At 48.6% G+C, this 70492-nt stretch overlaps 2 protein-coding genes and 1 long non-coding RNA gene across 7 annotated transcripts; 1 reads left to right on the forward strand and 2 right to left on the reverse strand.

The window, feature by feature from the left end:
* Positions 1 to 7040: 7040 nt before the first annotated feature.
* On the reverse strand, positions 7041 to 11634 carry LOC131487920 (uncharacterized). Its single transcript, XR_009250007.1, has 2 exons — positions 10505 to 11634; positions 7041 to 10183 (listed from the first exon to the last, which is right to left on the reverse strand). It is a non-coding gene; the product is annotated as an uncharacterized LOC131487920 (long non-coding RNA).
* A 724-nt stretch (positions 11635 to 12358) lies between these two features.
* On the forward strand, positions 12359 to 29565 carry MTIF3 (mitochondrial translational initiation factor 3). Of its 5 annotated transcripts, none has more exons than XM_058689079.1 (6): positions 12374 to 12466; positions 19969 to 20044; positions 21128 to 21240; positions 24250 to 24710; positions 27589 to 27746; positions 28696 to 29565. In XM_058689079.1, exons 3-6 carry the CDS (start codon positions 21179 to 21181, stop codon positions 28912 to 28914), a joined length of 900 nt encoding a protein of 299 aa, XP_058545062.1. In that variant the 5' UTR covers positions 12374 to 12466; positions 19969 to 20044; positions 21128 to 21178; the 3' UTR covers positions 28915 to 29565. The 5 variants fall into 5 exon arrangements, with proteins under 5 accessions (XP_058545079.1, XP_058545062.1, XP_058545071.1 ...); XM_058689088.1 differs by having other exon boundaries at positions 21140 to 21240; XM_058689101.1 differs by lacking the exon at positions 21128 to 21240.
* GTF3A (general transcription factor IIIA) lies at positions 28899 to 42032 on the reverse strand. Its single transcript, XM_058699271.1, has 10 exons — positions 41984 to 42032; positions 40800 to 40999; positions 38490 to 38590; positions 34547 to 34643; positions 34072 to 34160; positions 32564 to 32637; positions 31272 to 31352; positions 30534 to 30763; positions 29393 to 29452; positions 28899 to 29161 (listed from the first exon to the last, which is right to left on the reverse strand). The coding sequence occupies exons 1-10, from the start codon at positions 42030 to 42032 to the stop codon at positions 28997 to 28999; spliced, it is 1146 nt and encodes a 381-aa protein (XP_058555254.1). The 3' UTR covers positions 28899 to 28996.
* Between the last annotated feature and the right edge of the window lie 28460 nt (positions 42033 to 70492).

Here is a 70492-nt window from a genome sequence, read left to right on the forward strand (position 1 = left end):
TCAGTTTTCTGACCCAGAATTGTCCTTCTCAAAACCAAGATAGAATCCCTCCGTCCGTAAGACCAGAGAGGAGTCATTCTTGAAAAGGATGATTAAGGGAGAATTTGCAAAGCATCTCTGACCCAGCCCTTGTCGTGGAGGCAGGTCAAGAGCCCAAGGGTCCCTGGGGAGAGCGCGGCTGGGACAGCCAGAGGAGCAGGACGGGAGATGACGGCCACTTCTTGCTGGCTGAGCACCTCACTGTCTCTCCCCACCCCCCACCCCCGGCCCCCTGCCGTGATACCAGCCCTTGGCCTGTCAGCCAGGTTACTGACTGTCACAGCATCACTCCCAAGAAGGCACTGAGGCTGAAAATTAGGCAGCCTGAGAACTCCACACAGCGCGAGGCTGCCTCCGAGGGCGTGCCACTGGTCTCAGCCATCTGTACACCAGCTCCAGGTACCCGGCTCTGGGAAGCCACTTCCCGGGCTCGATTCCAGCCCGTCCTGTCCTCACTTGGCCCCGGGACCTTTTTCTCACTGCTAGTGCTTGACTGGCAAATCCTTTCCGTGCCTTCGGTGCCGCAAACTCTGCACAGATTTCTGCTCTGCAGCTTTCCTAATGGTTGTGTGTGCTGCCCCCCTCAGGAAACCCAGGGGTCCCCTGTCACAGAATGAAGGACAGAATGCACCACCCCGTTGGGGTCCTTTCCGCAGGAGCCGGACTCCTGTTCAGTATCGAATCTTCAGGGCGTATAAAAATAATTCGATAGTAACACTATTTTGTGACTGAAACCCTTAAACCGGCAAGACAAGACTTTCCTTAAAGAGTTGAACGACAGAATTGAAATCCTGGACTCTAGAAGCCTATTCTCCACCTCCAGCTTCTACAGGACATCTCAGACACTCAAGCACTTTGGACATGAAGGGTCAGCTCTGACCCGGCTTCCTCTCATGAGAATATTTCAGACCATTGGTAAAAATAAGAAACCTCTGTTCTTATTAGAATAATGGAATAATAAGCTTTCCTGTTTGGAGTAATGGACTGGTAAGCTTTATACCGGTTATATATATACTGGTAAGTTCATACCGGTTAATTTGTAAAAGAAATTCCATTTACACACGGGCTGGAATTACAACATATCAGTCACCGAAATCAATTCATAGACAGCCTAACGCGAAATTTAGCTGTGTTTCGGTCTTCATTTTACATAATAGTCTATCAGCGGTGGCCAAAACGATACTTTACCGTTATGATTGTATTTTATTTAATTACTAAGGCCAAGTATAAAATCTGAGCGCCCTCAATCCCCCGAGATACTGACACACTGGGGAAAATACATCTCTACCTACCTACCTACACAGAAATTGAAACAAATATAAGCAGTGCTTCTGCACAAGAGTGATTTTAGAAAATAGAAATGCCGTTCATATTGAATTCCGCAGGAAGTATTTCACAGTTGATCGAGACAAAGTAAATGTCATACTGAGAATAGAGATTTGGTAAAATGACAATCTTATTACATAAGATTTTCCTAGAAGTCTTTGTGTTAGGGGCGCCTGGGTGGCGCAGTCGGTTAAGCGTCCGACTTCAGCCAGGTCACGATCTCGCAGTCTGTGAGTTCGAGCCCCGCGTCAGGCTCTGGGCTGATGGCTCGGAGCCTGGAGCCTGTTTCCGATTCTGTGTCTCCCTCTCTCTCTGCCCCTCCCCCGTTCATGCTCTGTCTCTCTCTGTCCCAAAAATAAAAATAAAAAAACGTTGAAAAAAAAATTTAAAAAAAAGAAGTCTTTGTGTTACTTTATTATTAAATCAGTATTTTCTTTTGTTTTTTTAAAAAATACCTTTATTGATATATAGTACTGATACATACCATAATACTTACATACCATCCAACTGACCTATTTTAAGTGTACAATTCAATGAGCTTTAGCAAATGTACAGAGTTAGGCAACTGGCACCACAATCTAAGTTTAGACCATTTCCATCACCCTAAAAAAAATCAAAACCCTTTTCTAGCGATAATTATTCCCTATCCTCACTCCCTGCCCCAGGCAACCATTACTCGACTTTTGGTCTCTGAATATTTGCTGTTTGAGGGTAATTCATATAAATAGGAAAATGCTAAGTGTTTTTCTTTGTCTGGCTTCTTTCACTGACCATAACGTGTCTGAGGTTCATCCATGTTGTAGCACAGGCCAGTCCTTTGTTCCTTTTAACGGCTCAATACTATTCCATTGTATGGATATGCCACATTCTGTTTAACCATTCTTTAGTTGATGGGTATTTGGGTTATTTCCACATTTGGACTATTGTGGATAATGATGCTACGAACACTCACGTACAAGTCTTTGTGCGGACGTGTGTTTTAATTTTTCCTGGTTAGACACCTAACCAATGGAATTTTTGGATCCTGTTGTAAGTCTATGTTTAACTTCTAAAGGAACTTTTAAACTGTTTTCCAAAGTAGTCACACCATTTTGCATTCCCAGCGGCAACTTAGAAGGGTACCAGTTTCTCCAGATCCTCGCCAACACTTGATATCGTTTTCTTTTTGATTCTAGCCATTCCAGGGGGTAAGAAAAGGGAGCTCATTGTGGTTTTGATTTGTATTTCTCCCTGAATTTTTGAATCCTTAAATTCATCCAAGGTCAACATTTAAGACTTTATGAATGCTTTTTTTTGGGGGGGGGGGATCACACTTCCATTTTGAAGTCATCAACTCTGTTTCCTTGAAATGGTATGAAATACAAAAGGTATACAAATCCATAGACTACTTGTAATCAAGATTCACTCAATCAGGGAAAGCCTAAAAAAATTACGCAATGCTACAGGTATTAAGAAGAATGGATTAAAATGAAGGAAAATAAGGAAGATTGCTTTTATCATCCAGTGTTATATCACATTATGAGTAAAAAAATAAGAGGGTAAAAAATTTTTTTTTCATTTTAAAAAACTAAAAAAATTAAAAGGTGATAGAAAAAAATTGGTTTGGGATCGGGGAAAATTCAGCCAACACAATCTCACCGACTGCTGTTCCTAAAAGGCTTGTCTGTGTCTTTTCTGCGAATAACACACTTTTCATAGGTATGTTTTCTGTGTATGACTTTACTAGCTAACATTTGCCAAGCACTCCTAAGTGCCAGGAACCGAGCGTGTTTGCACGCGTGTCGTGGGTATTTTTTGAATGTTAGCAAGCCCACATGGAAAATACTTTTGCTATCCCTATGTGGCCGACGACGAAACACAACTTTACAGGGTACGTAACTTGAGCAAAGGCACACGGTGGCCAAACTAGCAGAACGTTAAGTCACTGGTCCAGGTTTGCACTCGTGCTGCTCAGCTTTTTTGGCAACCGATGGGTGGCCGTGTGACTCTTCACACGTCCTTACACACGTCAAATTCTTCGTTGCCCTGTGTTTCTTTCTCTGGCTTTGTTGCATTAACAGCATGAATGTGTTACTTAGCCCGTTAGAGCTGTTCCTTCTGGCCATCACTCTTGCCTGAGGCTCGTGTGTAAGCCTTCTGGCCACACTCGGGGTGTCCAGGAAGCAAGGAGGGCCTGGCCTCCCCAGATTGGGGCTATGATGCAGCTGCTGTTACACCACCTTTAACTCAGCAGCTCTCCCCGATTCAAGAAAGCAAGTGACGGGGTGCCTGGGTGGTTCAGTCGGCTGGGCATCCAACTTCGGCGCAGGTCATGATTTCCCAGTCCGTGAGTTCGAGCCCCGCGTTGGGCTCTGTGCTGATGGCTCAGGGCCTGGAGCCTGCTTCAGATTCTGTGTCTCCCTCTCTCTGCCCCTCCCCCTGCTGATGCTCTGTCTCAAAACTTAATAAACATTAAAAAAAATTGAAAAAATTAAAAAAGAAAGCAAGTGAGCTAGAAGCCAATTATAAGAAGAGTAACTTCGAATCCATGTTAATTTGTAAAAAATATCAAATAAGTGACATCAGTGCCAGCTTCTACGACTTACGCTATTATTAATATAAACTGACACGCACCCAGCATGACATGACGGTTGAGTGTGAAAGGGATACCATGAATGCCAGAGGCTATCAATTATAGTCACTAAGTGACATATCAGAAATGTGAGGCACACATACCTTTATCTCCATTATCCCACATTATTCTGTTGCATGCCTCATATTTATGATGCATCACTTGTAGACTATAATAAAGTTGCAGTTATAATTACACATGGGTCCATTTTATGATGTCAGGTTTGGTTTTTTTCACCATGAACGTTACTACCAAAACCTTTGACCAAGTCAGTCATAAAACGCATCAATTACGTACAGAAAATTAAAGAAATCGTTAGACTGGGTTTTCTACTGTGCTGTGAACTTTCTGCCTTAGAGGTAGCCAGGGGAACCCAACGTTACACATGTGTGATCATTTAATAATCCTTTTGAAAGTAATGATGATGATTATATGGGATGTAGGCTATAATGATAGAGCCCCTAATGTAGTAATTAATACAAGGAAACTCAAAGACCCAGTTGTTACTCCTCTTTGAGACAGCGGTTACTATCCCTTTATGATATTTTTCACAGATTGTTTAGACTTTCTATGCTTTTTTTTAAGCTTGTTTGTTTGCTTGTTTATTTATTTAGAAAGAGATGGAGCACAAGTTGGGGAGGGCAGAGAGAAAGAGGGAGAGAGAGAGAATCCCAAGCAGGCTCTGCCGTGCCAGCGCAGAGCCCGACGCGGGGCCCGAACCCACAAACCATGAGATCATGACCTGAGCCGTAATCAAGAGTCAGGCGCTTAACCTACTAAGCCACCCAGGCGCCCCCAGACTTTCTCCGCTTCTAATTCAGGAACGGTAAATCACTACAGTAGCAAGCACGGAAGTTTGTTTCAACAAAAGATGCCTCCTTCTTTTGTGCTTCCCATAGTGGTTTAGAAAGGCTCCTCCTACAACCATAATAAAATACCTAGCAGTCTCTTATTAAGTACTCTCACCTCGGAGCCAGAGAAAAAGGGAAGGGAAGCCGCTACGAGACACGAAGTCCTGCACCAAAGCTCATACACCTTATCCAAGAGAGTCTGCTTTCTCTGATTCCAGAGACCGTTTGAAAAGGCTCCGTTGTGTATTTGACAGCCCGCAACTATTCAGCAAATATTTAATGCACACTAAAGGGATGCGGGCCTTAGGCTGGCGCTGGAACAACCTCGGCAAGGGTGTGTCCCTGCCTCTTAGGGGCTGACAATGTCGAGGGCAGGAAATGCCAAGTATTCAAGCAACTGTATGCGGAGGCAGAGAAAAATGAATGCTACGGAATAAACATACATAAGATGGCAGGGGTCACCCAGTTGGGCTAAGGGAAGGCTTCATGGAAGAGGGAGCATTTGGGCTAGGGCTGGAAACGTGGCTCTGTACTCCAGGCAGAAAGTAGGGCACGAACAGGCACAGAGGCAGCACAGCACAAAATGCGGTTCGGGACCAGCAAGTCGGCGGTGGTGGTGGAGGAGGGAGAGTCAAGCTACAAACATGTCTGGTTGCACTGAACGGAAAGTTATTGTAAGAAAATCCACCTAAGAGGTATCTGCAGACGGGAAATGCAGACCAGTGGACTCCACGGGGACTGGAATTGGGAAGTTAGAAATGAAGGGCTCCTACCCCATTTTCCACGGAGCCCCACTCTCTCCTGCTTTTCTGCGTGGTTCTTGCTGCATGTCTGTTTCACCCTCCTGCCTCTCTCTGCAGACCAGCCCATCTGCATGAAGAACGCCAGCATGCGAGTGGCATGAGCCTGACTTGTGAAATAAACAACTTTGTAAGACTTTCTGTCCCAGTCAGGTGTTGTCAGGAGCAGTATAAAAGCTTGTGTCTCTCGCACTGTCAGTAAATCCAGAGGCACGGCGTGCTGGGGTGTCAGGCCCCAGGCTCCTCCTATCTCATTGCTCTGCCAGGCGTGGTTTCCATTGCAACGAGCCCCCCCGCTCCAGATGCCATCCAAGCTCCAGCCATCATGTCCACCTTTCAGCCGACAGAAGGGAGGAAGGGGAGGAGAGCACACTCTCCTTCTGAGAACACTTTCTGGAAATGGCACGTACCACAGCTGCTTATTTAGGATGACCATGGGATGTGCCAGGTCAGAGTGAAAGAGGTTTATGCTGGGATGGCAGGCATAAACTAGGACCCCCCTGCAGCTACGGGGAAGAAGTTATATATGAGCAGGTATACACAGATTCCACCGGCCAGAACTTGGTCATGTGGCCACAGCCGTCAGGGAGGCTGCACGTACCCTCCTTACCCCGTGCAGCCATGTGCCCGCTGGAACCCGGGAAAAGGCAGGATGAATATCCAATTAGTATCTGTCTCTGCCACAAGTACCCTTTGACACCCAGCAAATTTCCTGGTTGGAATGTGGAAGTTGTCACAGTCTATGGACTGGATTCTTGTAGGTCAGTCTTCTCCCCTAGTGCAACCACGTGTGGACAGGAAGAGGGAACGAGGGCAGGAATTTGGGTCTGGATGGCTCCCCTTTCACGGGTGGAAGAAGGGGCCTGGGCAAAGCAGGCAAACTGACTGACCTGTCAACTCCAGTAGGTTACAGATATATCGAAGAGGGTGGTAAATGCTAGAGCAGACGCTCACAATCCAATTGAGCAGGTGGATGAGGGAACCCGCCAGAAGGAAATGGGGGGGGGGGGGCGCTGAAGCTTTACTCAAACAAGGTTAGCCCGGCTGCAGTGTGAGGGCTGATTTGTAACAAGGACATTTGGAGAGCAGCAGTCTCCTTAAACAACCCCTGCATTAGGCCAGGTGAGACTGAACTTGACTTTGAGCAGAACGTGAGAAGGTGGGGAGAACTATAAAGCTAGATAGCAGGGTACCAACAATAAGGGGACACTGACAGTATTATGGCAAGAGAGGAGTGAGAAAACCTATGACAAGCAGAAGTTTCAAGTTCAAAACGACTGCAGTTTGGTACAGTGGCACTTGATACAGGCACGACTATATTATACAGCACCATATAACAATGGATGGTCATAATGATGCCCTTGTTCTTTAAGAAACTCATCATACCATGTTTCAGGATGCAATACGCTGTAATACGTTATATAAGACGCTTTTATTCAACGTGGTTAGAAGTTCTGTGTGTTTCTGGAAGGTATGCTTAGGTATCTGGAAGATTCTCTCATGCAAAACATCGTATTTCCTGAATAATAATTAAATGAGACCTCACTGTACCTAAGGCAAACATGTTGTCAAATGCATATTACAGTACAGCACTTAGATTGTTTGATTACACTTACCCTTCCGACCATCAGAGCAAAACCGTGGCCCTGGCAACCCAGGTTCAGTATTCTAAAACCTCAGCCCCATGCATGTATAAAACTCACTAAAAAGAAGTCGAGCCTCTTATCGTGGAAATGCGGTTAAATAATACCTGAAGCCTTCACGTGTCACAAGACCCTCAACATCAGTTCTAGGTAAATCATACCTATTGAAAGGTGTGTGTTTCCAACTGAAAGGCTAGAGTTGACAGGACTCTCTTCCCAAAGACCGATTTCCAAAAGATTTCAGTCCGTGGAGAGAAAATATGGAGTACTAGAATGAAAACGCCATGAAGGACATATGCAGAAAACTATGGCTACCTCCTTTGCTTGCACGGAGAAATAACACACAACTAGTGATGCCCAGTGTTACGCTCGAAATGGAAAGAAATACACATGTGGAAACTTAAGAGGGGGCCTCTTGGGTAACTTTGAAAAAAACTGGGAAAACTAGGCTGGGATGGTTGAAAGTAAACACACACAAAGAAGCTTCTAGAAACTTGAGCCCCTGCATCTGACTGCTGAAGCATTCCTCCATTTCTAATGGGGATGTTTTTTTTCAACCTGCCTCACAGATTATTTTTGACTTAGCCAAGCAGGGAGCCTATTCTAAAGCCTCCCAATTTGAAAATCACGGAAGCTTTATAAAGTCCCCCACCTGCACCTCTCTTTAGGAACACAGTCCTTTCTTCTCTATAAAGGATGAAAACCTCCAGCATATAAAAACTTTGTTAGGCTGTCACTATCAATAGGGCAAAAAAAATAATAATAACCGTTGACAAAGAAGAGACAAATTGCATCTTCGAGTAAGTTTTCTTGAAGCTCTTGTTAAAAGCTATAACCTCCGACGTTAACTAAATTTAACCCATCCTGACCCTCACGGTGGCCCTTAACCTCTTCTTTCTTCTGCTTCCTGTGGCTGCTGGAGACAACGGGCCCAGTCCTTGGAAAAGCGTTCTCTGTAGCACACAAAAGGCCCAGCCTTCCCGCTACCCCGCCAGGAGGCCCCGGATCAACCGAGGGGTCAGCACCTGTGCGGAGAAGCAGGTGACAGTGGACCGCCAGCGTCCGTCCCGAGCGAGCTGTAAGAGTGTCTACCCTTCAGCCACCACGCTGCAGTTTCAGGCATTCAAGCCACTGCGGTTCAGGTTTTCTTTGTGAACGCAGACTTTAAACAAATTAACCTATTGCTGTTCAACTGACTGTAAAATTAATAGATTTACTGTTGCAAAAAAAGAAAGAAAGAAAGAAGAAATACTGAGAGCTTTCACTTCCACTTTGGTAAGGTCACGGATGCGTCCTAAGCTGCCAACAAAACAGCCCCGAAAATCTTTGCAGCAGAACCTAGCAACTTTAAGGGAGGGGGTGGGGGGGGGGCAGGCAAACAATGAAACGTACAGTGGAAATCTTCCCGACCCGGTGAGCATGTTAAAACTTCACATCTGACGAGCTTCTCAAAGTGAGAGGACAAATCTCGTTACTAACATTGTAGTTGCCGGCAGTCCTGCCTTCCTTAAAGAGCGTAGCTAGAAAATCTCACGTGTCGGCAAACATTAGTGGGTGTTATTTAAAATGTAAAATGCGAAGAACTTGGTCCTGTCGTGCTTGGATTTACCCAGTACGCATTGTACCTTCTGCAAAGCTTCCCACGCCAGCTGTTGGCACTTTAGCATCACGTCCTATGACGGGAATGGGAATTACGTTCATGAAGGGTCTCGTTTTTCCAGTGGGGTCTCTCGAGGCTATTTTCTGCTTCGTTCAGTGGCACAAGACTTTTCACAGGAGATAAATGGATCTTCCCGATAGACCTCTCTTTTATTCGGCAGACCTGAAAGCTTTCCAAAACTTTATTACAACAGGCCATTCCTTGTAGATGAATTTATCTCACTTGTCCGCAACCGCCATCATGTTTTAGTAATTGGTGCCATCATTTTCTGACAAGAGGAATGATTAGTCTGGAGTCTAATGTTATGGGCAAGTTTGCACGTGGTCAACGTATTCTGAATCTAGCAACAGTTGGGGAGGACAGAAAGGGTTTTCACGCAGATGTTCTCCGGCTCTCCTGGGGAATCGGCACACGCAGCCCCGTGATGGATTTAGGCTGAAGGAAGAGATTCGTTCCCTCAGTCTTTCAAAACAGTGAAATGAGCTCCTACGGAAGGCTGAATCTCCCTGCCTCGGAGTTTTCCCTTCTTAAGTGTGTGAACGTGTACACGCCGGGAATAGATGAATCACAGTTCCCCCTGGGGGTCACCAGTAGAGCTCCGGTGAGAAGGTTTCCAGCTTTCGTGTGTTGTGGTAACGGGCACGTGGTACTGGGCCGAGGGGATCTTCAAGGTGTCTTTGACGAGTTAGCTCACACTCACCCACGCCCCCTTGCGCACCTCGCTTTCCGTGCCCCTCTTGACAAGCTTGTAAACACGGATTAAGGACAGCGTGGACCCTCTTAGCGGTTAAGAAGGCACCGTAATGAGAAAGTTGCCACCACTTAAGACAACTGCCATCCCCTAGATTTAGTAGGGACTACGTAGGATCTCACACACGATGGACTTCAATTCCCCTATTTTCACCAAACTGTCCTGATGAGAGCTTACGATGTAATGTTGGAGGGGATACACAAGCTAGCCGTGATCCGTTAACAACTAGGTGTCGAAGCATATGCTGAATGTGTGAAGCCGCGCAGGCTTTGAGTCACCTATGTGACCTCAGAGTAAACACAGGATTTCATTAGTGGAAGATCAGCCTCTTAAAGTTATTGTCTGTAGTGACTGTGGCATCACGACAGAGTCGAGGGTTAATCACTTTTTGAAGAAATCGCCTGCAGAATAATTACTTTGTGGAGTGGGTACGTTGCGCCCCGGTGACCTCAGGCCGAGACTGTCTCCAGGGGCTTCTCTGTTCCAAAGATTCCCACCATGCCTGTGGAGAGAGGGGATTTTCAAGGCGAGGGGCGGAATTTCCCTTTAATCCTTTCTCAGAGCAAAACACCAATGTACACATTGTGTGAGAAACCGTGTCATTTGGGGACCAACCATGGGAATTAATGGGGAAATTACTCTGTGGAGGAAAATGCAAAAGTTTTAGAGTCCCCTGGATTTGAGTTTTATTACTTCTGTTTGGGTTTTTGGTTTTGGTTTTTGTAAATTATGGGTAGAAACAATAGCAACTGAGAACGTGTGTAAGTTCCTGAGAGCCCTAGAGGCCATAAATACAGGAAGGGGACCCAAGCGAGCCAGTTACCTGCTTTACTATCTTTATTCAAGGGTCTCCAAAATCTGCCACCACGGAGCTGAATCCAAGACTCCCAGTGACTTTTTAAAAGCTGCCGCATCTCATTTCAGCTGGAGGTCAAGGCCGAGTTCAAGAGAAGAGATTTAGAACAAAACAAACAAAAAAGCTTCTCTCTGAGGGCATGTCTGCAATGTGTGTATTTTCCGGCTCATCTGCTTCCAGGAACACTAAAGTGCCTCCTTCTTGAGATATCTGATGACGACAGTCTAGGAAACTTCTCGAATCATCTACGCCGGACACATAGCCTTCAAAGAGGGGATACCAACGGGGTCCTGGCAGGTAGCTCCAGTTACCTAACGATTACTTCGTGTGAATTCATTCAAATTGCAACCGTACCAAATTTCAAGTCCTTAATTTGGGCACTAAAGCCCTTTAATCTTACGTATTTCACAAATACCTTCACAGACTTGTAACCCCCCTGCTTCCTTAGTTGAGTCTAGCAGTGGAAGGAATATTTAGTATTAAGACTACCAACTCTGGCTTCAGGCTGCCTGCATTCCTTTATTCTTTTTTTTTTTTAGTTTATTTACTTTGAGAGGGAGACAGAGCCCATGAGCAGGGGAGAGGCAGAGAGAGTGGGAGAGAATTTCAAGCAGATTCTGTGCCGCTGTGGGGCTCAGACCCAATGACCGTGAGATCGTGACCTGAGCCAAGGTCAAGAGCCAGATGTTTGACTCTGCTACTGGTACATGACCTTGGCTGAACCTCTTTATGCTTCAGTTCTCTCATCTGTGGAACAGGGTGAGATGCTTGTATTGAGGATTAAGTGATTTGAGAGAAGTAAAATGCTTAGAACGGTGCCTGACAGGTAAATTCTATAAATGGGCATATGCATAATTGTTGAGCACCTACCCACGGTATCCCCTAGTCACTCTATCCCCGTATCTACACTAAACAAATTCAGATCTTGGTATTATGGAATAATTTTGGTAGAGTAACAGGAATCTCTAACTCTTCTGGTGTAACTTGGAAATGGCCAACGTGCAAATACTAACCGTGGACTTCGGGCCACCTACACGCTGTTTCTGGGTTTCCCACTTCACTATTTCAACAAAATAGTCAGCACGTAAGATGCCAGACACTGGGACAGAAACTTGGGCCTCTGCTCTCAAGGAGCTACTTAAAGCTGAACTAGTGTTTTGATCTGCAATAAAGCAGGTAAAATCGGATTCAAGAAGTCATTTAACGAGAACAGAGCAATGTGTTGGCGGGGCTATAACATCCTCTAAACGTAGTTTGCTCCCAATACGGTAAATTCCCTAACGATGTAGCTTCACTAAGTCACGACGGCAGATTTCCACCGGGCGCTGAGCAATTTCCGATCGAAGACGAGGTGAGAGGGCAGGAAACTGACACCCACAGAGCAGCCTCGCGGACAAGCAGGTGACACCGGGGAGCACCCGACTGCACCCGAGTTTTGGGACCGCCCCACGAACTCCGGACAAACCACTTCACCACCACCGGCCCGTTTTCGCCTTCGTAAAACCGACGGCCTGCCGGAAGCTCTCCCAGTTACATCCATTGAATCTCACACGCCCGGCCCCATCTCCGGATCTGTCTCCTGGGACCCAGCGCTCGGGAACCTAAGACGGCCTTTTATTTCCCGGATGTTTGCTCACCTGCAAACCGGGGGCAGTGCTCCTTAAATCACGGCAACTACAAGAACACTGACGAAATATTTTAGTCGACGTTAAATTAAAAGAGAGGAGGCGCAGGAACCGCCCCTCGCCCTCCGCACTTTCTGTCGGAGGACCTCTGCCCGCCAGCTGGAAGGCGCTCCTCCCTACGTCACCTTTCCTTTAAAAGACGCGGGCCGAAGCCCCGCCCACTACGGAGGGCGAAGAGGGCCTCCCCGCGAGGGCCGTTCCCCGGCTTCTTCCGCCAGACCTACCAAACGTCGGCCCGGCACAGGTACAGCTAAAGGCCAGGGGCGCCGAGGGGGTGAGGGGGCCTGTGGCTGGAGGGCTTGGGCTTAGGCACAGACCTGCGGAGGGAGCGGCCTCGCGCTCGGCCGTGTCCCTGGAAGGTCAGTGCCGCCCTAGCCGCCGAGCGGAGCGCGGAGGGGCGCCGCAGGCCCTGCCGCGCTAGGGCCGTCTTTGGGACCGGGACGCTGCCTGCGCTCGGAAACCGCGGAACCGAGGCTGGACGCCGGCCTCCTCCCGCTCCCCTGGGCGGCCCGCCCCGCCATCGGGGCGCACGTACGGGCACGCACGCACGCCCCACGTCCCCACGCCCCTTCTCTGGCAGAGAAGCGCCGAGAGACCCTCCCCCCCCCCCCCCCCCCAATTCCCGGCGTGGGCGTGGCCGCAGCCGAAACACTTGACCGCGGTCCGTTCTGCGGAAGCGCTCCGCGTCCTGTACTGTAGTCCCTGGCTTCGGCCACATGCCTTTTCTAGAACCCGTAGCCTCCGAAGGAGGCCGTGGCGGGGAGGGTTACTGAGCGATTGCGGGATCTCGGTTTTCCCTACTTACTGTTTAATAGGCTCCGTGGCTTAAGACTCTTGAAAGAAGTAAATAGCTTTCCGACTTGAAAAGCCTCCGTTCCACGTTCGTGGAAGGCCTCCGTCTAAGTACAGAGTGGAGGGGAGTCTGTAAAGTCAACGACTGTTTCTTGTGCCGCGGACGATACAGTAAAAGATAACTGAGATTCGTTCCCAGCCTCCGAGAACTTGCCGTCTAGTAAAGGAGAGAAACAGCAGTAAGAAAATCACAAAATTGTAATTGCGATAAGGGTTATAAAGGACAGATAAACTATACTGTACAAGCACTTGATGTTGAGTTCCACAAACAGATGAGGGAGCAGGGAGAATAGTGGCTGATGGGTGTAGTTTGGAAGGTAATCCGAAGAATGCCCAGAGAAAGGGAGCACTGAGCAATGATCTGGCGGGTTTTTTTTTGTTGTTGTTGTTTTTTGTGTGTTTTTTTTAATTTTTATTTATTTTTGAGAGAGACAGAGATAGAATGCAAGTGGGTTAAGGGCAGAGAGAGAGGGAGACACAGAAGCAGAAGCAGGCTCCAGGCTCCGAGCTGTCAGCACAGAGCCTGACGTGGGGCTCGAACTCACAAGCTATGAGATCATGACCTGAGCCAAAGTCAGATGCTCAACCAACTGAGCCACCCAGGTGCCCCTGATCTGGCGTTTCCTAAGCTTAAGGGAAGAGCAGGGAAGAGCATTTCAACACTGCACCGCCAGTGTCGTTTAGACAAGTAAGAAGTTTGGTATAAAACGATGCTAGAGACGTGGCAAGAGCCTTTGGCCTCATGAACGATGTTGGTCTGTAATTTGGGGCGGTTTTGAGGTGAGGAGGGCATGGGGTGTGGTGAGAGCAACGCAGAGACGGGAAGGGCTTGCAGGGTTCAAGTGTGTAGTTAGGAGACTGGTGGGAATCCAGACAAGAGATGTCCAAGTTCAAGACGTCTTGAACTAGATTGGTGGCAGTGGCTATGGAGAGAAGTGGATGGATTTTGAGTGGTGTTAGGAAGTGAAATTTGTGAGACTTGGTGTTGGGTTAGCTAGGAGAGTGAGGGAGAGCAAAAACGGAAACGATGTGGCTCTGGGTGGACTGTGATGCTGGTCCCTGAGATGATGGTTGTGGAAGAGGAAATGACCGTGTAGAAGATTCATGTACAGGAATAAGTCCGACGTTAATACTGAGTCTGTAGCTCTGGATTTTAAAGCTTAAAAAAAAAAAAGTTTCCTGGATGGTTGGTTATTAAGCTATTTCAGTAAAATAACTAAAATAGAAAATAAATGAAAAATGTCGTAGCTAAATAAATGTGGTTAAGAAATTGACAGAGACATGTGTTGGCTTTTTCCAGTGTTGCAAATCAATGTTCTAGTTCTTAAAAAGCCAACCTGAGTATGGAGAGTACTTTGTTCTCCTTATGGAAGAGCAAAACCAGAGCCAAGGGACAGCAGCGGGCAAGCTCAGTGACCATGCTTCAGTCCTCTGGGATTAAAGCTGTACAACTCAAACCCGTTGAAATGGGGCAGATGGATCGTTGGCAGGTCGACAGGCAGAAGCAAGGACTTTGTGAAACTCCTGTGAGAGGTGTGAGAGGCTTCTTAAAGCCCTAGGGATTGGCGAAGTTAATTTCACAAATACTTAGTTCACTAGACTCTATGTAACTTTGATCCAACCTCTCTGGAAATAACATCAGTACATACGAGCTTGTGAATATCGGCAAAATCAGAAAGAAAAGCCGTGAGGGTGCAAGCAACTTAATCTCTTACAGGACAGGATCATAACCTGTATCGTATCCACATATCATAACCACATATTTAAATCATTTTCCGAGAAGGTTCGTGACAGTACCTCCTGAAGAGATACCACAAAAAGTAATGCAAAATAATCTATCAAGGGGAATGCAGCTGTCCTTTGGAGCAGTAATGACTTGGCCACTTTTTTTTTTTTCTTGTATATGACTAGCAACCTTCCTCATAATAGCCCCAAACTAGGAACGGTCTAAATGCTCCTCAACAGAAAACTGGGTTTAAAATCTGGAGTATATTCATACACTGGGACAATCCTCTGAAATAAAAAGGAACAAACTGATGATACTTGCAACAACACAGCTGAGTCCCCAAAACATGCTGAGATGCCTTTCAACAAAGAGTACATAGTGCGTGGTTCCATTTATATGAAATCTTAGGGCAGACTGGTGGAAAAATATCAGGACAGTCTTTGCCCCTGGCTGGGGACAGAGACTGACTTGGAAGAAGCATGAGAGAACTTTCTGGGGTGATGGTAATATTCTACACGTTGGCAGGAGTTTTGGTTCCAGAGATGTTGGTACTTGTCAAAACCGATTAAAAGATACAGTTAAGGTTTGTACATGTCATTGTATGTAAATTTTGACCCAAAGTGAAAGGAATTGTAGACAAATATTGAACCCTAGTTCATGGTCTGCATGCAGAAGTATTTGAGGATGAAGTGTACCAATGGCTGCAATCTACTTTGAAATGTATCCAAACACAAATGGGTGGAAGAAGGAATAAATAGATAAAACAAGGATAGCAACATGTAGCATCTAGATGAATGGGTATTGGGTGTTAACTGTATAGTCTTTCAACTTTTCTGTATGTTTAAACATTTTCATAATAAAGATGGGAAGAAAATAGTCCTCAAAGAATATTGTTCATTTTAAACAACTGCAGACCAATGGGAAAAGATAACGCAGCCCTAAGCTCACCAGAAATACACAGCGTATGGAGGTAGCCACATGTTTATTTCATAATGTCCCGCTTTATGGCTTAATATTTAAAATCATTTCAATTTCTTATGGAATATGTGGGTCAAACACTACAGCTCCTCCGCGTTGTGTGCATTTGGAATAATGCAGCTGTCGTTTTTCTCCCATGGTCCCAGGCAGGTTAGTGATGGTGTTGAAGAGATCCAAGCTGTGGAGAGAGGACCGAAATTAGTAGGGGTGAAGGGGTTTGAGGGCACTTGTCAGTTTATCCTCCAGTGCTTGCAGGATACATTTTGGGCGATCCAGTCTCAAGTAAATAAGGAATAAAAAAAAAAAAAATTATATGGGTTTTTTTCCCCCCTTAGAGGTAGAGTTAGCTACCGAATTAAAAACTACAACTAGATGCAGATTCCCCCAGTTTAGGATGATCTTAGTAAGGTCTGAGTTACCATGAGACCAGAAATGGATACCCATACTATAAAATTGTGTGATTTAAGTAAACGACTTTAAGATAATTGGCTTTTAAAATAGTTTTGGATGTCTCAGAAGGGATAGCTGTGGCAGAAAGTAACCAAATGCACCAATATTGTCATGAGAATGTAAGCATCTCTATTTCGATGTAGACCACTGGCTCATTCAGCCTACTGTTTGTTTGACAGAGTATCGGAGACGTTTAATCAGAGAAATCTTAATGAGAGGGCAAGGCTTCCTATTTTACGTCCACCTTGAAAGGTTTCTTAACCTTTGTCCTCATAACCCCAGACATCCTATAGCGTAAACTATTTGAAGCCACTTAACATTATCACGTTTTATTCTTGGGGCGCCTGGATGGCTCAGTGTGTTCAGTGTCCAACTCCTGATTTCAGCTCGGGTTGTGATCTCAAGGTTCATGAGTTGGAGCCCCGCATGGGGCTCTGTGCTAACAGTACAGAGCCTGGTTTCGGATTCTCTGTCTCTCCCCCTCTCTCTGCCCCTCCCCTGCTTGCACTCTCTTTCTCTCTCAAATAAATAAACTTCAAAAAAAAAAATAATGTTTTATTACTTATTTCCTTATGTCTTCTTGTTTTGAGGGGGTCCTGACCCAGCGGGTGTTTGTTTGTTTTTTGTGGAGGAAGGGCAGAGAAAGGGAGACACAGAATCTGAAGCAGGCTCCAGGCTCCGAGCGGTCAGCACAGAGCCCGACGCGGGGCTCGAACTCACAAGCTGTGAGATCATGACCTGAGCTGAAGTCGGACACTTAACCGACTGAGCCACCCAGGTGCCCCTAAAAACTTTTTAATTACGAACAGAATTATACAGAGAAGCTGTAAGACTGGTAACAGAACACCTGTGTAACCATAACATAGATTCAGCAAGTGTTGCCATACTGCACGTATATTTTCCGCCACATCCTGTCAGAGTAAGTGGCAGATGTTGCAGTCCTCTACCCCGCAAACAACCAAGTCCCCTCCCAAGAATGGCATTGTCCCTGAGACCATGCACAGGACTTCTCTGATAGCATCTGGTCCATCAGGAATCTCGTCCATATCCAGCTTGTCCCCTGTATCTCTCTTTTTTTCTTTTACAATTTATTGTCAGACTGGTTTCCACACAACACCCAGGGCTCATCCCAACAGGTGCCCTCCTCCATGCCATCACCCACTTTCCCCTCTCCCCACCCCCCATCAACCCTCAGTTTGTTCTCAGTGTTTAAGAGTCTCTTATGGTTTGCCTCCTTCCCTCTCTATAACTTTTTCCCCCCTTCCCCCCCCCCCCCAGTCTTCTGTTGAGTTTCTCAGGATCCACATATGAGTGAAAACATACGGTATCTGTCTTTCTCTGCCTGACTTATTTCACTTAGCATAACCCTCTCCAGTTCTATCCACGTTGCTACAAATGGCCAGATTTCATTCTTTCTCATGGCCAAGTAGTATTCCATTGTATATATAAACCACATCTTCTTTATCCATTCGTCAGTTGATGGACATTTAGGCTCTTTCCATAATTTGGCTATTGTTGAAAGTGCTGCTATAAACATTGGGGTCCAAGTGCCCCTATGCATCAGCACTCCTGTATCCCTTGGGTGAATTCCTAGCAGTGCTATTGCTGGGTCATAAGGTAGATCTATTTTTAATTGTTGGAGGAATCTCCACACTGTTTTCCAGAGCAGCTGCACCAGTTTGCATTCCCACCAACAGTGCAAGAGGGTTCCCATTTCTCCACATCCTCGCCAGCATCTATAGTCTCCTGATTTGTTCATATTAGCCACTCTGACCGGCGTGAGGTGGTATCTCAGTATGGTTTTGATTTGTATTTCCCTGATAATGGGTGACGTTGAGCTTCTTTTCATGTGCCATCTGGATGTCTTCTTTGGAGAAGTGTCTATTCATGTCTTCTGCCCATTTCTTCACTGGATTATTTGTTTTTTGGGTGTGGAGTTTGGTGAGTTTATAGAGTTTGGATACTAGCCCTTTGTCCGATATGTCATCTGCAAATATCTTTTCCCATTCCGTCGGTTGCCTTTTAGTTTTATTGATTGTTTCCTTTGCTGTGCAGAAGCTTGTTATCTTCACACAGTCCCAGTAGTTCATTTTTGCTTTTAATTCCCTTGCCTTTGGAGATGTGTCAAGTAAGAAATTGCTGAGGCTGAGGTCAGAGAGGTTTTTTCCTGCTTTCTCCTCTAGGGTTTTGATGGTTTCCTGTCTCACATTCAGGTCCTTTATCCATTTTGAGTTTATTTTTGTGAATGGTGTAAGAAAGTGGTCTAGTTTCATCCTTCTGCATGTTGCTGTCCAGTTCTTCCAGCACCATTTGTTAAAGAGACTGTCTTTTTTCCGTTGGAGATATCCTTTCCTGCTTTGGCAAAGATTAGTTGGCCATAGATTTGTGGGTCCAGTTCTGGAGTCTCTATTCTATTCCATTGGTCTATGTCTGTTTTTGTGCCAACACCATACTGTCTTGATGATTACAGCTTTGTGGTAGAGGCTAAAGTCTGGGATTGTGATGCCTCCTGCTTTGGTTTTCTTCTTCAATATTACTTTGGCTATTCGGGGCCTTTTGTGGTTCCATATGAATTTTAGGATTGCTTGTTCTAGCTTCGAGAAGAATGCTGGTGCAATTTTGATTGGGATTGCATTGAATGTGTAGATTGCTTTGGGTAGTATTGACATTTTAACAATAGTTATTCTTTCAATCCATGAGCACGGAATGTTTTTCCATTTCTTTGTATCTTCCTCAATTTCCTTCATAAGCTTTCTATGGTTTTCAGCATACAGATCTTTTACATCTTTGGTTAGGTTTATTCCTAGGTATTTTATGATTCTTGGTGCAATTGTGAATGGGATCAGTCTCTTTATTTGTCTTTCTGTCGCTTCATTATTGGTGTATAAAAATGCAACTGATTTCTGTACATTAATTTTGTATCCTGCGACTTTGCTGAATTCATGTATCAGTTCTAGCAGACTTTTGGTGGAGTCTATCGGATTTTCCATGTATAATATCATGTCATCTGCAAAAAGTGAAAGCTTGACTTCGTCTTTGCCAATTTTGATGCCTTTGATTTCCTTTTGTTGTCTGATTGCTGATGCTAGAACTTCCAACACTATGTTAAACAACAGCGGTGAGAGTTTGTCCCCTATATCTCAACATACCTTTTCAGTTGCTTTTTTCAAACACACTGTATTTTATCATTATGTCTCCTCTGTCTTTTTAAAGCAAGATTAGCCCCCCCCCCTCCCTTTTCATTCCCCATAACACTGACTTTTTTTTAAAGACACCGAGCCAGTTGTCTTGTCCTACAGTCTGGATCTGTCCGATTGTTTCCTTGTGCTGTCATCTGATTTGTTCCTCTCTGAGTCTGGCCCTTGTATTCCTTGGAAACTGGAAGCTAAGTGTAGAGGCTAGACCAGGTTCCTGTTAGACCTTTTCCAGCAGGACTGCTTTGCAGAAGGCACCGAACAGGTGCCACACTGCACAAGGAGGCATGCCCTAGGATGTTGGCTTCTTCCCACCGGCGGGATGCTGAGTCTGACCTTAGGTCAGGCAGGGTGACGGCCAAAGTGTGTTTTCCCCATTTCGATTTGCAGGTAATCTTTGCGTCGCCCTTCGGCACCATATGAATACCTCGTTTCCTCATTAGCTTTTTACCTCATGATTTTGCCTCCATCCTTGCCTGAATCCGTGATTTGATTGAAGGTGGCAAAATGGTGATTTCTAAATTACTTCTCTTCTCCATTTATTAGCTGGCATTCTCCTCTAACGAAGAGCTTTTCCTTCACCAACTGGGGATGATTACTGATTGTAGTTCTTCCTAAAGAGGTAGGATGACGCTTTGTTCTTTTTCTTGACCAATTTTCACAGTGAGGAGTCAGGGTAATAGTCACGCAGGGTTCTGGCAAACGATCTTTCTTTTTGATAGATTTTTGCGTATTCAGTGTGTTGAAATAACTTTCAGCCATTATTCTTTAATGTTGAAATTACCGCACATTTGGCCAGTGGGAGTCTGTCCATGCTACCAACCTGTGAATGAAATGTCAACAAACGATATTAAAGTATTATTGGGGCAATCAGAAAACTGGATATTTTAAAGGAATGATTATTTGTTGGGGTAGCGTTATCATGGTTATTAAAAAGATAAAAGAGGGGCTCCTGGGTGGCTCAGTCAGTTAAGCATCCCACTCTTGACTTCGGCTCAAGTCATGATCCCAGGGTCATAGGATCGAGGCCCACATCGGGCTCTGCCCTGAGCATGGAGTCTGCTTAAGATATTCTCTCCCCTCCCCCCCCGCCACTCAAGAGCTCTCTGTCTCTCTAAAATAATGTTTTTTTATGTTTATTTTAGAGAGAGAGCCACTCATAGAGCATGAGCAGGGGAGGGACAAAGAGAGGGAGACACAGAATCCGAAGCAGGCCCCAGGCTCCACGCTGTCAGCACAGACCCCGACTCGGGGCTCGAACCCACGAACCGTGAGATCATGACCTGAGCTGAAGTCGGGCGTTCAACCAACTGAGCCACCTGGGCACCCCTCTCTCTAAAATAAATTTTAAAAACAGATAAAAGAGTCCTAACCTCCTAGAGACGACATATTGAATGACATATTGAAGTATTTGTTGGCAAGATAGGATTTACCTTGAAGTAGTTCATGGGTGGCTGGCAAGGGGGATGGGGGGAGGGGAATAGCCCAGGCCGAGAGGAAGCGGGTTTGGCCACATTCTATTAATTAGGCTGCTTGAGGGATGCTTAGGGTTTGATTATACTATTCTTCCGGGACATGTTTGAAACTTTTCCTAATGACTAGTTTTTTAATTATTTGAACCTAATGTGGGATTTGCGGTTCAGATTGAGTAATCTCACAGCTCTTTTTTCTTAACTGCGTATTTATGTTTTTAATCTATGAAAAGCTTATTTTGAAGGAATGTGTACCTGTTCAGCTTTGCTGACGTAAAGCCAAAATGGAGCTCGTATTGGAGCTTAATTGCTGTGTACATCCAGGAAATTTGAAACTCTCTAAAATGTAAGTAATGGTAAAGAACTTAAAGAAAAACGTGGTTACGGTATTCCTCTACCTTTTCCTCTTCTTGGAAAGTGTTTTTATAGCTTTAAAAACAATTCCCCTTCATTATTCTGCAATAGTCTTTATTTTGTAAATAAATGTACTAGTATAAAAAATACTTCTTCCAGGGGCTCCTGACTGGCTCAGTGGGTAGAGCATGTGACTCTTGATCTCAGGGTCGTGAGTTCAAGCCCCCATTGGGCATGGAGCCTACTTAAAATAAAATTAAAACTAAATACATAAATAGAAATACTTCTTCCCTGTAAAAGATTGAGGAAAAAAATGGCAAGAAGGATAGGGGGAAAAAATCACTTGGGTCTTCGACCACAGACAGCCAGGGTCTTCATAAATTTCTTTTCATCTTTTTCCTATGCCTTGTCTGTTATTTGCTTACTTGTTGTCAAAAATCCTACATTTGGAATTAATATTATCTGTTTTAATGTATTGAGGATTCATTACACACGGCGCGTCAGCTTTCATCTGTTATTGCCAGGGCCGTCCTAACTCACTGTGAAATTTGGTGCTGCGGCTGTTTTCCTGACGATAAATGGAAAAGAGGTCATCTCTGGTCTCTTCAGACTGTTCTACTTTTTGGGTTTGGGGGCTTCCTCCAGCAACAAATACCTGGCTTTTTGGTGAAACAGTGCTATGGCAGCTATTTAAAATCCAATTTGCTCCTGTCTTAGAGCCTTTAGCACAAGGACGGGGCGGGGGGGGGGGGGGGAGTCCCCAGTCCCCAACCAGGTAATGACCAAAAGGGAATTCATGGAATTCATCCCATTAACCGGGGGTGGAGCGTTGGCCGTAGATCTCACTAAGGTCAGCGGACACGTGAAGTGCCAGCCAGAATGCGAAGCCAGGGGACCCCAGCGTCCCTGTACAGTGCTAGGGAGTGACGCGCAGAGGCCCCTCCCGGCTGTTCCCCTTGTCTCAGACATTCACTGAGCACGTCCAGGCTGCGCTGGGCTCTGGGCTCTAGCGTTCGGAACGCAGCCGCGAACAGAATGGGACTGGTTGTGAACATGTGTGCAAATAACCAGATAGTATGTCCGGCAGGAGACGTCTGTAAAGGCAAGGCAATGGCTTTGAAAGCGATGGAGGGTGCGGTATTCTACAGAGCAGGCGGGAGGCCTCGCTGAGCAGTGACCCTGGGGCCGAGCCCCCGGGTTCACGAAGCACATAGCCAGCTGCGGGGCGGGTCCACCCGCGTTACATGCACCCGGAGGAAGGCTGTGTTCACAGGCCATCGAGGCTGGAACCGCGCCGCGGAGGCGGGGCAGGTGCTGCGGGCAGAGGTGGCCGGGGGCCGCTGTCGGCCCCTTCAGGGGCTTGGCTTTCTCCCCCGGAGTGAGATGGAAACCGGTGGAGGGTGATGAGCAGAGGAGGGGCGTCATCTGCCGTGTACCTTGTAAAAGGACCCCTGGGTGTTACGCGGGTGATCAGTTACAAGGGGGGAAGGGCAGAAGCCGAGTGCCGGCGGGGGGCCAGGACCCCTACACCAGGTGAGAGAGGATGCTGTCTTCGGAGCAGGGTGATAGCAACAGGGAAGGGGGAGGTGATTGGATCCCGGAGGTTTGTAGAGGGTGAACAGAGCCAGACCGACGAATCGCTGAGAGAAAAAGGCAAGGGAAGGATGCCTTTGCTGTCTGGGGCCTTGAGCAGCCGGAAGGGCACGCGGCCTTTCTATGAGCTAGGGAAGACCGAGGGAGGAGCAAGAGCGCGGGGGCGGTGGTGTTCCCTGTGGGTGACGTCCGATATCTTAGCGGACAGGTCCGGGCGGCAGGCAACTCTACAAGGTGTGGAGTCAGGGCAGCCCGTGGCGGGTGTTATCCAGCTAGGACGGTGAGATTGCGTGTATCCCTTCACTTTCACTCGATTTACCATGTCTTTTTTTTTTTTTTTGGTCGTATCACTTGCCACCAGAGGCGTGAGGTGGGGGTGATGGGGGTGGGATCGGTGGTCGTACAGCCCAGTGAGATCCAAGCTAGCGACCGGAGGCGGTTTCCGGTTCTAGCGAACACTCCAGATGACTCTCATTGCAGGTGACCCGGGGACCGTTCTTTGAGAAGCACTGCTGAAGGCACCTCGTCCTTTCCTCTTTTGTCGTGGACAGGGCCCCCTCCCTGCGTTCTTGTGTTACTCAGCAAACCCCAGAGGATGTGAGTGGGTCCTCTCATCCCTCCAGCCCGCACCTCTGGGCTTGGCCTAACGTGCAAATGGAAGGAGAGAGACACTTAGTGGGCGAGAGAAGCAAGTGAAAAGCCAAAATGCCGTTAATAAGAGCAGCGGTTATTCCCATGCAGTAAACCAGCTTCACCCCGTGTGCCTAACGCTTAGTTAACGCTTGGTCGTCACGCCTTATTACCTCGTGAGTCATCCGTTCGGTTTATGAGGGCGGCGCTTTGATTCCCGTCGGGATGTTTCCTCTCTGAGAGTCCTCCCAGAGTGCTCCCAGCTTTCCCAGAATAGCGCTTTTGTGTTCTGGATACCTCCAGATACACTGATAAGTTCTCAACAGCTGACTGTATTCACAGTTTATGACTTGGTATTTATGAATCGCCGAGGATGTTATATGTACTGCCTTCTAAATAAACCTGTAGGATGATACTTGCTCTCAGAGTCAGCACTGTAGTGCTCGGGAAATAGATCAAATGAGGCAGCTCGGGAAATAGATTCTCGGGAAATAGATCAAATGCAGCAGCACTGGGGGAGGAAACGATGGAAAACGAAAGCACTGTGCAAATACGGCTTGTTCTGACAGTAGCTTGCACTGGAGCCGGGACCACCGTGACCTAGTGTGACTACAGTCACCTGACAGTCCGTGTCATTGGTGTAAATTTCCCGTGCACGGGTCCACAATGTTTGCAGATGACACAGGCCTGCAGCCCCACACACGCACGCCCTCCGTGCACCGTATCAGACCACGGGGAGGAAATGATGGAACAGTAACAAACCTTTCTCCCTTTTTAGGATGGCCACTCTTCTTCTAAAGAGGCTAACGTTGCATACCGTAAAGACTGGAAATAATTGCATTAGATGTCCTGGTACATACACCCTGCACCAGACCGCACCAGCACGGCCGTCGCTCCGAGCTTCTGGCCCGAGACTGTCCTGCCCGATTCACGCAAAAGCTTTCGGTACTGTTGCAGACACCCAGGACGAAAGGAAGAAGAAAAAGAAGAATGAACCAGCTCTTAGCAACATCGGAAGAAAAATTCACGAGCGGATCATTCACGTGCTGGATGAGGCGGGCAACGACTTGGGCAACATGCACCGAGCAGACGTGATCAGGCTCATGAACGAGCGGGACCTGAGGCTTGTGACAAGGGACAGCAGTGCGGAGCCCCCTCAGTACCAGCTCCTGACGGGGGCACAGATCCACGAGGAGCGCCTGCGACTCCGGGAGCTGGGAAAAGCCCACCCGAAACCCGGTAGGTGACCTGCTGCCCACGCCCTGAGCCCCAGGGACCTCAGAGGGCGTCTGCCGAGGTGCCTCGTGACAGCGGGGGTGTGAGCAGCGGGGTAGTTCACGGCCTCCCCACCGTCTCCCGCATCTTTCTCCAGCTCTCGCTTCATTTCCATTCCTCCTCTCGTCTTTTTTCCTCGATGCCCTGTGGTCGGCGTCGCTTCCTCGTGTAAAATGAGGGGGAAATAGGGAGGCACCCCAGAACGACGGGACCCCTTTTCCTCTTGGCCTGGCCCGGGGGTGGCAGCATCTCTGGTGTCCGGAATGAAAGAGCCTCGGAAGCGGTGGGGTGGGGTCCCTGTTCCCCTCTTTCCCCCTCATCTCTAACGTGGAGGCGCCTGGCCAGTTGGCCGGAAGCCCTTGCTGATCTACGAAGGGATTCACAGAGCATCTTCCACACCCTGTTGGTAGTAAGGCTCATTTACACATTTACCGATCACCTTACCACGGCCTTGTCTTTTATGCCTTATGGAGCCCGGAACTAGACATCAAGTGAAAATTTTTCATGAGTCCTAATAAGTGCTGACCGTTACGAAAGCTTGTTTTATGGAAAACACTCTGGGGCAGGGGCAGGAGACGGGTCCCAGAGCTGCCACAGCGAGGTTGTGTGTCTTAGGAAAATCACACGGTTCTCTGTGGCTCAGTTCTGTGGCACCACATTCAACAAGGATGTTGGCTGGGAAACAAAAAGTCTTCAGAAGAGGCCAACCGGGATGGTAAGGACATCACATTGCATCGCAGAAAAAACGCAGAACAGCACCGAGAAGCTTGGAGAGCTTTGGCGGGGGTGCTCTTTGCAGAGATAGTTGAAGTGCTAAGGTGTTAAAGGCATTAATTTTGTTCCGGTGGCGACGTAGGACCAGCTGCGGGAGCTTGAAGGAAGCGGGGAGGTGTTCCTAAAAGGAGGTCTTTTAGGAAAATTACTTTTGGGAATTAGAAAGCATACCGAAAACTGTACACACCTGTTACCCACCATCCAAGATGAACAAGCGTTAACGTTGTTGTACTAAAGATTGTTAAACGAAACAAAACATTACAGGAAAGTCGAAGTCTCTGTGCTCCCTTTTCCTGTGCCGTCCTCCCTCCCTGCCGCCGTGGACATGAATGTGGGTCTGTGCTGTTAAACTTCAGTGACGTACAAACCCGTGGTATATGGCATGATTCTGTACACATGAAAATTATGTCATGCTGTCTTCAAGAGCTAGGTTTATGTAACAGCTGTAGCTAATTTTTTATAATTACTCAGTGGAATCCTCAGAATGTACCAGATACCGTGGATTGGTCAGGGCCTTTCCATGGGCATTGGGCTCGTTTCCAGCCTTTCATTTCCAGACCAAAGCTGGCTCGTTTCCAGACCAAAGGGCATGTCTGTCAGTGTCTCCAGAGTCTATGGGGCAAATTGTCAGCAATATGTGAAATTTCTTTCTCTACATCCTCACCCATACTTGGTACTCTCATCTAATTTTTGTCCTGCCAATGGGTGAGAAACCCGATCTTATTATTTCTTTGGGTTTCATTTCACCATTTGAGTTGCCTCTTCTGTGAACTGCCTGTGTACATGCCCTCTTCCTCTGCTTGCGTGGTCCCCCCTCCCACCCCCGCCAATTTATAAGATTCTCTGTGTGATGCAAAAAAACCTTATCCTAGTTAGATTTCTTTTTTTTTTTGCCCTTTTCAAAATTACACCATAGTGTCTTTGATATAGGAAATTATCAATTTTTTTCCTTAACAAAATCCTTCTTTTTTTTAATGTTTATTTTTTAGGGAGATAAACAGAGCATGAGCAGGAGAGGGGCAGAGGGAGACAGACACACAGAATCTGAAGCAGGGTCCAGGCTGAAGCACAGGGCCCGATGCGGGGCTCGAACTCACACACCGTGAGGTCATGACCTGAGCCGAAGTCAGATGCTCAACCAACTGAGTCACCCAGCCGTCCCTTAACAAAATCCTTTTAGCCTGAGGTCACAAACATACCCATACCCGGTCTTTTCTTCTATTTTAAAGTTGTATTTTTTCACATGCAGTTAGTGCTCCCAGGAAGATTGTTGTGTGGATTAAAACCTAACTTTTCCCCTGTATGAAAACTCTGAATCTTCCAATGCTTTTACTAAGGAATCTGTTCCTTCCCTGTAATTTTCTAAGTCAGGATTTCCATTGCTGGATACAGGACATAGAAAGCTCGCTCTCGTCTGATGCAGTCTGGCTGACCCCATTGTCACTAGAAGGGCACCACTAAGGGAGTCAGATGAGAAGAGTACTTCCCAGGGGCGCCTGAATGGCTCAGTCGGATAAGCGTCCGACTTCAGCTCAGGTCATGATCTCATGGTTTGGGGTTTCAAGCCCCACATCGGGCTCTGTGCTGACAGCTCAGAGCCTGGAGCCTGCTTCGGATTCTGTGTCTTCCTCTCTCTCTGTCCCTCCCCGGCTCATGCTCTGTCTCTCTCTCTCTCTCTCTCTCTCTCAAAAATAAACATTTAAAAAAAATTTTTGAAAAACGAGTACTTCCTAAACACTGCTCCAGTCAGAAAGAAAAATAAGGCCAATTAAGTTTATCATAAAGCTAAACTTGTTCCTTTTAAAGGACCATTCTTTTGTACTGTCATCAAATGAGGGTACTAATAAATGGAAGCATTTCATATCTAGATACTTGACAGGTAAAAACTGGTACCTTTATGTCTATTTTCCTTGTTTAAAAAGCGTTCACCGGTCTGTCAGACTAAGTCAGGAAGAGGAGCATCCGGGCCCCTGTGGCAACCGCAGATCTCACGAAGTGTGCATGACCCAGCTCAGGTCCCCCAAAGGGACCAGTCAACAGTCCTAAAAAAGTCTCTGTTTTAAACTAGGCCCTACCCTGACAAAGGAGCTAACTTTTTCTTCAAATATTGGACAACATGATTTGGACACAAAGAGTAAACAGATTCAGCAATGGATTGAGAAAAAATACAGAGTTCAAATTACTATAAAGAAAGGGAAGAACGTAGAGGAGCCAGAAAATAAAATGGTAAGTGAAAGCAGGTCTGAGAAACTGCTCACTGTTTGCTGATCTAAAAGGACAATCGTAGAAAGTCTGGGTAACGTGAAGGCAGAGTAGCTGGCGAATTCTACCATGACGGCCGTAGCTTCCCAATTCATTTTTCAAAATGCAAACATAGGCTCCATATACTTTTTCCACTGAAGCATAAGTATCGTCATGTGAAAACACTGCACTTCGTAATCTAGTGAAAGAGTAATGTATACTCTTCTCTTTGACAAATTGTACAGTATCTAACATTTAAGCAGAAAAACATAGATTCATTTTTTTAAAGTCTATTTACGATTTATGAACGCCTCTGAGAATTCTTCCATATAAAGTTAAATGGTCTTTATGAAAAGTATCAGTTTACACTCCCAGGGTAAGTCTACAGAGTAACGACTTCACTTTTAGAGTCCGAGAACTCAGCAGCTAAAAGGCAGCACGAGTCCAGTGGTTTCCGCCCTTGTTCGTGTTAGAATCACCGAGACCTAGGACCCAGCCCAGCTGATCCTGGATCTCTGGAACTGGGTGTGTTTCCCAAATGACTCTGTGAGCGAGTGTTAGGAACCGCACAGGACTGACAGTTGTGGGGATAAGGAGGTCCTCTGCCCGTGCCCAAACCCACCGCTCTGTACTTCTTTTTTCCAAGAGGGTAGTTGGAGCCAAACACAGCCCCTCAGGGCCATTGACAGCGGGGATTTTAAAACTATCGACTTTTAGTGCAGGAGTATAGTTACATGGAGTTTGTAAAACTGCCTGGTTATGGTATAGGTTTCAACGGCTGCTTAACCAGAAAGGCACAGTTTAATTGAGCTAATCACTTAAATAACAGCAACTCAATCAAGAATGCAGATTTGCATGGGTATTAGAGCATTAGCACTAGGAAGAATCGAAGACATTGGTTTTAAATTAATCTTTGGCCGTTCTCCCCTTCTAGGAGGAGATATGTAATCAAATACTCCAAACTATGCCCGGAATAGCTACCTTCTCAACCCGCCCACAACCTGTTAGGGGAGGGAAAGCTGTAATGTGTGTTCTTCGTCATTTAAGCAAAAAGGAAGAGAATGCATATAGAGAAACGCAAGGAGCCCAGAAAGAGGACCCTTTGAACAAAGAAAATGGAAACAACAGAGAATCAGATGTTGTGCATCCATGATTTTAATAAAGAGAAAGGTGCTTCTGGGAGGAAAGAACTGAGCTGGCTGGTCTGTGGTCCTTTAAGCAACGCAATCTGGTGTTCAGTTGAGGGTGAGTATCGCGACCGTCGAGAGCACCCTGTCTTCAGTACAGTTCAGTGACTCTCCGTTTGTAGGCAGAGATGAGCTTTGTCCTTGTTTCTTTTTAGGAGGAATGTATCCACTGAGACGAGAGGCCAAACTCCGTTTTTCACGAGACGGTTTTACCTTTGGAAATAAGAAAGCGAGACAATGAGAACGCAAAATCAAACTATCCAACTAACCTAATAGCTGTACCCCCCAACAGGCACCCAGCACCCCCTTAGAAGAAAGTGAAGCCCGGCGATCGCGTTCCCGGTAGAGCAGCTCACACAGCAGTGACGAGCCAAAAGTACCCGAGACTGCATCCGGCTGGGGGACTTGGGGTTTAAAACCCACAGCGGGCCCCAGTTAACTTACTTTGAGGTTCATTTTCTTCTTGTCAGGGTCATGCACAACGGCGTGCCTAGTGAGACTTTGCTACAATGAAGGGAAAAGAAAAAGTTATGTTTTTGAAACGCTGCCATTTGGGTGCCTATTAATATGAGAACTTCACGAGTTCTTTAAATAAACTGTCGACCTTCTTTCTGTTACATACCGTTGAGGGACTTGACCTCTACTTAAAGATTCTCCCACCAGAGCAGAATTCTTCCTCACATCCTACACCTCATCACTACCTTTCCCGAGGACCCATGTTCGGAATTTAGACAGTCTCGCCACCCCCCCACCCCCGCCCCACCCCGTGGCTTCTGAGTTGCTTCCTGAGGGGGAAGAGGGGGAGCCAGTTCTGGATGAGCTATTCCAGGCTGAAGAAGCTTCCTGTAACTGAATCTAGGCAGCAGCATTCCCAAACACCAACGGAACACCTGACCGGTCTCCCTGCCCTTGATGAGGATGCTGACCGCGATCAGCTCCGAGCTGCTGTCGGTTTGCATCCACGCTGGGCCTGCCTCACTTGTGTGTTCCGTCTTAACCATGGCGCACGGCACACGCTTGGAAGAGTACCGGCCAGAGCGCCTGCCGAGCCGCACGGGGCCCTCCTGTGAGTGTCACATGCTCGCCTGTTCACATCTCGCCCAGATCTAGACTAGACTCCAGTCCTAAGGTCCCTCATGTCCTGATGCCCACTTCTCAATCCCTAGATGGTGAGTCTAAAAGGACACCTAATAGGCACGTGGTACCACAGGCCACTGGTTCTCAAATGTAGGTAGGGAAGAATCACCTGGAAGGTTTGTTACAACACAAATTACTGGGTCCCATCCCCAGTTTCTGATTCGGGGGGGGGGGGGGGGGGGGGAAGGATATGCATTTCTAGCAAGTTCTCTGGTGATGCGGAAGCTCCCGGTCAAGGGCCACACTTCTGAGAACCCCTGGCACGGGCGAATGCGGTTGTTGTGCGGACTTCAGAACCACCCCTGCTGAGGCGAGAGGGGAAGGTCCGGGTCACCCAGCTTTCCCCATCGGCAGGCCCCGGGACACCGTCTTGGGACCCAGGGCTCCCAGGAACCCTGCCGGGAGGCCGCCCGTCTAGAGGACCGCGTTTGTGAGGGCGAGTACTTACTTTCATTGCGAACGTTTTGCCGCAGCCGGCGTGCTCACAGGTGAATGGGCGCCTTTCCTCGTGAAAAGAGAGAATGTGGCTCTGGAGATTAAAGACGGTTGTGTAGGTCCTACCACAGCCTTCCCTGGGACACCGGCACACCTCCCTCTCCGGGGCGTGAGTCTTCATATGTTGCTTCAGGTAATCCTTGCGTTTAAAGGTTTTCTGGCAGACTTCACATCTTACGGCCTCTGGTGGAGCAGACACACACTTAACCCATTTCCCCGGGTATCGCCACGCGGGAAAATTAACGCTGAGCTTGTAAGGCAGGTATTTGGGGCCAAAAAGGTCACGATGATCATAAATCCGAACACCGGCTGCAGTGTCTGTTGCTTGGAAGCCGGTCTCGATGCTCCCACGTGCTGTATTACGCGGAGTCACTCTGTTCCCTTACCAGGGAGCAGGGGTTCCCAGCCTGGTGGCCGTGGGCAGGGGACAAGATCAAGTAGAGCCGTGTCCTTCCTCGGCCTCCAGTACAGAAGGCACCGCCTCCCAGATCGCCCCCCCTGCCGGAGCCTTTCCGGCCGCCAACTGCACGGCGGTCCTCCCCGACCCGGGACCCCGGCTCCCGCACGTCTGCCGGGCCGAGGTACCAGCTTCACCGTCACGGGAACGCCTTTGTCTTAAGGCACACGCCTAGCACTTCACTCTCCAAAACCGTAGGGGCAAGTGTCACTGCGCCACGCACATCCGCCTCACCTTTATGGGCTTCCCTCCTGTGTTTTAGAAGCTCTGTCCATGTTTTTGCCACGAAGGAACATTCTTTTTTGCACACGTAGCCTGTGTAGGAAAAAGCAGATTGGCGCATCGCCTTCTGCGAATACTCAGCGTAAACACCGCTCGTCATTGGAAAGGAAACTTACAAGCCTATACAGTTGCCCTCCTACCTCCCAATACCATTCTGTTCCGTCAGCCGTTGGAGGTGGGAATAAAAACTAAGGTTTGTTTTACAGTAAAACCCAACGACCCCACAGCAAGGCGTTCACTGCACGTAGGGTTTCACCTCAGCACACTTCACGGAAGGATGCCGTGCCCTCTCCCGCTGTGGTCAGTGAGCTGGGTAGACCGTGCGTGGGCTCCCGGCTGCTGTCACTCCCCGGCCGCTGGCTCACGGTCCCTTCCCTCCCTGCTCTGTGCTTGCCTCTTGTTTTCCTCAGAGCTCTGGGGTCCTCTGCGTTCGCCAGACCACCCACACTGAGTCTCGGTGGTTGTGTGCCCATCCCTGGCCGCCTCAAGTCTTACCATCTGGTAGGTTCTGCACTGCAGAAAAGACTCGGGCTGCGACTAAGGGAGAAAATAAGACCCTAGAGGAAACGCTGCGGATGACAGTGGACATTGTGCAAAGCACCGCAGCTGGAAGAATCTGGGTAACAGCCAGCCCGTGTTTCACCCACGAGATACCAGAGTGAAACTAAAAGGAGCGAGGCCACCTCTCAGGCTTCACCTACTACTCTCTCGTTTTAAAAAAAAAACAACCCAAAAACATACTCCATACTCAGAAAACCGGAATACAGATATAAAAACGTCCCTCGTGGAAACAGAACAGATTCAGGTAATTTAATCCAGTCTTTCTGAAAGAAGTTACGACCTGATTCCTCCGGAACCTCAAACTGTTACCCAAGCCCTGCGAGTGCCAGTAAGGAAAAGAATGACACAGGTCGTGAAGACGTTTAAATGGTGGTGGCAAAGCCAACCTCGGCTGGAGCGCTGCACTCAGAAGTGTAACGCACCGCCAGGCACTCGCACGGGCATAAAGCGTTCGCTGCCAACGGCGACAAGAGCGGTGCGTGAACAGGCGACAGGCAGGCCTCCGGTCGAGAGCCTAACACCTCGGGCTGCGGCGTGCCGCCCCCGCCTGGACAGTGTCGAGTTTCTCAGTGTGGCCGTGGAACAGAAGAGAAGGCGCTTTCCGCTCAAAGCGTTAGGCCCGCCGGCACGCGTCGCGGTTAGTGTCTACTCAAAGCTGGTGCCACAGGGGCCCCCGTACGCACCCTCGTGGACCTTCCCGTGTCTCTTCAGCCTGCTGCGGGAGGCGAAGTGTTTCCCACATCCCTCATGGGCACACCTGGGCGAACGACACAGGAGGCGTGAGCCAATCTATTTCCTGGGGGCAGCCCCTCAGGGTCGACGTGAGCTTCGTCCTTTTCCGCTCCCAGAGTCTCTCCCCACAACCAAATCAATCGTAAAAAGGAGATTTAAAACTGAGACCGAATCACAGGTGAAATTCAGGTGACTGGCCAGCCTGCAGACAATAAACTTAGAGAAAAGTACCAGCACCTTTTTTTTTTTTTTTAGGATGTGATCAAATAGTTTTTATCTTTATGCTTCTGAAAAGATACACTGTTTTCCTGGCTACAAAAACACGGCTTGGGTGAATCCCTAAGGCACTGGGCATGGTCTCTGTGAGTTTTAACGCCGCGGCCGAGGGCCGGCGTGGCGAGCAGGCAGCATCAGGTGCACCCGTCTGGCGACTGGTGCAGCGGCACGTCCCAGCTCCGTGCGACAGCCCTCGGTGGCCGCCCGCCGGCCCCGCGTGGGCCAGGAGCACCGCCAGCCCGTGCTCCTCAAGACCTCACCGGGTGCTCCTTCGCACCCTCCCCGAGTCCACCCCCGTGTGTCCCGTCGCCGTTCCTGTCCCTCCTGAAGGCCCCTCGCATGCAAGGCCGACAGGCCCGATCGCTGTGGCTCTGTCGGAAGGGACCGCTTCGTGTCTGCACCGTGACCTTTCATACGACTGAATAAAGCCACTTCTCAGCGCTCCCTTCAAGCTTAACCACAACTGTACTGATCTCACAAATTATTCTGGAACACGTTAGCTATTTCTTTTAGCAAATAAAAGCCAAATTAAACTTTTGACGTGCCCCCGATATAGACGTGGGCATTCGCTGCACAGAAAAATGTTAAGACGTGGCTTCAGAACACTTGTATCCCACCTCTGCATTTCAATCTTTTTTTTTTTTTTTTTTTTTTTTTTAGTTTTTATCTATTTTTTTTTTTTCCAACGTTTTTTATTTATTTTTGGGACAGAGAGAGACAGAGCATGAACGGGGGAGGGGCAGAGAGAGAGGGAGACACAGAATGGGAAACAGGCTCCAGGCTCCGAGCCATCAGCCCAGAGCCCGAGGCGGGGCTCGAACTCACGGACCGCGAGATCGTGACCTGGCTGAAGTCGGACGCTTAACCGACTGCGCCACCCAGGCGCCCAAGGTTTTTATCTATTTTGAGAAAGAGCGAGAGTGCGTGCATGAGCTGAGGAGGGGCGGAGAGAGGGAGACAGAGAGAGAGACAGAGAGACAGAGAGACAGAGATAGAGAGAGAGACAGAGAATCCCCAGCAGGCTCTGCACTCTCAGCACGGAGCCCGTCCCAGGGCTCAGACTCCTGAACCGTGAGATCATGATCTGAGCTGAAACCAAGAGTCGGACTGAGCCCCCAGGCGCCCCTGCGTGTCAATCTTCCTGCCACCTGAAATGCAAGAGACCTCACCGTGGAGAACCTACTTGAACAGTGGCTCACTGGTGTGCTGGCACTGATGGGTCCTCAGCTGCTGGTGTTTCTTAAAGGCCTTCTCACACCCTTCAAAAGTGCACTGTTTGATAAAGGTTCGTTAGACTTTGGAAAAAATCAAAGAGTGGTTCACAAGAGAATTCCCTCAGGAGAAACACACCGTGAAGATTTTACACTTGCTGCCTGCTCCCCCCGAGTTACCGTCGAATCCTATGCCAGGAAGCTTTAAAGATTTAACACATTGGAAACAGCAAAACGGTTTCATTTGGGGCAGTCTACCATAATAAACTTCATTAGCAAAAAAAAAAAAGGATGCTTTCAAAATAAGCCATTATTATGAGAGCTAGTAGTTGGGCTAAATTCAGGTATCTGCCAGACAAAATCTGGTTGATGAGCCCTTTAGGAACATTAGACAATAAGCCTAAAAATATGCAGAGAGTTTAAGCATAGGAAATCATTCATACTTACTACATATTGTTTTTGCTGATTTTCATGTTTGCGTTCAAAATGTTTCTTCAAGTTTGATCTTGTGTTGAATTTCTGATCACAGCCACTAGCTGTACAACTGTAAGAAATTGCATAAATCAACAAAATATTAAACCGAGGGAAGAGAAGTTTTAAGATGTATATATCCTCCTCCTTTATAGAAGTACTGTCCAGGGGGCCTGGGTGGCTGTCGGTTGAGCGTCTGACTTCGGCTCAGGTCATGATCTCACGGTTCGTGGGTTCGGGCCCCACGTCGGGCTCTGCACCAACAGCTCGGGGCCTGGAGCCTCCCTTGGATTCTGTGGCTCCCTCTCCCCGCCCCCCACTTGTGCTCGGTCTCTCTCTCTCTCTCAAAAATACATAAACATTAAAAAAATTTAAAGAAACTCCTGTCCAAAGTACAGTATAAAACAGACTTGAACCAACTCCAAAGCCTTAAAGCCGAAGCGTCAGCCTCACTCTGACGGGATTACCAGGGGACGAGACGCGTCTTCACCCAGGCTTCTGAAACCAAGCACGTTCATCGCACGTCCTTTATGAGCCGGGCACACAGAAGGTGCAAGGCATTACTTCCAAAAGCCCAAACCCTGCTCAGGCTTAACTCCATGTTTAAGCAAAATTGTTTTTTAATTTAGAATCTGAAAACCTTCATTTTGCTTGAAATGTCAAAGTAAATTGCATTTTCCAAAGGAAAAAAAAAAACCCTCAAAAACACTACTTTTAGCTTCCGTTCAGAGGTAGAAATGGGTATTTAGAGCAAAACCACCAACCATGATGCCCTCTGGCGTATCACCAAGCCATCCTAGTTCCCCTTAATGAGTGTTTCTATATCTTGCCCTTGAATCATCCAAATTCTTTGTGAAGTTGTGTTTCAAACGTGTGCTCTTCTTGTGAGAGTCCTCAGCCTGAGGGACGAAGCAGGACTTCTATGACGGCCCTAATCTCAGCCATCACGGACCGGTAAACACAGGGTGACGCTGTCGGGCGCTGTGCCGTCTACAGGGGGGCTGACCGTGAGCGGGGGCAGCGGGAGATCCCACTGGAAGCGTGCGGGAGGCTGTGGCAGAGAACACGACGGACGCCAACGGGTGGTGGTTTTGACCCCAGGGATGGAAGGCTGACTTTTAGCGGGGTACACGGTCAACAGAAATAGAACTTTTTCCAGCCTCCCCTGCAATCAGGGGTGGCCACACAGCTGTTTCTGGCCCATCCGGCTCAACGACCACAAAGTGTCTAAAAGGGGGCACGCCTCTTTTGCGCCTTGGCCCATCCTGGCGGCTGGAACGCCTATGATGGCTGGAACTCCAAAGGTCATCTGGGACCGCGACGTCGCAGCCCCAAGAGGAGGACGGCAGTGACAAGTTCCAAGGAGCCCAGGTCCTACTGACTGTGGAACACCCCCAACTGTCCATGTCGGCGTTTCTGTTACACAAGACAGAGACGGTGTTGTTTAAGCCTCTGTTGTGCTGGGCTCTCTGTCACTCTTGACTTCAATCCTGACACAGGCATCTAAGCCAACACCAGTGTGGGGCAAGAGGACAGGGCCCAGAAATGTCCCGACCGGGAGCAAAGAGCAGGCACAGGGGCAAAGAAGACGCGGACAAAGTTGCAGGGTGGTGCACGGACCGGGTTTTACGTCTGAGAGTCAAGCAGATGGGGCAAGATCACAAAAAGGCCAGATCGCAAAGGTCATCTGCACAATATACTAAGACCCTGGACTTCGTTATGAAAGCAACACTTAAACCCTGCACAGCTTTAAGAAGGGAAGCCGTCTAGAGCAGAGACGACACCATTCAGGTCGGAGTCAGAGCCTGAAATATGACCGCAGCCGCGGGGGGAGGGGCAGGGGTCCGACGAGAAGGGACAGAACCTGATGACCCGCCGGCTGCAGAGGACAGCCGCGAGGACGGGGCGTCCAGGGAAGCTGCCTCGCCTTCGCTGAGGGCCATCGGGTGGACAGGGATGCCACCAACAAGAACGAGGGACAGGAAGGCCGAAGGAAGCAGAGCTCAGGCTGCACTTCAAGAGACTTGGGCCACGTGGAATTAAGAGGCCAGAGAGAGAGCCGGAAGGGAGTAACACCGAGCTGCCCTGTTCCAGAGGGAACTCTCCCTTTCCAATTCACCCTGGGAATCTGTCCAGCCCCAGTTCTTCTTGAAGATCCAGTTTTTTAAGGAGCATACAGTAGCTTAATTCAGAAACCATGAAGCATAAAAAGGGACACAGCTGCAGGTTTCCTTCCACCCCTCACCCCTGCCTCCTCCCCACCCGGGACTCCCCACTACTCCCAGCCAGGACAGGCGACCTGTTCGGCTTTATACAGATAGAAGCAGATACAAATGCAGATTCTTCCCGCGTTCTTCTTCTCCCTCCTCCTTTTTATGCACAAAAAGGCAGCCCTCTCTCCACTCTTCTGAACTGTGGTCTTTTGATGAATATGCCGTTGGACACTCACTCACGGCTTCACAGACGGTACCTGCATTTGTTTTTCCGGCTGTCTAGGATTCTAGCGTGTTGATATACTTTTCAGTCCCTCCTGATGAGCACACGGGTTGATTCCAATGCTGTGCACAGAACCTCGTAGCGGCATTTAATTCAGCCACAAGTGTATCTGTAGAATAAATTCCCTGAAGCGAAACTTCTAGGTCAAAGACTCTCTCCCGGCCCCATTTTCCAGACCACGCTTCGTTACTCTTTGCTGGGCTGGTCGAACCACATTTTGAAATACGTTAAGCTTCAGTTAGGGTCATCTGTTTCGGTGATACGCCGTGTGCTTGAACAGGGACGGAACTGAACACGTCTGCCCCCTCAGGACTTTGTCCCGTTCCCGCTGGCCAGCACGCTGGTCAGACGGAGGTGGCTCTCCACATGGACAAGGGCAGTGAAGACGATCCCGTGCCAACAACTGACAGCTCCCCTTCCTCAGACTGTTTGGACCTCAGTGAGACGTGAGACACTTCACATTCGTCATCCCCTTAAAACTGGAAGAAGTGAACTCAGATCATTAGAAAACCTCACTGCTCAAGGAGCTGTCTCATAGAACACACTTGTGATACCAAATTCTAACATCTGCAGGACATGCCATACAGCTATTTTTCGACGTGGTCTCCTGGATGTAGCTCTGGGGATCTATAAAGTCGTTACTCTTTTTCCAATGAAAACTCCGTGTTTTCACGGAACATTCTGTCCAGTGCTTCTCAAAGTGTGGGTGCCAGACCCACGGCATCAACATCACCTGAGCCTTTGCTAGAAATGCAAATTCTCAGGCCCCACCCCATGTCTACTGAATCAGAAATTCCGGGGTGGGATCCAATACTCTGTGTTTTTTCTTAACGAGCTCTCCAGGTGATTCTCACGCTCCCTATATTTGAGACCCACTACTTTAAAGAAGCCGATTTAAAAGACAAGCAACACCTCCACCCTTTTCAGAGATAATCAGCAACTCCAAGGAAAATACAATTAAGCCTGGCATGGGAGAGGTGAAGCGGCTCGATCTGAAGAAACACAAGATCAACTATTAAAAGCTCTACTCCTTTATGCTTCTGTCTCTTCTCCCAGCAGCTTATCGGTTCAGAAAGACCCTGTTCAATGCAGGGCCAAGAATCTGCCAGGGAACCATGACCCCATCTAGTCTGAACGGAGTGTTTTTCGAGGAGGGTGTCCCACTTAATAGACACGTTAAAGGGAGGAGAGAGGATGGCAACTTAAGAGAACTTCAGACAGACTCATTCCTGAAGTTCTCACGAGTGACCCACACACCCCTCCTCTCTTCCACACGTTCAAAACCCAGGCTCCTCTCGTACCAGGAAGTGCAAAGGAAGGACACTGCACATCCCTGGCCTCACGAGTTAACAATCTACTTTCTTACCAGGTCTGCATGCCAAAAGCAAGCTCTTTAAAGGCCGTAAGACTGTTCTCTACTTACACAAATGGCTTTTCCCCAGTGTGAATCAGGACGTGGCGGGTCAGATGGTAGTCCCTGACGAAGGCTTTGCCACACCCTTCACGGTCACAAACAAACGGTCTCTAGCAGGAAGGAAAGAAAAAAACATGTCACTCCTGCCCCAGTTAGTATCTCTCGTACCATTTAAAGACCTAAAACGTGTAGGGGACATTTTAGCCAGGCAGGGACTCTGCCTCCAGGGATGGTTTCCACTGAGTTACACAAATGCCACGACTGCCTCCCGAAGTCGGTGCAGCAGATCCTGCCCTGTCAGTCGCACGCGAACTAAGCGGGTGGCCTTCACGGTAACAGCACCGCTCACGTGCTCCCAACCCGACAGCAAGCGTCCACAGCAAGCCCCTTACGGATGACTTGTGTGCTGTTAGCGTTGGCCGATGTGCACAGATTACCACCACTGCATGTTTTTCTCCACTGAAAGCCTACGGCAGAGGCAGGTGCGGGTTCCCCCTCATCCCGGACAATCCCAGGGTCTGTGCTAAGAGAAGGCCTGACACACCCATAGGAAAACGCTCGCAGCCTCACTGCGACCACCGCTTGGGACCCAGGAGGTGGGAGGAGGGGGTCTCCATTCTGAACCTACAGGAAAAGTCGAAACACATCCCCCAAATAACCAGTGTGGTTTATTTACCTATGAAAAACATAGCCCCATGGCAGTCCGGGGGGGGGGGGGGGGGGGGGGGAGGTACCGAGGCCCCAAATGTCAGTGCTAGTAACAAAGCAAGCAGACGGGAAGACAGAAGAGCTGAGTTACCAGGGGAAGATCCACAGAGTTTTGCACAATATTTGGCATTCTTTTTGTTGTCGTTGTTTTTAAGAAAGTGCAATTCATTGAGAGAGGCGCAGCTGAGGGAGGGGGGGTGCAGGGCTACCGCTCCCATGCCCCGAGGACACAATCTGTCCTTCCCCTGGGCCATGGCTCTGGGGGCAATCCACAGAGGGGACAAGAGGCTCACGCTGCCCCAGGGTTTCTCGGAGAGGGACACAAAAGTGACCACGTGCTTCTCTCCCTGGACATACTGGTTTCAGAACCCAGAAGCTGAGGGGCGGGATGGGCAAGAGAAAGGACAGGAAGGAGAACACAACGGCTGCTCCGAGGGGAGCCAGTCACTGGGCAAGACTGCCACGACAGCGGGTGGCACGGGTAAAGTCCGGGACAGAAAGGAGCAGCGCGAACGGTCCGCGTAGAAAAGAGCTGGAGGAAAGGGTCAACCTTCCAATGGCAGAGAGGGTAGGGAGCCATAAGGTCACACGAAGGAACGGCCCGGAAGTTAGGTAGGTTTGGGAGCAAAGGCGGGGGCTGCAGGTCCCTGGGTTAAGAAGTAAAGGGCTTTAGCTGAGGCAGCGTCAGGCCAGGCTCTGCCGAACACTGGGAAACTGGGCAGGTTCCCTGGCCTCCGTGAGCTTCCCTTTCCCCAACTGCCATCTTCCAAAGGCTTCCTACTGCCCTCAGAAGAAAACCCAAACTCCAAACCCTATTTGCACCCTGGCCTACAAATGATCCCACCACACCTGCTTCTCAGACCTCCTCTTATACGGCCCCCACCTCGATCACAATCACAGGCTCCTTCTGCAGTTTCTTTCCACGGGGACTGTTTTCCCTTGTGTCTTCCCGGTTGGATCCCTTCCTTCTCATTCAGGTCAAAAGAGACCTTTCCTGACCATCCTCCAGGAGCCCTCAATTTACTGCGTCTCATTCCTACTTACTCCTTTGTCCCCATTCAAGGACAAGGTCGGTGACAGCAGGAGCCTTTTGTTTTGTCGACTACCCTCGTCAGAGCTAAAAAGGTACTGAATTGTGAAGGAATGAACGCATGCTGCTTGCAGAACCTCCAGTACTAAGACGTTACCCCTCGTTCCAGTTCCAGGAGGCCAGGGATTAAGGCAGGTGTCTGCTGGGGGTCGAGGGCGTAGAAAGCATGCGAGTAAATGAATCCTTCCTCTGCACCTATTTACAGATTATCAGGAGACGGTGACGGACCAAGCCTCAAGATCAAAGGAGAAGCAGCGGCTCAGGGTGCTTGGAGCCCATGGCAAGGCTGTCTTTGGGTCTCAGAACTTGTCTACCTCTCCTCGGCTCCTCCCTAACCTAAGGCAGAGCTGGTTCGCCTCTGTGATCCAGGCTGCCAAGACTGCATAGGTCTCGCACAGGCTTGTGCAGCCACACGCTGCCCCGGGGCCTCTGGGACAGAGCCCAGCTGGCGGGCCACCCCATCCCGAGTCCCCGGGCCCGGACGCCACACCCCTCCGTGGCCGGGCCGGCGGCCCCGTTACCTCCCCCGTGTGCTTGCACAGATGCGCGTCTAGCTTCCACGCCTTGTTGTAATTGGCGCTGCAGTCGGGGAAGGAACAGATGAACCTCCTACTGAGCGCGGAGGGCGGCGGGGCGGGGCTCTCGCCCGCCGCGGTGAAGGCGTCGGCGATGGTCAGGGATGACACCGCCTCGGCGACCGAGGCCTGCGGCTCCAGGACGCCTCAGCGGGCGCTCAGCCACGTGCCGAGCCACGGGCGACGAACGGCTGCGCGCGGCCGCCGCCGGACCCCGCTCCTTCCACTCCCGGAGGCTCCCACGCGCGACCCCCCCCCCCCGGACTTCCGGGAGCACGACCCCGGAGGGGCGGAACTGGAGCGCCGGCCCGCGCGCGCGCGCACAACAGGCCCCGCCCCGCGCCGGCGCCGCGTTTGCGCATGCTCCAGGGAGCCGCTCGCCGGCCGCGCCCACCCACTTTGGGTGGAGCTTGCTCGCGGTGCCTGCGGCGGCGGCTTCCTCTTCCCCGGCGAGAGGCGCTTTTCCCTGATGGGCTCTGAGGGGCCCGCTTCCCCAGCGCAGCTGATTCGTGACCCGTTTTCCGCCCGCCACCACTCTCTATAAAGCGTAACTTAAATTACATTATTAGTTTGTCTTTTTTATGGATAGATTTCCTTGCATGCTTTCTACTTGGTTCCAAAAGTTGTCGGCACGTTTGGAATCTCTTACAAATTGTGAGCCCGGAACATACCCCGGACCAACGAAGCCACAATTTTTGGAAACTCCCTAGGGATTCCGGTGTGCAGGAAATTTGGGGAACCAGTGCCCCGAGACCTTGCTGCTCCGAGTGTGGTTTGCGGACGGGCAGCATCATGAGAAATCAGAACCACAGACCTACTTGAATCAGCGCAATCTCCAGGGGGTGTGGTGCACATTCAGATTTGAGAAGCGCTGTTTCAGAGGCTTGAGTGAATGGAGGTGTCTTGGTTTTACCAGGATCACTTAAGGATGTCCTTGGATGAGGGTAACAGTGACAGGATGGATTGTCTGATGATCCACCGGGTGTGGCTTGTTCACGTCTTGCATCATTCCAAATCGTTAAGCGGGTCCTTATCAGAAGGTGATGAACAGGTCTCTGCAGAGAAGCGCAGTTTTGAAAACAAGCCCGGGGCTTGCCGCCCAGCCCTGATCTGGGATCCTCACATCGTACTCGCTCCTGAGCTCAGTCGCGTCATCTGTACAGTGAGGATGATGATCATAACGCCTGTCTCAGAATGTCATGAGGACTGTACGAGGGCGTCCGGGAAGTGGGTGCACCTGTTGCTTTTCTTGATTGCCGCTCTAGCCCCGCTCCATGGGACAAGGTCACACACATCCCTCGGTCTGACAACTCCCAGAGTCTCAAATGGTTTCCTTTGTGTTGGATCTGGCTTTCTGCTCCTACTGTGCATGGGCGTGGCGGGGTACCTCCCTGAGCTCTTTGAATCGTCCTCGCCTTTCAAGTGGACTGTTAATTACCGCCGTTTGGGGAATGAATGATATTATATGAACCGACAGTTGCATTTGTTACATGCCCCTGTGCTAGCCCCGTTTACCACCAACTTTCAGTTCTCCCAACAGCACTGCATGTTAAGCAGCTACAGGGTCCAGGCCATGCCTTTGTTTCTTCTGTCTCTTTCTTTCCTGTGAACAGATCCTTTGCTCCACCTCGTGCTCTCTGCAGTTTGCTCCCCAATGCGTTTTTTCCAATGTCCCACATTTCTAAGTGACAAATGCACTTTTTTCTTTATTTTAACACCAAGCGAACAATCTTACCATCTCCTTCTGTTTACACCTCCTTCCCTCTCTCTCTCTCCCAGGCAACAGTAGTAGAATTCTGTCTCCCACTCATGAAATCTTAGAACAGTGGTTCTCGGGGTGCCTGAGTGGCTTAGTCAGTTAAGTGTCTGACTTCGGCTCCAGTCATGATCTCACGGTTCATGCGTTCGAGCCCCGTGTCGGGCTCTGTGCTGACAGCTCAGAGCCTGGAGCTGCTTCGGATTCTGTCTCTTCCTCTCTCTGTCTCTGCACCCCCCCCCCTTTCTCTCTTTCAAAAATAAGTAAACATAAAAAAATATTTTTTTTAGAACAGTGGTTCTCAACCCTGGCTGCACGTTAGAGTCACCCAGGAGCTTTTGGAAATGATGACAGCTGGGGTCTCCACCCACGCTTGTGAAATCAGAGTCCCAGGTCGTCCCCCTTTCTCCGCCCGTCACTGGCCTGGCTGACTTATACACCTGTCCTGTCCATTCCCCTTCTCATGCTCTGTCTAGCTTTTCTGTGCTCTGGACCTAGGCACCTTAAACCCCTTCTCATGAGGCTGCCAGCATCACCTCCCTAAAACATCTAAGATTTTATGGGTTTCAGTGTGCAAGACTGGTAATTGCAAAGCATTTTGAGTCCTCTTAGCTATTATGCCTGTAGTTCAAGTAACAGCACTCAGGTGGGAAATGGGGGCCCTGAGCTCAGCCCCCCGCCCCCCCGGCAGGCTCCTTCCTCCCTTGGACACAATTCTCAGCCCAGATAAGACCCTACTTCCTCTAGATAAGCCTTATTTAATAACTCAAGCCCCCATCCATATTTTCTGCCTTTGAACTTCTACAACCCTTTCCTTCTGTAGCACTGAGTAGACGGTTCTCGAATGTGCTGGGTTATCTTTAACTATTCAGGCATATAATTTCCTGTTACCCCATCTTGATTTAATCTCCATAAGGGCAGAGTCCGAATCATATTTTGAATATCCAATAGCAAGGTGACTTGTGTACCCTGGGTGCTAACATTATTTGTTAGTTAAATGAGCACAGCCATGAACCATTGTATGAAATCATTTTTTTTTAATTTTTTTAATGCTTATTTATTTTTGAAATAGAGCATGGGTAGGGGAGAGGCAGAGAGAGAAGGAGACACAGAATCCGAAGCAGGCTCCAGGCTCTGAGCTGTCAGCCCAGAGCCCGACGCGGGGCTCGAACCCACGAACCGCAAGATCATGACCTGAGCTGAAGCCGGACGCTCAACCGACGGAGCCACTCAGGCGCCCCAAAGTGAAATCTTAAAGGTTCGGCATGAACGTCTTCACCAAGGAATCTTTGTGCACAAGGAACATAATCCCACTCAAACTAATCTACGTGAAAAGAGGTTTAGGGAAAGCGTTCAAGGGAATCTCTCTGCACTAACTGCAGAAAAAGGCCTAAGAATCACAGTCATCTGCAGTCTGTTTCTCAGTCTGTCTCTCCTTGGGTCTGCTGTCCTGCTTAGCCTCTCTCCGGGCATCTGTTAGACTACTCTGGAAAACTACTGGTTTCCCGTGGATGTGGGTGCCTGTGTGTGCACCTATGTATAAGTGTGCCCGTGTGTGCATGTTTTTTCCTGCCCCCTTTCTCTCCGAGGCTTCATGCCCTCACAGCCCCACGTCTCTGGGCTGCATGCCTCTTCACTCTTCTCTGCAGATCAGCTCTTCGATGAGACTCTGAGTTTCTGCCCCTGTGACTGGGGTTTTCCAAAGGCTTTGGCGCAACCCATGCAGCCCCGACCTTACGTGGTCTGGCCCCTTCTCTCCCCACGGCTACTCATTCCCGAAAGAGAAGCTCAAGCCCACCTGACGTTCGGGCTCTCTTTCCCAAGCCCAAACGGCGTCAGCCTGGAAGGGACAAGACTATGCCTCTTGTAGGTCAAGCCAAAAGGGTAACAGAGACAGAATTCTGATATACCTGTTTTAGCTAGATGATTGCATTCACTGGCCCCAGCTTTTTCGCCACTCTTTGCCACGTGGCTTTGCTCCTCCCACGAAGGGGGCTGGAGACATTTTCTCTCTCCTCGACGCTAAGCTCAGCTGGGAGACTTGCTTTGGCCTTCTGAGAGTGACAGCGTGCGGGTTCCAAGCTTGGGCCACAAGAGAACTTGTGTGTGGCTGTCTCAGGCTTTTGCCATTGCCACAAAGGACGTTTCTGCTTGCGCCTGGCAAGGGAGAAGGGAGACGTGAGGAACAAAGCTGAGTCATCCCAGCTGAACCCAGCGTGGATCAGCCTACCAGCCGCTGACCCTCCGCCGGTCTATGCATCTTGACCGTAAATGATTGCGAGCCATTGGGTCGTGGGATGAGTTATTGGGCAGCAATTTTGCGGCAATGGCTGAGTTGTACATTCTCTTCACGAGCGCTTTCCCTCCGCCAATCAACGTGCTCCAGTATCTCATCTTTGAAACCAAAACCAAAACCAGGGCTCCTGGGTGGCTCAGTCGGTTAGGTGTCCGACTTCGGCTCAGGTCATGATCTTGCGGTTTGTGGGTTCGAGCCCCGTGTCGGGCTCTGGGCTGACAGCTCAGAGCCTGGAGCCTGCGTCCAATTCTGTGTCTCTGGCTCTCTCTGCCCCTCCCCTGCTCACACTCCGTCTCTTTCCCTTAAAATTAAATAAAACACTAAAAAAAATTTTTTTTAAAAACAACAAAACCAACCAACCGAACAAAATTCCTTTGTGTCCTTATGCCTCTCCTAACCATTGCATGATTTCACTTCTTCCCTTCACAGCCAAGTTAAAGGAAGAGTCTGTGCCTTTCCTCCTCTTTCCCTGACCATCACCACCATCATTTTCTTCATCATCATCAAAATTACAAGCCTACATAAAAATAGAGTGAAGAGTACAGAGAACCCCAATGGACCCATCACCCAGCTGTGACAGCCATCATTTGTTTCCATGCTAACTGCCCCCAGCCCCAACCTCCCCCCTGATTTTTTTTTTTTTTTTTGGCTAGAGTATTTTTTTGACTTTCTCTTTATTTTTTTATTTTTATGTGTGTGTTTATTTTTTAATTTACATCCAAGTTAGTTAGCACATAGTGCTATAATGATCTCAGGAGTAGATTCCAGTGATTTGGGCCCTATGTATAACACCCAGTGCTCATCCCAAAAAGTGTCCTCCCTAAAGCCCCTTACCCATTTAGCCCATCCCCCCCACCCACAACCCCTCCAGCAACCCTCAGTTTGTTCTCTGTATTTAAGAGTCTGCTGGAGTATTTTTTTAAGTGTATTCATTTCTTTTGAGAGAGAGAGAGAGAGAGAGAGAGAGAGAGCAGGGGAGGGGCAGAGAGAGAGGGTAAGAGAGAGAATCCCAAGCAGGCTCCACAGGGTTAGCACAGATCCCCACGTGGGGCTCAGTCTCACAACCGTGAGATCATGACCTGAGCCGAAATCAAGAGTCAGTCACTTAACCGACTGAGCCACCCAGGCACCCTGCTTATTATAATTTTGTAATTATATCTTCATTCTATTATCATACCCAGCAAAATGAACAGTAGACCCTTAAAATTGTCCAACACCCACAGACCCTCAAACTTCTCTCCTCTTCCCCTGCCCCTCCCCCAGGGTCTTCTGGTCCCAATGAATGGGACCGCCATCCCCCCAGCTGACCGGACCCATGGCTTCTTCCCTTCTCTCACCCCCTGCACTTATTAAATGGCCCGTCACCGTCGATTTTACCTTCCCATCTTCAGTTACAGCCAAGGAAGGCCCTGATCCTTCTAGTTGCCATGGTCAGCTACGATCCCATCAGAAGAAGAGTATTTGGGGATCAAATTAGGCCACGCCCCAACCACGGGGAGAGAATTCTGCTCAGAGCTTTCTTCCCCCAAACTCCTCCAGATCTCCCCAGTTCTCCTTCAGTTAATTGCAGCGATACTCAGACCTTCTACCACTAACAAATATAGTACTAAAGCAAAAGAGAGTAGGATTAGAAGGGAGAGTCCTGGAGTCAGAGAGGCTCACCCTATGGTGTATTATTGTCAACAGAGCGGGAGGTCCGGGCTCAAGGGGGTGGCCATGAGACCAGAGACAAGGAGGCAAGTAGGAGACATCTGAATGCACAGGTAAAAAGGAAACTCAATGATGGATGGGCTTTGTAGTTTGGCAGATCCAACTTTGATTCCTGGCTCTACCGTTTCCTCTTTGACCTTAAGATAGTTGTTGAATCCCTCTGAACTTTGTGTGATCTGTACAATGGGAATAATAATATATACGCCACAGGGTTGTTGTGAGAATTATGTGAGGCAGTTAATTCTTGTGTGGTGCTCAGCACAGGGCTCAGCACATAATAGGTCATCCAAAAATAGCAGTCTTTAATTTTTTCCCCCATTTGCTGCTGACTTCTGCCCTTCACCCTCAAGATACACCTGTGGTTGGCAGGCCTCTGTGATAGCCCCCAATAATCACTGCTTCCTGGTATTCATGTCCTTGGGTAATTACCCCTCTCCTCGAGTGCGGACTGGACCTTGTGGGTTGCTTCTAACTCAAAGAATAAAACAAAGGTGATGGGATAGGATGAGGTTACAAAATATTGGGACTCCCGTCTTCCCAGCAGGCTCTCCTCCTTTTCTTGGCCTGTGCACTTTGATGAAACACACTGCCATGTTGGAGAAGCCTACGGCAAACAGTTGAGGGTGACCTCTGGCCAACAGCTGAGTAGGAGCTGAAGCCCTCAGTCCAACAGGACTGAAGAGGAACTGAATCTTGCCAACAACCATATGGGCATAGAAGCAGATCCTTCTCTGGTCAGACCTTCAGATGAGACCCTAACCCTGGCTGACTCCTTCACTGCAGCCTGGGAGAGGCCCCCGCAGCAGGCAACCTAGTAAAGCTATGCCTAGATTCCCGACCCACAGAAATTGTAAGGTAATCAATATGTGTTGGTTTAATCCACTGAGTCTAGGGGTAATTTGTTATGCAGTATAACCACCACATAGAGTCGGAATCTTGCACTGCACAAGATTGCTCTAGGCTTGGTGGTCCCGAACTGACACAAGAAGAGAGCATCTGAACAAAGAGGGTCCTGACCTGAGAGGGGACCTTGACACGGCATCCAGCCATCGTACAAGTCTCTTCCCAACCAAGCCAGATGCACGGTGTGACAAGAATCGATGTAGTTGTGGTGATAGCTGGACAAAATAGCCCAAATGTGTCCCGTTCTGGAAGACCTTCAACGCATGGTTCTTTTTATCCCAGTTTTACCCTTATCTCCAGGGTTGAGTTCTCTTGGACTGGTCCAGCACGGCCGAAGTGGTTAGCTAGAGCCATTGCCCTTTGGCTCAGGCAAGGAACCAGAACATCCTGGTTGAAATATACCTTTAACTTAAAGAAGTAGAACCACATTCTCTTTCTTCTTTTTCTAGGCTTGTGGTGAGAAAGACCTTTGGGTTGGGCCCCAATCACCACTAACCACTCAAGTCTGACTTTGGAAAACTCTTCCCAAAGAAGAGTTTGCCTCATCTATAACATAGAGGAGACCCTGCCCTACCTCCCTCACGGGGCCGTTGTAAGGAGAACTCGGCAGGTTAATTAACCTCTCCGTACCTCAGTTTCTTCACCAGTCAATTAAGGACCACAGTACCTACCTCACAGGTTGTGAGGATTAAACAAGAAAACGCATAGAAAGCATGTGGCCAAACGCATGGCTCGGAGCCAATGTTAGCTCTTGTCGCCATCATTCCTGCGATCCGTGTGAACCCCACGAAGTGCTACACGTCCGTAACCTGACACTGGGTTCTCAAATATTGGCTCAAACAAAAAATGAATGGCTGGCTGGCCACCATTACATTGGCCAAGGTCAACCCAAAGTGAGCTGGAAGTCAATGGTTAGGTAAAGGTCCCTCCGCTTTGCCTTCGGATTGAGCAAGAGAGATTCCACCCCTCGGCCACATTCTCGCCCTACTGCCCATCTCCCAAGGAGCCTTGAGGAGTCACTGATTGTCTAATTGGCCAGTTCAAAGAGGTCCCCCCCGGGCTGTCACCTGTAGCTTCGTCCTTGCTCCCAGCTGTGCTGTGCCAACAGATTCCTTGCCCTCTCTCGGCACCCGTTCTTTGCGTGTCCCCCTGGAGCGATCCAGTGTTCAGGGCTTAAACCCAGTACCTTCTCCTCCCTGGTTGGGTGCTCACCATGCCGTTCTAAGCTGGCTTCTCTAATTCGCCCTCCTCCAGCTTCCGTCTGACCATCAGTGTTCCCGCAGCTGTGACTGGCCCACCGGGGTACCGCCACAGGCCAGGCTAAATCACTGCCTCTCATTTCAAATCCTTTTTAGTCTGGAGTGGCCAGATTCCATCTGACAAGCGACGCCTAATTGCCCTCTGATTACCCACGGGGACAGGTGCTTGAGCAGTGCGGTTTCCACCCACAGCCCAATGCAAGGTTTTTGTGTTTGATAAATCCTTCCACCAGCTCTGTTCACTGCCCCACCAGACACACCTGTGGCAGAGGTGAGGAGGCACACATTCAGGGGTTTGGGGCTTACATTAGAGGCAGAATTCCTCACGCTCCCTTCACCGCCACTGCCTCGCGGTCCAGCCCACCATCGTCTCACCTGATCTCCAGGTGCGCCCTGCACCCAGGCTCACTCTTTCCAATCCTTCCTCTGCATGACTGCCAACGGGTCCTTTCCGCGTGCCAGGGATTGCCGCGGTGTCCCTTAGCTTCAGGACAGAGTCCCAACGCCTCAAGCCTTGCAAGAGAAGCCTCCCAGCCTTATTTCTTGCCATCCGGCACACGGCCTGGCATGTCGTAGATGCCAACAGGTACTTCCAAGCTAAGTCGGTGTGTTTCCCACTAATGCCAAGGAGCAGCGGAAACAACAGCGGGAGGTGTTGTGACATTTCGCTCGGTGGAACGTCCCTTGGTCCCGAAAGCAGTTCATAGGAAACATTAATTTTTGCCTTGAACTTTTAAAAGATGAAACTATCGCTTTTCTAGCATGCTTGATGACGTTTCCATCTTCTACCTTTCCCTCACGTGCTTCGTGGGCTCCCTGTGTCCTATACGTTGACTTTGAAATACCATTCCCCCCTCTTCTTCTCAATCACTGAGGTCAATTTTTGGCCCATTTCTATAGCACTCTACATGCACGATCTCACTTATCTGTCCCCTGCGTTCGGGAGGCATAGGGATTTGAGCACAGGTAGGGACAGCTGTCGCCTCTCCTGCGTAGGTCCCTGCTCCTATATAAAGAGAAATGCCTTCATCCGTTTGCAGCTAGAATGGATGAAATGATGGTTCTGCCTGGCTTTTCCAGCCTTTTGTCATTCTTTCCCCCACTGGAGATGAGGTTAAGGGAGCTGATTTATACGGGTATTTCCTCCACCAAATGTACAAAAAACATATTCCACTGCTCACCAAAGACTCTCCCTTTGTCGCCTTCCTGCCCACCACTACCACCAGGAGGTCGTCCCCAGGATCCTCTCCCAAGTAAATACACATCTGAGCAGAAAAAAATTGTCCAACAATCTCATGGAGTCATGGAGTTGGAGCCCACGTTAAGAATTCCTGTTCTGGGGGCACCTGGGTGGCTCAGACACTTAAGCGTCCAACGCTTGGTTTCGGCTCGGGTCATGAGCTCACGGTTCGTGAGTTTGAGCCCCACATCGGGCTCTTGGCTGACAGCACGGAGACTGCTTGAGATTCTCTCTCTCTGCTCCCACGCCCCCCACCCCCGCCGCTTCATGCTCTCTCTTTCTCTCTCTCTCTCAAAATAACTAAATAAACTAAAAAAAAAAAAAAAAAAAAAAAAAGAATTTCTTGCTCCAGAGGGTGAATAGAAAAAGATTTTTCACAAGTGATGTTTAGGGCAGCTGAAACTAAACAGAGCCAGCAACTTGGTTTAGAATTTTCGATCTTTCCCTTGTTTTTTGTTGTTGTCGTCGCCGTCGTTTTAAGTCCTGGAGTCAGCGACTATTTCGAATGGTTTGTCTCCAGCTCAGTGGCGTCCTCCAACATCCCAAAGGGCGGGCAGCCCAGGAGAGGAAGCACCGTCATCTCAGAAGGGAGCACGTTCTCCTGTGCGATCGCGTGTGACAATAAATCTTGACCATAGACGCGTGGCTTGCTTACTCCCCCCTACCGAGATTTACCATCTGGCACCGAACAATCGCCACAGAGCCACACGTGTTTATAGTATCTGTGATCATGGGAGTGAGCCTGCTCGTATTGGCTTCAGGTTGGTTCTTTCAGATATTTATTGGGGATCTCTGTGTGAGATGCCGTGGCAGCCACAGTCGGGCCACCTGGGCCAGTGCCATTTTAGTGGTAAAAGGCACAAAAACATGGGCGTGAGATTTCCCCTTGCTTACAGCCGGGTTGCGGGGGAAAAAGGCTCTCCGTGAGTTTCAATCCCATCGTCATCACACACACACTTTTTATTAAGCTTCTATTTAGCAAGGAACGAAAGTATGTAAATCCGGAAGAAAGAGCCTCAGTGTCCTCTGGAGAAAGTGGAAGGACTTTTTTTTTTTCTTTCAAATCACCTTGAGCCATTAAGAACCTTTGGTGGCTGGTTGTCTTTGCCAAAAAGTGCTGTTTGAATATTATAATTGGACGAAGAGTTACATAAGCACTGTTGTTTCTATTTAAACTGCTTCAGGGAGATGACAATAAATAGTAAGGATAAACTGGGGCGCCTGGGTGGTTCAGGCGATTGCACGTCCGGCTGCACCTCAGGTCATGATCTCGCGGTTCGCGAGTTCGAGCCCCGCTGCTGTTAGCCTGTCGGTGGAGAGCCTACTTCGGATCCTCTGTCTCCCTCTCTCCGCCCCTCCCCCACCTGCGCTCTCCCCCAAATAAATACATCTTTTAAAAATAAAAATAAAGAAAAGAAAGAATAAAAATAAAAATAATAAGGATAAATTTCTTGAGCGGCGGCCCGTTCATGGCGCTGAGACCAGCTGGGAAGGCATAGCCGTCTCCGTGGAGTGATTTCAGGGGTTCGAGGAAGAACCCCACCCCGTGCTTAAAAGTACACACTGAGGTATCGGGGTACCCGAAAAAACAACAACGGCAAATATTCCCTGGAAGGCTGTCTCAGCACCCTCCAGAGCCCCTGTAATTGAACAAGTGGGTTTATTGCCCATCCCAGCGAAGTCTGGAAAAGTCTGGCTGGAGATACAACTTGGAGAGTTTTGAACTCTATTTTTAGGACCTCTAGCTATCTAAAGGCCACCACCCAGGTCCTTTTACATTTCTGAGGCCTGACACCATCCTTCTGGGTGCTGGCGGTCAGGACTCCCCAGAGGCGCCCCCTGGGGCCGCGGGAGCCTCCCCCACCGTGGGCCGTGGGAGACCCTGGCCCCCAGCCAGCGGTTCGGGACAGACCAGCCCAGGGATCTTGCCTGCCGCAGGGTCAGGCTGAGTCTGGCCCTGACTTCCCCCTGCCCTGCTGGTTCCCCTGGGAGTGTCTTCTTGCTAAATCCTGCGCGCAAGTCCGAGTCTCGGGGTCTGTTTCTGGGGAACCGAGAGCTAATCGTTTAACAAGCCTTCTTGCATTTAACAAAGCAACATGCCTCTGAATGGCATGAAGAATCCTACCCCACCCCCAGGCTCCCTCCAATTTCTGGTACTCCAGAAGCAACTATTCTACACTCAGCTTTTGTTTTTTTCTTTTTTTTTTTGGTGTGTTCATTTACATGACATCTCTAAATCATGGTCTTACAGCGCTGTTTCCTTTTCTCTTGATTTTCCCAAACAGAATATGAAGATTAACACCTACACGCACACACGCACACACACTTCTCCTTCCGTTCTCCTAAACAGTTATAAACTAACAATACTAGGTTACTCTTCTATAGAACTTATTTATGGGTGGTTCGGTTGGTTAAGCCTCGACTCTTGCTTTTGGCTCAGGTCGTGATCTCACGGTTCATGAGTTCAAATCCCGCATCAGGCATATATATATGTGTGTGTGTGTGTGTAGTATACACGTGTATATATATACACACACACATATATAAACATATACATATAAATATATCTATATATCCTTTAGGCATGGATTTTGTAATCCCCAGGGACTCCATAATTTTAGGATCTTCTTCTTCCCCCTAGTGTTCTGGAATTTTCTAGGGATATGTAGTGCCGTGTCTTGCTGTGGCCTGTTTTACCACTGGACCAGGCGGAGTGGGCTCACGTATTCTGGAAACCCATGATCTGCAGTCAGAAGACTTCATCTCTAATTGTTTCTTTTTTTTTTTTTTTTTAACGTTTATTTATTTTTGAGACAGAGAGAGACAGAGCATGAACAGGGGAGGGTCAGAGAGAGAGGGAGACACAGAATCGGAAACAGGCTCCAGGCTCTGAGCTGTCAGCACAGAGCCTGACGCGGGGCTCGAACTCACGGACCGCGAGATCATGACCTGAGCCGAAGTCGGACGCTTAACCAACTGAGCCACCCAGGCGCCCCTGTAATTGTTTCTTAAATGATGCCCTTGAGTGCCTTCGTGTTCTCACCTTTTCTTTCCTGTTTTTCATTTCTTTTTCTTTTTGCTCTCTTTTCTGGAAGATTTCCCCACCTCTATCTTCTAAACTATCTACCGGGTTTTTAAATTTTTCTACACTATTTTTATGTGTTTATACTTTCTGCTACTATGTTTTTTTAATTTTTCATAATGTTTATTTATTTTTGAGAGTGGGGGAGGAGGGGAGGAGAGGGGGAGACACAGAATCCGAAGCAGGCTCCAGGCTCCGAGCTGTCGGCACAGGGCCCCAAGCGGGGCTCGAACTCACGAGCTGTGAGATCATGACCTGAGCCGGAGTCGAACGCCCAACCGACCGAGCCACCCAGGCGCCCTTAAGATTTTTTTAATGTGTCCTCTGGGTTTATTAAAAAATAGCATCCTGTTCTTATTTCAGGCATAAGGTATCTTCTCTTACCTATTTGAGGATATTCATCTCCCTGTCTAGATCCTGTCTTCTCCACTCTACTTAACTGCTTGTGTCGGTCTTTGTCTTACATTACAGAGTTTCTTCAGCTGCCTGGCGATCCTTGGCTGCCCTCTCCGATTTAACTCAAAGCCAGTTGAATCCCTGTGCGCCTGGATGATGACGGAGAACTGGGGAAGCCCGGTGTTTGGAAGGGTCTGCGCTCAGGCTGGTCACGTGCCCCAGATGTCTGCAGACGGGGTGCTTCCGGCTGCTAGAATCCCAGAAGCTTTGTGGAGGACAAGACTGGGAATCTCCCTGTTCATTAGACAGATTTTCTCTCAGTCTCCCTTACCCTCCACTGTGCTAGATCCCCATTAATCCAGAGACCTTATGTTTCCTCCTTCATTGGGTGTAACTCCACACTTCTGATGGAGCAGGGGGCAAGGGGAGATTGCCTAAAGCGACGACTCTGTGTGTGTGTGTGTGTGTGTGTGTGCGCACGTGTGTGTTGTAAGACCTAAAATTTCATACGCTGCCTTGACATCTTAGAGCCTCACAGGGCCCCAAAGCTCTAACCGCAAGTTTCCCTACTCTGACCAGGCATGTTCCCCCCACCAACCAAGAAGGGCACCCCCCCCACCTCGACGAGACCCCCTGCCAGCCAGACCAGCCACATTCTACCCATTTCTCAACCTGACTTCACCTCCTTGCCAGCCCGCGACTTAAACAAACCAATCATACCCTCCCGTGGGAAGTGGGGGGCACCCCACCCCTTGTTACTGTACAGGCCATCTCTACTGGTTCACTCTGCCCCTGACGCAAGCTTTGTATGGCCCTGCGTGGCAGGCTGTGTCTGCCTCTCCCGAGCAGTGAGCGTATGTGACTAACGGACTACTGTCACCCCCCCCCCCCGTCCGGGGTCAAGTGTCACGTGCTCAGCCATCACACGCTGTTCGGATCCCTCCCTCACCAATGAGGTGCAGAATCCGAAACAGGCTCCAGGCTCTGAGCCGTCAGCACAGAGCCCGACGCGGGGCTCGAACTCACGGACCGCGAGATCATGACCGTAGCCGAAGTTCGACGCTCAACCGACTGAGCCACCCAGGTGCCCCCTGACTGCTGCTTAAACAGACCGTCAGTCAGTTCTTCTGTTTCTTCCACAGGTAGACAGAAATGCTGTAATGTCAGCCTGGAATTGATTCAGGCTCCATTTCCACTTCTAGCTGTGTGGCCTTGAGCAAGTTATTTAACTTTTCTGTGCCTCAGTTTCCTCATCTGAGAAGTGGGAGCATTAACAGTACAGGGTTATGGTGATGAGTACATGAGTACATGAGCCCCTACATGCAGAGGGGGCTCGCTTTGGGCTTCTTAATGAAGAGGGTAGACAAAGTGTGAGCTTCTGAAACCCTAATAAACAGACTGAACGGACATCTTCCCCAAAATACATTACCCCAGAAGGACAACAGAACAAGAGACAAGATTGCGGCCACAAAATTTGGGACGCTGCGAGGCAAGAAATTTGGCTGGTGACTGATTCGGCAGAGTCAAGAAGCCAAAGGGAAAATTAGGTGGGTTAATGCATGGTAAGTACTCAGAACGGTCACATGCAGTGAAACCATTTTGGAGGCTCTTAGGCTGAGAGAGAAAGAAAATACTTGGGCGATCATGAGATAAATCCAGACCTCCTTAAAAAAGGGGCGAGTACCAGTGGGCACCATCTAGGAACGGGGGGGGGGGTGGAGGAGTGAGGGGGTAAGCTAACATTCCTAATGGAAAGCACGTTGTGAATCACGTTAAGTTGGGGGGGGGGGGAGGACCATCTTCATACAAACAGCCAAAGGGAGTAAGTTTTATATTCAAAATTATATATAAAGTTTCACCACCGTTGTGCATGGGGGGAGGATTTCAGGCAGTGTACCCTCCGTCTGGAGGCTGACGCCACATGGATGGAATCAACACGGATCCAGCACGCGGAGGGAAGCCCAGGGCATCGGGGACTGGAGTGAGGGATTTCTGATGGGGCTTCACTCGCCCAGGAAGGGGGCTGAGGTCACTGGCTCGAGCTGCCTGTCCAGCTTTGATAATGGTAACCACCCACCCCCACCCCGCCCCCACCGCCCAGGGCTTGCCCTCTTTGCCCCCCCTGACTTTGCCCTGGAGCCCGCGTTGCTCCTAAGGAGAAATGGTACAGAGCCATCTGGTGGTGGAGAAAAGACACACAGGCTCCGGGTGAAAAACTCCACTGGATTTTATGACATCAGCTGGTGGGAATACACCTGCATAGTCGTGTACCCTTGATCCCTCCCAGGCGGGCAGGCAGCGTTTTAACACGGTCAGCAGATGTTTACAGCAATCTGTACTTGTCCCGCTAGCACAGTGACCACAGGTAATTATCTTAACTACCTGATAAAAACGTAACTGGCATGTTGTAATGCCAGCTATTGTCCGAAAAGCCTTTGACTGACCGTCACTTGCCACGGCTCCTCGGTTATCTTTACGGGCACATCATCGAATCCAAAGTTGATCATTAGTTTGTGCCTTGATTAGAGTCAACAGCCAAATCGCGTCATCGCGGTCCTGAAAGGTTGGCTATCTGCCTCAGCCATGCGGTTTTGATTTTGATATTGTTAGGAAATAAGAGGTTAGTCTGATTCCTGCCAAACGCCGTGCAGCCACCCCTCTGTGCCAAGGATAAGCCTAATCTGTCAGAGGCTGCACGGCACGGGTGTCTGTGTGTAGGCTGCCTGGATTCCTGTTGCCTCTTCCGGACGCCCCGGTCATCTCATGTGGGCCTTTTGTCACGTTGCAAACAGCAGCGACGCACGGCTGCCTTCTGAGAGCCTGTGGAGCGCGACATCCGGCAGCCGGGACGGGCTCTCGGAGTGTGGGCGGCCAAGCAGGTGCTTCCTGAGCCCGGCCACCCGCGGCTGCAAGTCTCACCTGCGTCTCCAGGGCTGTTGCGAACAGGCCAGGACGGCGACAAAGGGCTTCCTCGCCCGGTCATCAGCTGTGACTGCGCTTTTCCGCCTTCAAACCTCAGGCCCCGTGGAAGCAACCAGCCTCCTGCCCAAGCTCGGGGGGATGTTCCCATCTTGGATGCTCAATGAGACGGAGAGAGACAGAGAGAGAGAGAAACTTATTTATTTATTTATTTATTTATTTTTAATGCGATGACCGATGAGGGTCTGTCTCAACTTGCTTACGTGCTTCCGCCGATTTGGGCGATGTCTCGGCAGCCTGCCCAGCGTTAGGAAAAGGACAGCTTCTGGGCTGTGTTTAGGAAAGCCAAGGCTCAGGACCACACACAGCAGCACCGTAAGAGCCTCAGCATGGTGAGAGACATTAACAGGTGCTACGGAACAGCCCCCGACCAGATGGGGGATGATCTTCTAGAAATGGCTTCGGGCTCTTGAAGTCAGCAAAGACAGAATTCGGCGCGATCCTTAAAACCGGCACTTTTCCCCATGTCCTCAGGGCAACCTAGGATGGATTTTCTGCTCTTCTGAGCTCATCCAGCCGCCACCCTGCACCAACCTGATCTTTGCCCAGCAGACACGCAGGCGCCTGCCTGACCTCAGCCCTTGGCCCTCGAGGGCCTCTGAGCCCGAGGACTTCCTGCCAAGGCGTGCCAGCCCAGCCCGTGTGTTAGCTCCCGGTTCTGCTGGTCTCATCCTGCCATCTCATTGTTTCACGAGTGCCCCGCAATACCCGTGGCTGCCTGGGAAGGGGGGGGTGATGAGTGCCGCAAAGACAGGGGGGCAACAAGTGTGAAACGGGTGAGAGGATTCATCTGGTCATTTGCCAAGTCCTCACCGAGCGCCCGCTCTGTGCCAGGCGCGCTCTAAGCGCTGGGATGGCCGTGATGAACAAAACAGGCCAACGTCCCGCTCTCACGGAGTTTCCGTTCCAGTGGGAAGACGACGAACCACGATGTAGAACCCGAGGCGCGGTCCAAGGGCACCCGAGAGTCCAGGGGCCAGACAACGGGAACAACGCCAGAGCCTCCAAATGATGAAAGCGAGTCAGCCTCCAACCTCAGCGGGCACCACTGTGCATGATGTACACGCATCAGCCTGTTGGCAGCGAGGGATGGGCTCTGGGAAGTCAGTGCCTTGCTGACGTGTTGGGTCCTCTGGTCTCAAATCGTCCTACCGGAGGGACGTGATGAGAGTGGTCCTGGGCATGACAGGGCTGTTTCCGGCCGCCTGATAACACCTTGCGGCGCTCACCTCGACCCAGCAGCCCAGCGGCAGGAGGAAATCAAGGTCATTTCTGCTTCAGAGTTCACATCACCCTTGGCAAATACAGTTCACTTTATAGAGCAAACAGGATCACCCAGTTAACTTACGGGGCGAAAGAGAAAGAACTTTACTCACCATTAATGTTTTACTACCTTTCTCAAAAAGTATAACCTTTAACCCCCAAATCAACCCGGGAACGAGGCTGAGGAGATCGGGCCGCTGGGTCAGTTCCGGGTGCCGTCTGTCACTGGGCCAATGCTCCTTCCATCAGGAGAACAAATAAACAGAAAGATAAGCTCTTTAAAGCACGCCATGAATGAAGCAGACCCAGAATTTCCCAAGAGGAGATAACCGTCCGCTGGGCCCTCATCTGATAGGGGCCTGTCTGCCCAAGCGCCTGGCACGGACCCGGGCCTTTGTGGTGACCGGAGCGAGGGTCCCCTTCCGCCCGCCTGGGGAAGAGGGTGGCCTCTCGGACTTGGCCCCAGCACCAGCTGACTCTCTGATGGCCTGACGGAGTTGATGTTTCCACAGAGATCCCCACGCCCTGCCAGTAACTACCAGCAAGGATCCTAACAGAGCACGAGGACTCCAAAGTCTGAGTCACCCTTGGTGGACAGAGCGGGAAACATCTCGGACGCCACAGGGCTCCCTAGGATGCGGGACGTCTTGGGCTCACCTTGTCACGTGGCCCTTGTGCTGAGCCAGGAACTGAGGTGACCAGTCAGTTCCTTTCTCCCTTCCTTTCTCACTTGTAAATGACAGGCACTTACAGTTTGGGTGTTTTTTTTTTTAACATTTATTCATTTTTGAGAGAGACAGAGACAGAGCATGAGCGGGAGAGGGACAGAGAGAGAGGGAGACACAGAATCAGAAGCAGGCTCCAGGTCCCGAGCTGTCCACGCAGAGCCCGACGCGGGGCTCGAACTCACGGACCATGAGATCATGACCTGAGCCGCAGTCGGGTGGCTGATCGACTGAGCCACCCAGGCGCCCCAAGACATTTACGTTTTTAGAGATGACTAATGCCTAATTATTTGTGATCTAAGCCACAGTCACGAAGAGTGAGCATCGTTTGTCATTCACGAACCAAAATTAGCACAGGACTGGAATATACTGACAGGTCCCCTCGGCTCCTCCCCAGGGCTCTGGCTGCCCAGCAGGGATTAGCATGTGCCGCATAGCTGGGATTCCTGCAGTTTGGGGGACTCACGCTTCATTATCAGCACCGTCTTGAGTTGGTCAGGCTTTGCAAGTGCATCGCTTTTCTTGCTCTTAAATTATAACCCACCGTTGGTTTCGCCTCCTTACCGTCAACTTGGCTTGTTGTGGGTTGTTTGATGAGCCGGGCTGTGTGGGGTGGGCGTATTTCAGCATCCTTCTCTAGTTTTCCGGTAGTTACACGCACACACGTCAATGCACTGAGGTTCAAATGTAAACCACCCATGTCCCAATTGCTAAATCAAAAATGCGCATAATTCTGCCGACCGCACTCGAGGAGATCTTTTTCTATACCGTGCGGAACTGTTTGAAGCGGGCAGGCCACGTTCTTTCGCTTGTCAAAGTGAAAGAAAAATTTGCTGTCCAAAAATTTCTCAAGCCACTGTCCTGGGAGTCTGGAGTCACACTGCACCAGTGTGCGTGTGCGTGTGTGTGTGTGTATGCGCGTGCATGGGTGTGCGTCCTAAGTTCAACATATGGCTTTATCACAAACGGTACCGATGTAGAAGACGTGTGGTACACAACCCCAACGTACAAATAAGGAAACACACAGCACTCTCCATCGGAAATTCCACAGAGCCAGTGGGTTCTCACAGAAAGCTTTCAGTGGATGTTTCTTGAACTCTTGTACCCGGGGCCAAACTGTAGTCGCAACCGAACAATTGCGGTTCCAACACACATGTTGGTTGATAGGTTTTAAGAGTAAGACGGGAGTAAAACAACAAAGACTCTGTCAAAGCGTCAGTCACTTACCAAGGATGCGTGTGACTGCTACATCAGGTAACGTTTTCGAATACCGGAAGAACAGATTTTTAATTTTTCAGCTATCCGCAGCTGCACGGCTAACCCATCGACACACTTTTAAGTTTAATCTGCGTCGTTGGCGCTTTCTCCGTCAGCTTCTTAAGCCTAGACGATCAAAGAAACAATAAACCAAGCTCTGATTTACAGCATTTAGCCGACTTCTATGGTGTAAGCGCTCCCATCGTGGCTGATTTCGATCGACGGTGCCGTGACGTCACTGAACTAGCGGGTGGGAAGATACTCGCTTATACACCCTCAGAAGGTGTCTACGGTACAGCCACAGCGACCCAAACAACCTGGGGGACACAGATGATAGTGAAATGTAGTAAAAGCCAACCAGGAAGTGATGATCTTTGAGTATTGTTTGTCCTTTGTTTGTACGTAATGTAGTTCCCAATAACGGTTATGTTCAATAACCGGTTTGATAGCTGGAAGGTTCCTGCGAGCCTGCACCAGCCGTCCTGGCGCACCAGGGAATGTCCTGCGCGAAGACGGCTGTGACTTAAGGAAGGTTAGTTATTGTTTTCAGACACAGTGATTGTATTTTTCGTTCTCACTTCCCTCAGTTTGTAATCTGGCCAGCAGCTAGGCCTGGGCTCACCCCGCCCCTCAGCGTCAGCCCCCCACCTGGAGGCCCTGGGTCCCCCCCTCCCCGAGGGCTGCAGCCAACCCTTCTGCAGGGAGATGGGCCCAGGCAGGTCAGCACTGGTGCCCTACCGGAAGCCTAGCCCCCCACCATAAAGAGGAAGTGTTAGAAGCAGTTTGAGAATTAGGAAGAGAGTGCCAGCCAGTGACTAAGAGTCTAGTGCAGCCATAAAAATCTGCCCCGGGTTATGTCTTGAGAAACAAGGTGTTGGCTTTTAAAGTGTTTAATTTTCTTTCCCTTAAAAACTGAACCAAAAACTTCAATTACAGGCAGATCGTAAAACCCCGAATTCCAGTGTCGGGGGACATGTCTGAGGATATGTCTTCTACATATGACAAAAGTCCCACAAATGACTTCTACGTTTTTTTTTTTGTAAGGCTTTATCAAATCACTAAACATGTCCTTCTTCTTTTTTTTTTTAAATGCTTTTATCGGTCAAGTGTGGAATTTGTTGCTTTTCATTTTTCACAATATCTAATTCTCAATGATGACTTTAAATGCCTTTCGAAAAGGGTCCATCCGCTTAAACAGATAACAAGACAAAAGCATTTCTCCATCCCCCCCACCCCTGCTTTTTCGTTGAAACAAACGAGGATTCTGGGGATCCCAGCGGAGGCTACATCCCTGCCCTCCTCCCATCTGGGACCGTTTTAGATCTGCTCCCAGTCCCCCTTCCTACCCCCATTCCGGTAAGGAAGTATCCTAGACTTTGAAACTATTCTCTTCTCAGAAGAACCCTCACCCTGACCTTCTTGGGAGAAAAAAGTTCAAAGAAACAAATTATTGATTTGGAAGCCATCCTAGAGTTTTGAGCACTAAACTCTGCCCTTTGAAAGGCACGATGGGAAAAATATATTGAGATACTTGTGCTAATAAGTAATTCTATGCTTATTCTATGCTTATAGCACTTTCTACCCAGAACTGATATTTCATAACAGGAGGGACAAACAAAAATAAGAGCAAACTCTACTTGACCCAAGAACCCGGAGAAAAGTAGGCAGCCTCAAAACTTCCTTTTTTTATTAGTCAGGGGAAACAGCAATGTTGAGATAGAATGATCTGGTTTCCAAGAGGCACCCAGAGAGGTAGGAATGCAGGCAGCACTGGCTGAACACAACTGTCACCTATAGTTTGAATAACTGTAACACGAATAGCATTTACCTACATTCGGATGAACTCGTTTCTTTGTGCCCAGATGGCGTATTGACATAACCGCTTTCACGAAAAGGTCTTTTGACGACAAAAGCATTTTCGTTTTGGAAGGAGGAAGTGTTCCTCGTTGGGCTTAATTGATGAGGTTTAAATGTCCCCTTTTTTCCTAGTACATCTAGCTCTCAACTCGTGTCCTATTGTTAGTGACCAGCGTGCAGGGTGCAGGGGACAGGCAGTGAGGGGTTTTGTAGGGCGCACATCTCCCTGGGCCTCCCTGTCTTGACCCACTTGGGTCTGCCCCCTCTGTATCATCTGTTTGATGGGAACCCGAACATAGCAGTCACTTCCCTCCTGTTCCTGGAGAGGCTGTGAGAGACCCGTAGGAGAGGGTGTGTGGGCATGCATCACCTGGAACAAACTATGGCTTCCATTCTTTCTCGGATTTCCCGCAGCCCCAGCCCAGGCCGAGGGCGGCGTTGTTCTACAACTGGCCAAGAACGGAAAACTAGCTAGTTGAACAAGGACTTGTGAGCTTATGCAGGTGTCTAGTGTTGGGCCCCAGGTGGTATTTTGTCTTTATTTTTTCATTTTTATTTTTAACATTTTATGTGTTTATTATTTTTTAATGTTTATCTATTTTTCAGAGCGAGAGCACGAGTTGGGGAGGGACAGAGAGAGAGAGAGAGAGAGAGAGAGACAGGCCAACAGACGGAATCCAAAGCAGGCTCCAGGCTCTGAGCTGTCAGCACAGGGCTTGATGCGGGGCTCGAACTAACCGACCACCGCGAGATCATGACCTGAGCCGAAGTCAGATGCTTAACCAACTGAGCCACCCAGCGCCCAGTACGTTTGTCTTTAAACACCAGAAGTCAAGTTCCCTTCGGAGGCTGGTGGGTAAGGAGGAGGAGGGGGAAGCTGGAACTCCTTCCCCAGCTGTGGAACTGAGGGAAACAGTCTACTAACAGCGCCTTGGGGGGACTAGCTGTGAATCCTAAAACATCATTTGTTTAATGAGGAGTTGCTGACTCATTGGCTGGGAGGCTCAGTTGGTCAAGCATTGGACTTCTGCCCAGGTCATGATCTCATGGTTCCTGAGTTCAAGCCCGAATCAGGATCTCTGCCGACAGCACAGAGCCCGCTTTGGATCCTCTGTCCCCCGCTCTTTCTGCCTCTCCCCTGCTCGCCCTCTCTCTCTCTCAAAAGCAAATAAACATTAAAAAAAGAAAGAAAGAAAGAAAGAAAGAAAGAAAGAAAGAAAGAAAGAAAGAAAGAAAGAAGTTGCTGACTCGATAATCCTTAACCTGAGGGAGAAACCTGTCCTCTGAACATATGCCGTCAATAATTATAGATCAAATGGCTAACGTAGTTGGAAGAAAATTCTTACTGAAATGTTCCCATCTACATTTTAGCCAGACTTCACCTCTGAGGGTAAGACAATGTATTATACCCACAACGGCCTGGATGGATAAAAGTGGGGGAGAAAACTTGAATGGTCACCGGAGTTTTCTGTGCCTTTTCGGAACTCAGAAATGTGGGAGATGTTAGGTGAGACCTCACCTCCAGGACCTGGAATTGAGAGCCTTTCCTAAGACATTACGAGATCATGGCCCGAGCCCAAATCAAGAGTCAGACGCTTAGCCGACTGAGCCACCCTGTTTTCAAAGACAAATAACCACCCGGACTACAAGGACCAGCACACAACAAAAATGGAAGTTTAATAAATATTTGACACGCGTTTTTCATGCTAATGATAACAATAAGTGTTTCTACATTTGGATCAGCACGGTAAAGTACCTATAGGTCTCTAGCCGCCACGGGATCACCAGTTTAAGGTGCAAAGAAATATAATACTTCACATCAATGTGTCTACAAGATATACTATAGGGCTCTATATGTGGGCATATATCACACTTTGTGCTTTTAATACATGACCCCATACATTTGCACTTTATACAAAAAAAAAAAAAAACAACTAGAGAACCTGTATGATTCCTGGTTTATAGATAAATAAGTTCAGATACGGAAGATTTTCTTAAATGTTGAATGAATGTAGGGGAAATGATTTGCCGGGAGCCACACAATTCTGTGGTTGAGCCGAAATGATAACCCACATCTCCCGGCTTCCGGTTCGCTGAACTGCCCACTCTGCCTCGGGGGTGCTTCAAAAGCACTCCCCCGAGATCCCTCACAGGCAGGTGGGGGCCCGAAAGAGATGTGGCCCTCCCCGCACCCCCTCTGACTCCTCCTGTGTCCGCTGTCCTTGGGAGTCCAAGCCAGGAGGGCAATGGATTTCACTGGAGACAGTTACAGGGGCTACCCCCGACTCCTTGAAAACGGGACCCACAAAAGGTGGGTTTTTGCAGAAGGAAGCCATTGATCACTGTAGTTGAGATGATGCATTTTATCACCCTGATGACTGAGAAGTATTTGCCAGGGATTGCGTGCGCACACGCATAACAAGGAATGGAGGAGAGTGACGGCCGCGGAAGACGAGGGGGGCGGGGGGGAGAGATGTTCTGTGGAGTGGGAAAGAGCAAGAGGAGGAGAGATTAGGAAATTCACACCACGCGCTGGGCTCCAGACATCGTGGGCAACAATCACCACCAACCACCTCCAGAACGTTCTCATCTTGCAAAACTGAAACCCCGTGTCTAGTGAACACAAAGTCCCCCGTTCTCTCCTCCTTCCAGCCCCCCGGCAATCACCATTCTCCTTTCTGACTACTTTAGACACCTATATAGATTGCGCCTGGGTGGCTCAATCAGCTAAGGGTCTGACTTCGGCTCAGGTTACGATCTCACGGTTTGTGGGTTCGAGCCCCGCATCGGGCTCTGTGCTGACAGCTCAGAGCCTGGAGCCTGCTTTGGATTCTGTGTCTCCCTCTCTCTCTGCTCCTCCCCTACCCTCGCTCTGTCTCTCTGTCTCTCTCTCTCAAAAATACATCAACATTTAAAAAGTATACAGGTACTTATATAGGTGGAATCATACAGAATTTGTTGTTTTGTGACTGGCTTATTTTACTGAGCATAATGCCCTCAAGATTCATCCATGAGGTACATGTGTCAGAATGCTCTTTTTAAGGCTGAATAATAAATATTCCATTGTATATATACCACATTTTGTCTATTCGTTCATCTGCCAATGGACAAGTGAATTATGTCCACTTTTTGGCTATTATGAATAATGCTGCTATGAACATGGGTGTACAAATATCTGTTCAAGTCTATGTTTTCGATTCTTCTGGGATATACCCTAAAGTACAATTCCTGGGTAATAGGGTAATTCTATTTAAAAAATTTTTAAAGGTGGTTAAAAAAAAGAAACCCACATAACATAGAATTTATCACTTAACAATTTCTAAGTATACAGGTCAGTAGCGTTAATCTGTCTCTAATTTTTTGAGAAACGACCATATCGCTTTTCATAGTCTCTCATACATCCTTGTATTCATCGGCAGCAAATGAGATAACGCGAAAGAAGGTCTCCTAAGAGTAAATTTAAATTCGATACATATGAACTCACAATAACAACAGCAACACGAAAAACAGTAAAGACGCAATTAAGGGACAATTTACAGGGAGTTTTTATTGTGGGGCACTGTGCCAGGCACAATGGATCGTGTAAAAACATAGGGCACTCTCTTCGCCTTCTCCCTTCTCCCTAACTATAAATCTCCCCGGAGAGACAAACTTGTGGGCATCTAACTCATAATTTAAGCAGAAGAAACACAAGGACACGCAGAAATGTGCTGGAACAAGGGCCTGGGTGGGCAACAGCCCATCTTATCAACTCTGGGTTCGGTGACGTCTCAGTGGTGGTTTGAAGTCAGCCAGAGTGTTTATTCCACGAGAATCACAAACACTACAAATCAGGGCTCATTCTCTACCCATCCCCCCTCCCTCCCCCCCCCCCCACCTCCACCACCGCCAAGATCTGGTTGTTAAACATTTGTCAGCCTACCAGTGAGCACACATAATTGAAGAGCCCAGAAAAGAGCATTTTTGGACTGGGGGATATCGAGGACTTTCACCGAGGACAGGATATTTGAACTGCATCTTGCAGGCAGAATGATACGTGTTCTTGGCGAAATCTACTCGTGGACTCTGCTCTCTCTTGCCATTTTTTTTTAATTTTTTTTCAACGTTTTTTATTTATTTTTGGGACAGAGAGAGACAGAGCATGAACGGGGGAGGGGCAGAGAGAGAGGGAGACACAGAATCGGAAACTTGCCATTTTTTTTTTAATCCATGATGGATTTGATTGATTCGGCTCTGAAGGAGAAATGCCAGTAGGAACAGATCTTGAAGCACCCAAAACTCTTGTATGTATCCCTCTGAAATCAAGCCAGAAGTGCTTATTGAAGACCCTGTGCGCTGGGATCAAAGTGCTTTAAACTATGAGCGGACCGTCTCGAAGGTGAAAGGAACACAGCAAAGAGCTGATAAAAAAATGCAGCGCTCCGGAGGGAAAAAATTCTCCCGCTCCTGGACATTTTCCGTTCAGTTCAACCCAAATTACCAAAATCACTAAAACCACACTCTCCCTTCAGAGATGATCGGATTTAACGATTTGCATTAAAAGAAAAGAAGCGTCTTCAAAACAGTGCTGTTGCAAAGATCGCGTGAGCTGACCGTACGTCAAAGAGAGTTACAACTCGTAAAGCGCCGTACAAAATCAGAACCACGATAGTAACATATTTGTGAAAGCAAACAAACGTGAGCGTCCACGTTCTTCATTAATTTCCTTTCCTTTTTGCTTTAATTACATAAACTGCTTTCAAAACAACTACGGAACCCACGATACGTTTATGAAAGAGAGCTGGTGGCCGAATAAGACGCCGTACCGTTTCGTCTGTGATGTGCCCAGTCTTAAATATAAACGCGAAGAAATCACAGTTAACCTTGGAAAAATGTGAAAGGCACGCACGCTTATTACACATCCTCAGCCAGAGGGGTTCTAGCCAGCTGGAGCGTCCGGTGAGATTGCTAAAATGTTCTCAGTAACCACCTGTATCTGACTTTGACTTTGGCACCTTTTTAAAAGTCAGAAGAGGCATTTGCAAGGAGCCATAAAAAGTCATTACGTATGCAGAACAGTTGAGGCTCTTCAGCATCTGGGGAAGGAAACACATCTGTCTTCTGTCTGTTTCTTCCCGAAATGTCTCCCTGAATCGACTTTTATGGGGGTGGGGGAGGTAAGAGGAGGTCGTAAATATCCCATTCTATTGGAATCCAAGAGTTAACAATACCCCTGTGACTATAAACACAAGATGTTCCATTCAGGAAAGAGGTGCACTCAAGTAAGCAGAGATCTTTGTGACAGTGGTCCCGGTGTGGGCCACAGGCCAGCTAATCACATTACCATGAGAGCCAAGAGGTGGCCTGCCGACAGTGAAATAAAGAGGAGGGGAAAAGCAAGACTAATCTCGTTAAAAGGAAAGCTAAGATAGACGCTGCTTTTACATAGCTGCTTAAAACGCCCTGTTTTCCCAGGACTGGGTCACCTGTGTACCCTCGGGGGCTCAGGCTGGTTTCGTGGCATTGTTCAGTTCGGCCAAATGCTGGGGCCTCCTGGGCTCGCTCAGACCTCGTCTTCAGAGTATTCTTTTTAAGAAAAAACAGACATCACCCCCTCTCCCCACCAAAAAAGCCTTAAGGAGGTGCCATTTTCCTTCATTACCGTATTTTCGGTGTGCTATCCCCTGCGTTGCCTAAAAGGACAGAGTCCTCTAAAGACCTGAACGAAAAGTCAAGCTTTTCGTGCGCTCTTGCAACTTGGAGGAAAGAAGAACATAAATGAGACGTGAGGAAAGCCACTAGATCCGTGGTTCTCAAAGTGAGGTCCACGGATCCTTGGGGGAGCCCTCACTTCCAGGGAGTCCTCCGGGTGTCCCCCCTTGTCCAACGGCATGGCAGTGGGAGGTTGGGTTTCCTTACATATATCAACCCAACCAACAGATTAGAAGAGATTGACGCAGACACGAGAACCCATCTGTTAAAAGAGATTTGCAAACTAGAGAGCAAGACATTTAAGGAGACTTGGAAAAATGGAAAAATGGAAAATGGAAAAAAAATGGAAAGCAGAGCTACTCTTGTCACTAAATGTTAGGTTGTTTCAGAAAATGGAACTCTTTTCGGTAAAAAATACTTACGCTAAATTGTAAGGGATTGATTCCTGTTATTTTTAAGTGAATTAATACAATATTTTTTAAATGCCTTGGTTTTTATTTTCATATGGTAAATATGAGTAAGCAGAACCCAATATAGAGAAAACTTCTTTGGGGTCCTCAGTAACCTATAGGGATCTAAAGGGGTCCTGAGACCAAATAGTTTCAGCACTGTGCACGAAAAAGACTCGAGAGCATTTCACTGTAAACATGGCTCGTTGCTCTAAATCTCCATTTTTAAGACGGTGGACGAAACCGTAGCACGTTTCCTCAAACTTCTCCTCAGGCTCCCGACGGCCAAAGCCTTAAAATAAGCCTGAAATCAGAGACACATGACGTACAGAGAAGGAAGGACTGGAGAAGTCCAGTGAGCCCGGGGAAATGGCAAAAAGCCGGGTAGGTCATTGACCAAAAAAGATGAATCTCTGGGGCTCCTTCCAAGTTGCTGTGTGTCTCCGTGGTGTATTCCTTTTTTATTGCTGAGTAGAATTCCACGATACGGATGTACCTGGTTTGTCTGTTCGCTTATTGAAGGACATCCAAGTCGGTTGCAGTTTGAGGCTATTAAAGATAGACGTTGGTGTACGGGGTTTTGCGTGAACGAACGTAAGTCTTTATTGCACCGGGATGGATTTCCAGGAGTGCAAGTGCTGGGTCATAGGTGAGTTACACGTTTAGTTCTTACGCCAAACTGTTTCCGGAGTGGTGGTACTATTCTACGTTCCCGCCAGCAGTGGGTGAGTGATCCAGTTTCTCTGCAACTTCATCAGCATTGGGTGTTGGCACTGCGTTTCGTTTTTACCGTCCTGGCAAATGCAGCGTGGGATCTCACTGCGATTATACTTTACACTTCCCTAACGGCTGACGTTGAGCATCTTCCCATGGGCCTGTTTGCCGTCTGTATGCCTTCAGTGCAATGTCTTTTGCCCACATTTCAAGGAGATTGTTTGCTTTTTTCACCGTTGAGTAGTAGGGGCTCTTTATGTATTATAGATAGTAGTCTTTTGTTTAGATCTAGGGTTTGTAAATATTTTCTCCCACTTGGTAGCTGGCTTTTCATCCTCTATTTTTTTTTTTATTTTTTAATGTTTATTTTTGAGAGAGAGAGAGAGACAGAATGCAAGCAGGGGAGGGGCAGAGAGAGAGAGGGAGACACAGAATCCAAAGCAGGCTCCAGGCTCCGAGCTGTCAGCACAGAGCCCGATGCGGGGCTCGAACTTGTGAACTGTGAGATCATGACCTGAGCCGAAGTGGGACGCTTAACCCACTGAGCCACCCAGGCGCCCCTACTGCCTATTTTAACTTTTTAATTGAGAGATGCAAACCATATCCACAAAGGTGCATATAAATAAATGTTCAGTTTAATAAGTCTCTTTACATTGTAGACCCATGCATTTACCAACCAGGATGATCAGTTGGACCTTTCCAGAACCCCAGATGTGTCTATGTGTCCTCTCTCGTTTCTCTTCCCCTCCCCACAAGACAACCACTATCCTGTCTTCTATGATGATCACATCCTTTGTAGTTACTTATAGAGTTTAACACATTTCTATTTTTCAGTATTCTGATCACTGTTTTCCCTACTGTAACATCTCTGCGTGTTCCGCCAGCAACTTGGTCCAGAAATAATTCAACTATATTCTTGTTTGTCTCGCTTCCTCCCCCAACATCACTTTTATACTATAGATCCGTGTTACTCAGTGTAGCCATGGTTTATTCATCCTCATTGCTGCATGTTTATCCAATGCATCAATATTCAAGTATGTTATTTATCCTTTTCGTTGCATTTATATTGCACCTTCAAAGTGTATTTCAGGAGCTGGGTTTGTGGGTCATCGTATCTCTGTCTTTACTATCAGGCAATACAGAGCTATTTCTCAAAGTCGTTATATCCATTCCTGTTTAACAGGTAATATATGTAGCCAGGATTAAATTTAAAAAGGAATCAAAGGGAATGTATTTATTTCCCTCCTCCCTAATTCCAACTATCCAGTTCCATCTGTATTTTTTTTTCCTCACACAATCTCTTAAGTTTTGAAAAGGACTGGCAAAGTGCTAACTTCTGGAGAGCTAAGACCTCAATCTCCCAGTCCTCAGACTATGCAATGGACAGAGGGTACCAATCAGTGGGATTAAATGCTGGTTTTAAGCATTGAACAAAAATTGGGGCGCCTGGGTGGCTCAGTCGGCTGAGCGTCCAACTTCGGCTCAGGTCATGATCTCACAGTTCTTGAGTTCAAGCCCCATGTCGGGCTCTGTGCTGACAGCTCGGAGCCTGGAGCCTGCTTCGGAGTCTGCGTCTCCCTCTCTTTGTGCCCCTTCCCTGCTTGCACTCTGTCTCTCTCTCTCAAAAATAAATAAGCATTAAAAAAAAAAAAATCATTGAACAAAAATCACCTAAGTGCTGAAGTGTGGAAAGGATAAATTAGGAGGTATATGGTCTACAGCCTGTAATAGCTCTTTGTTTTGAAAAAACACGTCACTGAAAAGTAAAAGGAGTTCCATAAAAGTGACACTTATGACATCTTATTTGTTCTGTCCTTTTGAAACACTTACAAACTTCAAGGACCACCCAAAGCAAACGTCTGGGCCACATGCTAGGCTAACAGAATATTTAAACCCAGCTTTTCGGGAGCTCATCGGGTGTGTGCATCTGGCAGGCCTGTATTGGACCTTTAAGTCCCAGGAAAGATGTAGTTCAGTTACAGGTAAATGTTTAATGGCGAGAACGACTAGCAAATGTACCTGACCCTGGGCCATGTTAGTACTCTGCCCACTGCAAAGCATT

Source organism: Neofelis nebulosa, chromosome 1 (genome assembly GCF_028018385.1).
Source record: "Neofelis nebulosa isolate mNeoNeb1 chromosome 1, mNeoNeb1.pri, whole genome shotgun sequence".
NCBI classification, from domain to species: Eukaryota; Metazoa; Chordata; class Mammalia; order Carnivora; family Felidae; genus Neofelis; species Neofelis nebulosa.

Bases quoted from the DNA above. Each gene is read 5' to 3' on its own strand.
- MTIF3 (XM_058689079.1), top strand. From the start codon at position 21,179: ATGGAGCTCGTATTGGAGCTTAATTGCTGTGTACATCCAGGAAATTTG. The intron at 21,241-24,249 runs GTAAGTAATGGT...CTCCCTTTTTAG, and splicing joins AATTTGAAACTCTCTAAAAT to GATGGCCACTCTTCTTCTAA. The intron at 24,711-27,588 runs GTAGGTGACCTG...GTTTTAAACTAG, and splicing joins AAAAGCCCACCCGAAACCCG to GCCCTACCCTGACAAAGGAG.
- GTF3A (XM_058699271.1), bottom strand. From the start codon at position 42,032: ATGATCATCATCCTCACTGTACAGATGACGCGACTGAGCTCAGGAGCG. The intron at 41,000-41,983 runs GTACGATGTGAG...GCGCCCGCTGAG, and splicing joins GCGACTGAGCTCAGGAGCGA to GCGTCCTGGAGCCGCAGGCC. The intron at 38,591-40,799 runs GTAACGGGGCCG...CCTTCCTGCTAG, and splicing joins TGTGCAAGCACACGGGGGAG to AGACCGTTTGTTTGTGACCG.